General features: G+C 37.0%; 1 protein-coding gene across 1 annotated transcript in view; it reads right to left on the minus strand.

The window, feature by feature from the left end:
• The window catches only part of LOC105050556 (protein GRAVITROPIC IN THE LIGHT 1), a 1858-nt gene extending 1125 nt beyond the window's left edge, over positions 1-733 (minus strand). Inside the window, exon 1 of the mRNA XM_010930633.4 lies at positions 1-733. This exon is cut by the window's left edge and continues 34 nt beyond it. Coding sequence (XP_010928935.1) covers positions 1-591 — 591 coding nt within the window. The 5' untranslated portion in view covers positions 592-733.
• Between the last annotated feature and the right edge of the window lie 71356 nt (positions 734-72089).

Here is a 72089-nt window from a genome sequence, read left to right on the forward strand (position 1 = left end):
ATGGAGCCGGCGCTTCCTGCCGAAACCACCAATAGAGGTGCTCCGGAGCTTCTCCTTAAGACTCTCCACCTCCGCGTCCTTGGCCTTGAGCTCCTTCTTCAGATCGTCAAGCGCCGCCTCGTACGGGGCCACCGCCTCCCTCAGTGGCGTGGCGGCGGCGGCGGCGGCGGAGGCACCAAAACCGGTCCTTCGAAAACGATCCCGAAGCCTCCCGAGCCTCCTCAGCTCTGCCACGACTGCCGCGTCGGCGACCCTCATCTTATCCGGGTCCCACGGGCAGTGAGCCTCCTGGAGGCTGACGTAGGCCCTCTTCACCGCCGAAACCGCGTCGAACACCTCTCCCATCAGTGTCTCCATCTCCCTCACACACACCGACACTCTACCAGGACCAGCGCCCTTCTCCTCTTCCCAGATCTTGAGTCCATTCTCCTCCTTCTCTTCTTCCTCCTCCTCCACAGCGTCCTCCTCTTCTGTTTCCCCGTCGACGCTGTCGCATCTTTCGAGTCCGTAGGCTCCGGCGAGATGGTGGGTGAGACAAGAGCAGGCGACCCGGTGGATCAAATCGGAGATGTGGGTCACCTTATTCGCCATTTCCTTCTTCCCCTCTCTGATCTCTTTCTTCCTGTAGAGGTATGTGAAGTCAGTGGAGGTTCTCAACTCTCAAGAACCAAGACGTTAGTGTCCTGGTCCGCTCTGCTCTGAGATCGGTCAAAGCTCATTTGGAACTACCAATAGTGCAACAATACGTTCGGAAAAAGAGGGGAAATCTTAAAAAAAAAAAAAAAAAAATGACAAATGAAAGCCTGTGCTCTGTCATCCACTGTCTGTAGCGCAACGTTTTTAATACCCTACTGCAATGGCATGGGGGTGGGCGTGCCATCATGTGAAACAGTTTTTGGCCACGAATGGTGGAATATGGTCCAGCGATCAGGCCCGTGGAATAGTTGCGCTCCAGGAAGATCACCGGGTCTCCAGGGCGGTCTGCTAGCTACCGGCTACATGCATCGTGATCTGCTCTGACGGTGTGCCCACACGGCGACCGTGAAAGGGCGGGGCCCGAAAGCTGATTGGACTACAATTGCATAACATATTGAAGCATGCTTATTATAATCGCACGACACGCGACTAAATAAATAGAGTGGGAGGTGTTTGCAATTAATGGGACAAGTGCTGTGTGACCTGTCCCTTCTCTCGGACCGGAGAGGGAATCTTGTTGCGTTCGAGGCTCGCTTCCTGGTGCAGGTGCAGGGAACGCTGTGAATAGCGCAGATCCCGGCCGCTCATTTTTGTTGCGTGCATTCCGAAAACCATTAATTTTACCAAGGAAACAAAATTAACTGGAGCCATTATCTTGCAGAAATAGTAAAAAAAATAAATAGGAGGATAAAATATCAAACCGTACTTAGAAGACACATCACATGGACCCAATAGTCTAGGAAAGATGATAAACTACTTTTCTTTCTTTTCTTCCTCACTCAGAGGCTTCAGAAAAGCAGAAACACCTCGACATAAAAGCTAGAACTAATCTATCACAGCTTCTACGCCTTGTAACTGTTCTTAAAGATTTTCCAATGATGTGGTGAGGCTTGGTGACAGTCCGGTAGTTTTTCCTGTTTCACATTTTTGATTAATTCGCCAATTCACGAGACATCAAGTGCATCAAATGGGAAGGCCCTTTTTGAAACGTGTCAACTCTTGGACGGAGAGTGTTTTAGATTGTTAAGAGACATAGGAATTGCTGTTGGTGCAGGCAATACGTAACGTAAGTGGATTTAACACAAGAGGCATTTCCAATTAATTATTGAAATTTATCCATAGGGTGGACACGTATATGGTCTTGGACCAATCACACGTCGCTGGGAAAATCATTCATCTCACCTAATTGTAAACTTGGCACGGGAAAGTATATGCTCAATCGACAATATCAGGCTTGACAAACTCACCTCAGCAGAAGCTTATTGTAGTTGGAGCACATCTGAGGCAACATATTCGACGTGGGAAAACCACAAATATCTTCGGTGATCAGCTACGATGATCTTGTAATCTGCTGAGAGATTTCTGAACTCTTGGAAAGGAAGGGGAAGGCAACGATCTGATCCACGTGTCAGAAATGCGCAGCGTCCCGTGATCGAGAGGCATGCCCTCACCCTCCCGGCCGACTCGATTAGGACGAGATTTTGTTTCTTTGTGCTTGTTTGCTGCAGAGTAAGGGAGCAGCGATGGGCTTAATATTTCAAAGATACATCCCATCTAACTGTTCTAATTTGGAAGCATGCATTTAGAATTTTGCAATAGCTAGTATCAACTGTAGGAGGCATTTGGTGATCCAACTTGGATCACCACGATGATCTAAAATTACTGGTGATTCAAATTCTGAGATGATCTAATCTCCAGTGATCTAAAATCACTATGTTTGATTTGTCATAGTGCAGTGATTAAAGATCCTTGGATATGTATAAGTAATTTATTTGGTATGCTACCGGAATCCAAGATTACCGATCAAATAATACCAAAAATACTCTTGACATATCTCAGATAAATTTTTTATGTTATCTACAGAACAAGTTGATTAGCTATAACATTCACTTGAAAAATGAAACTTTAGTCATGGACCGAAGATTAAAAAATATATAGTATTTAAGTAGATGCAACCAAAAATATGAACTTAATATTTATTCGTCACTTAAAATAATAGAATTTTGAAGTCTTACGAAGAAGTCGACTGAATGACACTCCAAAAAGATGTGTTTAATATCTATATTTCTAATAGATTTCAGCAAATATTTTTTTGGAGTGCCAGACTATTTCAAAGTTATACGATTAGGAACTCAAAAAAGTTTCAATTTTTTTTGGTAAAAAATAGCCATAGACTATATATTAAAATTTTAGAACAAAATTAAATAGATTGTTCCTCTTCTAATCAGCACAGCAAGAAAAGGAAGGATTTCCTCTCTTTTATGGAGATGACACCCCAAGTATCCGCGCACATTCCTTCTCTTCCATGGAAAAAATGCCTTAACTACCCACCCATGTATGGCAAAAATATTGCAGCAAAACAAAAGGTTTTCTCTTCCCAGAAGTCTCTTTCGATCGTGAGAATATTTTTATTAGCATATTTTAATATAAGATCACTGTGATGGAGTGATGTTGGATATCCATTCTCAAGAGCAAATTTTCTATCACCACATTGTATGATAATTTGGAAAGTAAGGGTGATTTGAAATCACTGCCACATAGGATCATCATGGTGCAATCAAACATGATGATCTCATCATCTCTATCTACATCACTCCTGATCCTAAGTAGATCACCCCATGCCAAATGCCCCCACAGGGATGATGAATTGCATCTGTGTTAATTTTAAAAAAAATTATAAGAACATCCCCTCAATTTTAGCTTAATTTTATTTACATCTCTATACTTTAAAAAATATCAAACTGATCTTTCTAATTATCGACATATTTTAATATGGTCCAGCCATTCATTTTATCAATAAACGGTATTAGATTTCTCTCTCAATGGATGAAAATGCCCCTTGTTCATAGGCGGGCTTGGAGGAGGAAGAAGATGAGAAAGAAAAGTAGATGAGGAAGAAGAGGAGGAGAGAAAAATGGTCGCAGGTAAAGAATAGATTAGAGGAGGAGAAAGACGACAAGAAGAAGAAGAGGGTGGAGAGGAAAAAGATGGGAAAAAATGGATTATTGGAGATAGAAGAGGCTACCATGAAGGGGATGGCTTATGAGCGATTTGGAGGAAAAGGAAGATGAGGAGATAAAATGGATGAGGAGAAAGAAAAGCAGGTGGAGGGAGCCACCATGGAAGAAGAGAAATAAGTGAGGAGGAATGAGAGGAGAAATGACTTTTTTACCAGTGAGAAGGGATGAATGTAGAGGGGGCCATCTAAAGGGATAGGGCTCATGGGTTGGTTTGAAGGAGAAAGAGGATGAGGAGAAAGAGAATGAGGAGGAAGGGGACGAGGGGAGAGGGGCCGTCGGCAAGGAATATAATGGAGGAGAGAGAAGAGGACATAAAGATGGAGAGGAAGAAGATGAGAAAGGCAAGAAGGGATAAAGGTGGAGGAGGTTGCTGTGGAGAGGGATTGCTTATGAACGGCTTGAAGAAGAAAGATGAGAAGAAGCAGATGGGAAGGAAGGAGAGGAGAAAGGGCAGGAGGAGAATGGGTAGAGAAAGGGGAGGAGGAGAAGGGAGGAGGGAGAAAGAAAAAGAAGGGGAGGAGGAGAAATGGATAAGATGAAGGATCAGGTTGCATATCGGATCGATTAAAGGTAGAAGTAGTGGATTTCAAAAATTAAATCTAATATGGTAATCGATGCATAGATCTAAATTAGATAATTAAATCATAAATTAGCATAAATAGGGAGTGATAAACTCTTCATCACCTTGCACAGATAGCAATTCACTACGATTGATGATCGTAGATTTGAGGAGGTCCACTTGTTGAATTGCATAGGCATCCAGCCTCTACGAGTATCTACTCGAACCAGATCTAGAAAGCTTTCTCCTGATCTAATCTGCCTACTCCAAGGTGGATCTGAAAGCTCCTGAATCTACAATCGAACTGATCTACGAAAGCTGCTGGATCAACTCTTGAAGCAGCCTTCTTCTTCCTTCACTTGAATGGCACCTAAACTCTTTCAAGCGCTCTAAGGATCGGTCCAACTCCTTTGGGCGTAGAATATGGCAGCAATAACCTAACTTTTAGGCATGAGGAGGATGGAGATTGGGTGGAACGAGAGTGGCAGAATTTTGAGTTAGAAATTTTGATCAAATTAGATGGCAAACCATTTGGCAAGGGGTCTATCTTATAAACCCATGCCCTCACCCTCTCCACTTAATCTAGGCGGCACCCTTTTTGAAATCAAATTTCAAAAGGGACCACCCTCTCCACTCCACCCTATCCACAAAGGGCGATGCCCTTTTTTCTCTCCGAACGAAAGAGAGGGCAAAATTCCCTTTTCTCATTTCTCCTGTAACCGAAAGGAGCTGCACACGCCCCATGATCTTATCATGGTTAGCATGTGCCCTCTCATTTCAATTCAAACTTAATCATTTAAATTCAAACATAAATCACTCATTTAAATTCAAACTTAAATTGGATGGGGCGGTTGCCCTCATCCTTATCCACAAGCGTGAGACTTTCTCATGGATCGTGGAGTACGAGAGAAATGAGAAAAGGAAGTGGGGGGGGGGGGGTTGCCAACTCTTGGCATCCTTCCACTCTAATCCTTAAGGGGCATGCACCCCTTGACCCAGTCAAGGAGGGCATGTGCCCCTTCAAATTTAAATCAAATTTAAATTTAATCGAAGGAAGATAATTGCAACCAACTCTTGGTGCCTAATTTAGAGCCCAAATAGATTAAGCTAAGCTTTATCTGATAGGGAACCCAATCCTGAAGAAACTTGAGTCTAATCATGTGCTAGTATGATTCCTTAGATCCAATTGGACTATTTTGAGTCCAATTAAGCAATCCTAGACCAAAGTTCTTGTTGTGTGATCCCATAGGTTCAATTCTGTATGGTAATAGGATACATTGTGATATCTATCAGCAATACCATCGAAACTCTTTTCGATGGATCGAATTTTTTTTCAATTCAGCCAATTAGAATTATTGATCATCGATATAATTCTAATTGATCTCATAATCCACTAGTGACACCTAGCAGTATGTAGTGGTAATCCATCAAAATTGAATAGATGAATCTCTAGGTGTATTTATTATGTAATTCGATTTTTCCATCATGAGTCCCGATATGACAAAGATCAAAGATAACTCGTCAAATCTTATTCCTTTCATATGCTAGAATCAATTGATTAAAGTTTGATGTGAAACCTTATGAAAATACCTTTCCATTATTTGCACTGCCATGACCATAGACTTTAGGATTCAATCTTATGATCTATATAGGACTACTCTTCTATCGAGATCGATAGATTCCATCTTGATACAACTTGATTCCTACTATGAACATATTGCAGCCAATATACACCTCAAGATTCTATATAGCTAGGAGATTGAGTTATGGTGTAATCAAACTATAGCACCGTCAAAGTGAATGACCGATGCATCTCAGGTCAAAGAACTAAATACACTACTGTAGCATCGAGCATGTCACTGACGAGAAGGTAGATGTCATCGTGACTACTCGAGATTGGTCACGCTCAGTACCCTTATTCTAACAAGCATTTACATTTTTACTTCGATATCTCCACACCGTAGATTCAAGACTCATTTACTCAAAGAAAGTGATCATGCATCAATCTTTTCAGATCAATCATCATCTCCATGATGATCCTACGATCGAGAGCAATTTATGAGTTAACGAATAATAACACATGTCTCAAATTCTCAACTCTTAAGAATATATGTTATCATATCCATTAACTCAATGAACGATTCACAGATACAATAAATACAGATGTGAATAGATAAAATCCAAATTTTATCAATATAAAAATCAATTATACAAAATATGTCCTAAGAAAATTTTACAAGTGTCAGTCAATTTAGCTTCTAGGGCATACATCCAACAAACTCCCACTTGTACTAAAGTCAATTGATTACAAATTTAAGTCTCATCTTCTTAAGATGGACTTTAATCTTTTGTTGGCTCAATTGCTTTATTAGTGGGTTAGCCATATTGTTCGCAGTATCGATTTTCTTCATCTTGATGTTTCTTTTCTTGAGGTAATCACGGATAAGGTGAAATCGCTGCTCGATGTGCTTGAATTTTTGGTGAGACCTCGGCTCCTTAGCTTAGGCTATGGTACTATTGTTGTCACAGTAGAGTGGAATGACATTTGATGGCATCACACCCAATTCAGCAATGAACTTCTTGAACCAAAATACTTTCTTTGCAGCTTCCAATGCGGCGTTATACTCTACTTCCATGGTGGAATCTGCTATGACTGTCTACTTGGAAGTCTTCCAGCTCACAGTACCACTGTTGTATAAAAAAATACTGTCTGATGTCGACTTTCGATCATCAATATCAGATATAAAATCTGAATCAGTATACCCCTGTACTTTAAGATCTCCATTGTCAAAGATCAAAAACATATCTTTAGTCCTTTTTAAGTACTTAAGGATATATTTTACAAAAGTCCAGTGCTCTTTTTTTAGATTCGACTGATATCTGCTTGTGACACTCACAATATGGGCGATATCAGATCGTGTACAAAGCATGGCATATATGAAACTCCCTATGACCGAAGTATAAGAGATTTTGCTCATATATTCTATCTCTTCCAATGTGTTGGGACTTATTTTTTTGGAAAGATGGATGTCATGTCTGAAGGGTACAAGTCTCTTTTTAGAGTTCTCCATGATGAATCTCTTCAACACCTCCTCAAAATACATCTTTTATGATAATGCTAGCGTCCTTCTAGATCTATCTCAATAAATCTTGATCCCATAAAGATTATGAATTAGAGATAACCTCCTATGATCGATACATCGAATGAGCCGCATACATCTGAATGTACTAGAGCAAGTATCTCTATGGTCCTTTCCCCATATCTTACAAAGGGCTGCTTGATTATTTTTTTTTGAAGACATGATTCACAGAATGGATATGACTCGAAAGTCAATGGATCCAATAGTCCAAATTTTTTCAATATGTTAATCTTGTTCTCCAATTGACCTAGCCTTAGGTGTCACAAGTACTTTTGGTTAACATCATCTTTAGGTCATTTAGATTCTATGGCATTCATATTTTGCTCGATACAATTCACAGAAACATCAATATGTAATTGAAAGAGATCATTAATAAGAAAACCACTTCAAATTTTATTATTTTTAAAATAAATGTCACAGTGGTCCTTATAAAAACTAATAATATAATCATCTTGCATTAAGCAAGAGACAGAAATTAGATTCCTACTTGCAACAGGTACAAAATAACGGCCTCTTAAAATCAAATTATTCTTTGATGGTAGTCGAAGAGGGTATGTCCCCATGGCCACAGTAGCAACCTTTGCTCTGTTCTCGATATGTAGGGTCATTTCTCCTTCCCTTAGTCTTCTGCTATCTTCAAGATCCTGCAAAGAAGGGGATAAGTGAGCACAAGATCCAGAGTCAATCATCCAATTGGATGCAGAAAAAATTGTTAGGTTAGTTTCTATAACGAGCATGCCTTCAGAAGGTCCATCTTTTTTTTTATTCTTTAGACTTGTCAGGTAAACTAGACAGTTCCTTTTTCAATAGCTGTCAATGTTACAATGAAAATATTTTTCTCTCTACGGCCTTCTTTTTTGGAACCACCTTCTTCTCCTTCTTCTTGCTTTCCACCTTTTGCTTCTCTGTGGATTTTTTCTTTCCAGTAGACTTTCTTTTGAAAGAAGTCCGCTCCATAGTAAGTAAAGAGCCCTTTGAACATTTCAAAATTTCCTCAGATGCAACCAGCATATTCATCAACTCAGCAATGGTGTATTGGATCTTATTCATATGAAAGTTTACTATAAACTATCCATACGAATCCATAAGAGACCACAGAATAAGGTCAATCTACAACTCCTTATCCATTTGTTATGACTTGGTACCTCTCCGATACCAGTGGTGGATCAATATCTCGCATGGAATCTGGATGTTAATCTAAAAATCAGAGAAGAGATCTAGAGAATTTGGAAGCCTTGATTGGATCAAGGATGAGAACGTGAGAGAGAGAGAGAGAGAGAGAGAGAAAGAGAGAGATGGCGGCTAGATTTTTCTCAAGAGAAAAAGCTCTATTGATTTCCTGCTTTAGGGTTTACAATATACAAGTATATATACCATGTACATGGACCAAAATCCGAATCCAAAAAACTTTCTAGGCTAACCCAATATATGAAAGCACTCACCAAGCCCATGTCTCACATGTTCTCATCCTTTGGACTTGTTCTTCAGTTCAAACCCTTAGTTAGCCACCTTAAGACCTCACAAATCAGGCCTTAAGAACCCTAGGATAAAAATCCAATCCTAGTCCCACACAGAATTTTGTTGTGCTCTGTCCGTGCAATTGAGTCGACTAAGTCTCAGATTGAGTCGACTAACCTGAGACTGAGTCGACTGACTGAGACTTAGTCGACTAACCTGCATGCTATGCCAAAACTTTCGAGACACTATTCTTTGTCTGGCATGCCCTGCGACATGGTTAATCCAGTTTCAGTCTGAGTCGATCCAGTACTCTAAATCTGTAATTTCTCTATAGTCTTTAGCCCTTTGCTTGGTTCCTTACTCCATCTTGTGTCTCCAAATATTCGGAGCCCCAATCAAGCCCCTCAAAGTCCTCATCATCTGAATCTCGAGCCTGTGGATAATATGCACCACCTCCATCCTAGGACCACTTCTATTTTAAACTTAGGATCCAAATTGATCCTAGCCTCTCGGAGCTACAATCTTGGCTCCTCCTGTAGCCTCCCAAGATTTGAGAGCACCACACAAACTCTTATGATCTCCACCTTGGTGTGCCCAAACTTTGATACACCTGACAATATCCTCCTGCACGATCCCACTGTCGATGCTTATCCTGACAGCCCCTTTTGCGACCCTTGCCCCCGCCAAACCTCTCCAGCTGCTGAGCTCCCTTTGAGGTCTTTGGGATGATCACCTCCACTACTGAAGACCCTGGCTTGCTTCTTTGCACCACCTTAGAGAATGTTGTAGGTACCCTTCTGCTCGACAGCCGCATCAATTGTTGCCTTGGACTTTCTTGGAGAACCCGCAACACTCCTATTCTAGCACTCGTTGCTACCGAAATCTTCTCCACCTATGAAGCCACCTCCGCCCGATGCTCCATCTGAAATCAAAGTCTCCCTGATGCCGTAGAAGTCAACTCTATACCTGAGTCATCAGAGACCAACCACCCAACACTATCCTGCTGGGCCTACTGTTGCACCTCGAACACCATCACTGTCCTTTTGGATCCTCCGCACTCCACGGACTCCTCCGAAGCCATTTTGGATACACTTCACCCCGCAGGCTCCTCCAAAGCCACCAAAAGCTCATCTAACTCTTCTGACTCAGTGACTGAACCAATGGAATCCGAGCTAATCCTTTCTCCTCCCTTCTTCCTAAGTGGACACTGCCACTTAAAATACCTTACTATACCACACCTGTAGCACTTCCTAGCCTCCTTGCACCGCCCTTCTGAGACTGTCCCCATCCCACCTGCTCACCCTTCTTCTTTCTTTTCTTAGGCCTCTTTGAAACCATAAGACCCTCCTGGAAGATCTCCCTCTTCATCATCCATTCCCATTGCTTATTGGACCTTAGCATTGAAACGATTTCCTCATACACCAGTATCTCCTTACCATACAGCAGCATAGTCACCAATAGATGGAAGCTCCTAGATAGTGAACACAACAGTAGCAAGTTCTTGTCCTTCTCTTCAAGCTCCACTCCAATATTGAGCAAATCCATGCTCATCCGATCGAACCGCTGAATATGTCCCATAACATCCTCGTCCTCCAACATCCGAAGGCTATACAGTTGCTTCTTCAGCATCAACTTATTATACATATTCTTCCTCACGTACAACTGGTATAACCTCGATCATAAACTCTGAGGTGATCTCTCTTCCAACATGCCATATAACACCTCATCCGCCAGATAAGCCCTAATCATGGCACATGCCTTTTTCTCTAAGGACACCCATTGCTTGCCATCCATCCCCTCTGACTTATCTTTCAAGGTCGAATCTTATCCCATCTGTACCAGTAGATCCTCCACCCTCACCTTCCACATGGTGAAACTCTCCTTCCTGTCAAACTTCTCAAATTCTACCTATATATCGCTGCTCTCCATGATCAACCCAGATCAAACATAGCACATAAGATGAATCTAAAAATTATCTGAATAGGGATGGTGGACAGCAGCCCCTCAGATCTCTTCCTTCTTTAAAAAACCTAGAGAAAACCCTAAATCTAAAACCTCTTGCTGATTCTCTACTATAGACAACTCCTTGATCTTCTCTTCTTCCTCCTCCATGCTTAACTGGACTCTGATACCAATTGTTATGATCTGGTACCTGTCCGATACCAATGACGGATCGATATCTCAAGTGGAACCTAGGTGTTAATCCAGAAAACTAGAGAAGAGATCAAGAGAATGCGGAAGCCTTGATTGGATCAAGGATGAGAACGTGAGAGAGAGAGAAAGAGAGATGGCAGCTAGGTTTTTCTCAGAAGAAAAAGCTCTTTTGATTCCTTACTTTACGATTTACAATATACAAGTATATATACCATGTACATGGACCAAAATCTGAGCTCAAAAAACTTTCTAGGCAAATCCAATATATGAAAGCACTCACCGAGCCCATATCTCACATGCTCTTATCTCTTGGATAATCTCCAATCCAAACCCTTGGTTAGTCACCTTAAGACCTTATAAATCCGGCCTTAAGAATGTTAGGCTCAAAATCCAATCCTAGTCCCACGCAGAATCCCACTGTGCTCTGTCCGTGCAACTGAGCTTACTAAGTCTCAGACTTAATCGACTAACCTGAGACTTATTGACCAAGACTGAGATTTAATCGACTAAGACTGAGACTTAGTCGACTAACTTGCATGCTGTGCCAAAACTCCCGAGATACTATTTTCTGTCTGATAGGTCCTGTGACTTAATCAATCCAGTCTCAGTCTGAGTCGATCTAGTACTCTGAATCTACACTTCCTCCGTAGTCTTCAGCCTTTTGCTTGGTTTCTTACTCTATCTTACATCTCCAGATATCCAAAGCTCTGACCAAGCCCTTCGAAGTTCTCATCGTCTGAACCTCGAGCCCGTGGATGCTATGCACCACCTTCACCCTAGGACCACTCCCATCCTAGATCGAGGACCCAAATCGGTCCTAACCTCTTGGAGCCACCACCCTGGCTCCTTCCGTGGCCTTCCAAGACTTGGGAGCACCACACAAACTCCTACACCATCGATATTCTAAGCTTCTCAAGCTCCTCAAGATTTTTGATCATTATCAAACAGTGATCGTAGACCAACTGTCTATTGGGAATAGCGTCCCAAAGTCAATCGTCAGCCTGTTGATGGTTGTGCTCATTTTTGTATATGTACATGAATTATGAATTAATAAAAATTATTTTGATATTTTTTATCATAAAATATTTCATCTTCTAATGAACTCCTATGTTGTGGTGAAGTTCTTAGGACTATTTAGACTCAACAAAGGAGGATTCGTCGTTTAGTCCTTAAATCTGTTCGCGATCAAATGATACGTTGTTACCAAAGATGACAATATTTATCAAGCATAGGTCGTTGTGTGCCATATAGGTTGGTTGTCCCCTTAACCAATGAGTGTAGAGACACTGGTATGACATACAGGTGAGATGTAAGGGTACATCTACACTGAACGTGACTGACTTCGGAGCTATTTTTACTGTCAAGATTTGCTCTGATAGAATATGGATAAAAATATCCCTCCGATCTGAGACCGCCATGGTGACTTGCAAGCAACTCACTGCACTTAGGCACTGGACTACCTAAATTTTTAATTCAGTGACAGAAGGCTGCTGGGTGTAGTCAAGTACTTGATTTGTCGGTGCGTGTGTCAAGATGGGATTGACCACTCCAGTTTAGGAGCTGTGTACAGTCGTATTTCAATTTAGCAAAATCTTGATCAAGGTAGTCTTTGTGAGGAGTCACAGGACTGTTTGAGCTGAGCACGATTCGGATGATCTAATCAGGGTGGACAGTTTAACGCTGAGTCATCCTAAACACAGAGGTCAAAAGGATGAATTATACAGTAACCATATTCACGTAGGTTCTGAGTGTTGTGATTGTGACTATTTGATCTATCCGATCATCGGGTACCATTGCTAGATGATCACTTCGATTGGTACAGGAATTGGTTCCTGTGCTACCGACTTAGGTTTGAACCTGCGGGATCACACACATTAGAGATTCCTATCTGATCTGATGGTTGATGAAGAGTCCTAATGCTCGTGGACTATGAGTCCTATGTGTCTGAGACTCTGTGATCGAGAATCAGGATTCTCTGATCATGAGTCCCACACATTTTGGATACCGAGGTCAAGAGTCCCACTGGTTTGGGACTCTTCGATCAGGGTTACATATCGATGAATTCTGATGTCCGATTACCCATCGAATTTAGACTCAATATTTATGAAAGGTTTAATTAGTGATTTGATTGCTAATTAACTCAATTTGATTGAGTAATTATTTTTGGATCAGGTCCAATTGAATTAGATTCAGTTGGGTTTGACCCGATTAGGTTAAGAGTTGACCTAATCATCGAGATGGTTTGGTCCCTGATTTGATCAGAGTTTGGACTTAATCAATTCCTAATTTGATTAAAATTTTATTGAGCCTAATTAAGCCTAATTAAGTTGGATTTAAATTAGTCTAATTGGGCCTAACTTATTTGGTTTAATTAGGTTGGTTTAAATAATAAAACCACCTTGACCCATTCTCCCTGCGCCACCTCACTTCCACTGCGCCCATTTGAATTCACGAGAAGAAAGTTCTCATGAAGTTTTTCTCATGCAAAGCCCTCCTCATGTCCTACTTTAATGCACCAAATGAGTGGATAAAGATGATTGGTTGGCCATTCAAATTTAAAATAAAGTTTGAATTTTAATGAGCAACCAATCTTAGCGCCTTGACCTTATCCTCTTTTAGCACCCCATTTATTACACGAGAAAATATTTCTCATGAAATCACTCATGCACAAATTAAGCCACACCCTCCTCTTCTCACGCCCTTAGTGGATAGGGATAAATTGATTTCCATTTGAATTCAAAATTTGATTTGAATTCAAATGTGCAATTACTCATCTTTATCCTCTCACGTGGATAAGACGTTTGACATTATTTTAAAAGGAGGAGAAGAGTGGGGCGTATGCAAGAAAAATTTTGGAGAGAAAATTTGGGCGTGAGGAATCCTTTTGTGCAAGGTGAAGGTCTATATCCTTTCGAGAGAAAAAGAAAGAAAAGAAAGAAAAAGTATGCGTAGGGTTTCAGTGAGTTCTTCAGGGTTTCAGCCTGGAGTTCGGGAAGTGAGAAGGTGAGCTACGAATGTCGTGAGCCCACCAAATTTTAGGAAGATCTTCAACATCATCTCAAGCATATCTACTGATGATCTAGAGTATCCAAAGAATCGACAGACATCGATCGAAACAGTTCGATCAGCATCGACCGTCGAAAGGGCTCTACAACGAGCTAGCACTCGTGAGGAGTCGATCAGATCGGAAGCTTCGTGTGGATGATCCGTAGAGACCAGACATATTTTGTGGCTGCATCATGATGATCAGACTCTCTCGACAGTGATCAGATTGTGGCGATCTACTATCCGCACAAAGGTATTGTGTTCTGAACACATTACAGTAAAGTGTTTACTGTTCAAATTCAAATTTTAAATTTAAATGCATGTATACTATATATCATATTTAGATCCTAGTGTAGGATAAATTTTTATTAATTAATTATATTAATTAATAATTTTTACTTTAAAATAGTGATTTTGAAAAAATTTTAAAATTACCATTTTACCCCTGCACTGAATTTTCCCCACAAATGGTATCAGAGTGGGTTCTTAGATATGATATATATATTTGCATGCGTAGATTAAGTTGTAATCTAAAAGTTTAAATTTAAAATTTCAAATTTAAAATTTAAAATTTAAAATTTGAATTTTGAAAGTTGTTCGAAATTCAAAATTCAAAAATTTGAAATTCAAATTTTAAAATTTAAATTTTAAAATTTGAAATTCAAAATTTAAAATTCAAAAATTCAAAATTTAAAATTTAAAATTTAAAATTTGATTAAATTTTAAATTTAAAATCCAAAATTTAAAATTCAAAATTTGAAATTCAAAAATTTGAAATTTGAAATTTGTTTGAAATTTAAAATTCAAAATTTAAAATTTAAATTTTGAAATTGGTATATTTAGATATACTTGATCCAAGTAGCAAGTAATCGAATTGAGTTGGTTGCCATGGCCGTCCGGTCATAGGAGAAAAGTAGGGTTTAAAGGCCCTCTCTTCCCATTCGATGGGGTCTCCTATGGCGGTAGGGGTGCTGATGCGATTATATCCCATGCAGATGAAGCAGCAAAAGGAATATTCATGATTTATTTTGATTGAGTTATTTTCTGTTATGTAATTAGTAATAGGATTGCTATTTATGAAATGTGCTGATATATTTGTGTAATAAGTCAACATATTTGGTGAACAGAAAATAAAATCTTTCAAATTTGAAAATTATTTTTGAAATACCAAACCCTAACCCATCAGCCCAAATACTTAATTAAAAGAATTAAGTATTGTCTAGTAGGTCTAGAATTGTGAATTAAGACCTAAGACAATTGCATAAACTTGTGGATCAATGGGTTAGATGGATTAGATCCATAATTGGGTTAGACCTAAGATTAGCTTAAAGAAATGGACTAAATTAGAGTAATTGGTCAAATCTAATCAAAAGTTGAATTAGATTAGGTCAAAGATACTCGAGACTTAACTCCAATAGTTGTAGTTGAATGGGTCCATGTCTTTAACTAGACCAAGATGGACTTAATTCATAGCTACGTGGTCGAACCCTATTTACTAAGTTGATCAAATTAAAACTAATGAACCGATTGGTGTCTAAGATAAGTTTGGCAGTTTGACCAGTGGTTTTTAAGCGGGAGCTACTCGCAGCGATTCGATCTCTGACGAGTTAATGGCTTATCCCCACCACTGATCTCACTTACCTGGCCAACCTGGTGAATTAGGTTTTGATTAGATCACTTGGTGATTAGGGCTCACCCATGTCATTAGGTAAATCAGTTTGACTGATTTAGGTGCTCCTAATGCCAGCTTTAAGTAAATCCTTTTTAATCTGACTTGGTGAAGTCAGTGAGAGGATTGAAATTGGTTGGATATTTTCTTCTCATCTATTCTTTAATAAAATCCTCAAAAAAAAAATTTATTAGGTCCTAAAAATGATTAAGTTATATTGATAACTAAGTCATAGCCTCCCATTAAGTGAGTGATAATGAGTCCATTAATTTAATAATCATTGGAGGCCCAAAGGCCTGGTGCTTATTGACTAATGGAATTATCATTCATAGTATGATAATTTGGTTTGAGCCTTTCTGATAGTGGTTAGGTTGGCCGACCAAAGTTGGGCTTGATCATTTATTGATCCGATTCTTCAAATCAAATCATGTTAATGGTTGGACCTAACCAGATTTTTTCAGTGGAGGCCAAAGCCTACTGATTAGGTTCTGGGGTAAAATTAATTACTAGAAGTTGTTTAGAGAAACAACTGATTATGAACCTACCCATAGATGCACATGGGTTGACCAACCAAAGTTGGGCTCGTATGTAGTCTGTGTGGATTCTAGTACCCACTAAGGAATTAAAATAATTTCTCAAATTGGAGGTTGAGGCTACCAATTCATAAAAATACTGGAAGAAACTTTAGACTAAAGTCTAAGTCTTTAGTATTAATAATTTATGTACTAATATAGGTCTGGTTTTTCTTTATGCAGCTATGGCCACTACCCTATCGCTCCGATCATTATTAGATAATGACAAGCTCATGAGACCTAATTTCAATAGCTAGTATCGAAAATTAAAAATCATCCTTGAGCATGAGCGGATCCTTTATGTAATAACGGATCTGACACCTGAAGAGCCAGTCTTGAATGCTAGAGGGACGGTCCGAGACACTTATCAGAAGTGGCTCAACGACCGCACCACCATCTGGTGCATAATGCTGGTGGCAATGAATGATGAGTTCAGTCGTAAGTTCGAGAACGTCTAGCCACAGGAGATGTTTCAAATGTTGAACGACTCTTTTGGCACGCCTGACGATGTTGAAAGGCACAAAGCTAGTTGTGCCATTTTCAATGCTCGGATGAGGGATGGAGCCTCAGTCACTGATCATGTACTGTACATGATCGAAATGATTAAGCGCCTAAGTAAACTGGGTTTTCTCCTGCACGAGTAGCTCGATAAGGATGCGATCCTTAATTCTCTGCCCAAGTCCTTCCTTCCCTTCCTTACTCATTTTCGAATGATAAAGCCTGCAGTGAACTACCACGGCTTATTGGGGTTGCTGCAGAACTTTGAGAAGGACCACCAGCTCCATAAGGAGTCGGTGAATGTTGTGAGAGGGTCTTCTTCTGATTGTCGACCCTTTAAGAAAGGGAAGAAGAACAAAAAGAAGAAGAATAAGAAGGTGCAGCTGCATGCCGGGATGTCTGCACAGGGTCAGATCAAGAAGTGCAAGCCCGACAAGAGCCAGGTGGACTGCTTCTTTTGTAAGAAGCAGGGGCATTAGAAGAGAAACTGTCCTCTATACATTACCTCACTGGATCCGAACAGACCAAAGAAGATGCAAGGTACTTATATGATAACACCTTGCAACTTTTTCATTTGTGATACTACTGCCCGAGTATTGGATACTGGAAGCCCTTATCATATTTGTAATTCGATGCAGGGTCTGCAAATCAGTAGGAGATTTGATGAAGGCGAGAGGTTCCTGAACATTGGAGATGGAAGCAAAGTTTCAGTTCTAGCATTAGAAATCATGAACCTTGTAATCAATTCTCGAAATATAATTCTGAGTGAATGTCACTATTGTCCAAGCATTTTATTAAATATTATTTTTGTAGGCCTTTTGGCCATGTACGGTTATCAATTTTTAATAAAAGAAAATGTTTGCAATATCATTTTGAATGGTGTTACAATATTTGTTGGACAACTTAATAATAAAATTTACTTTCTATCACAACCTGTTAATGTGGTTCAAACCTTCGGTAAACATCCTAGAATAGATAATATGTCAGAAGTCTACCTTTGGCACTATAGACTAGGTCATATCAATAAGAACAGGATAAACAGGTTGGCTCAAGAAGGAATTCTTGAAGTAGGTGATTGTGAATCACTTCCAACCTGTGAGTCCTGTCTTCTTGGTAAAATGACCAAGTCACCTTTTACTGAAAAAGGTGAGCGAGCCAGTGAACTCTTGGCTCTGGTACATTCTGATGTATGTGGACCCACGAGCTCAAGTGCAAGAGGTGGATATTTCTACTTCATAACCTTCACAGACGACCTATCGAGGTATGGGTATGTCTATTTAATGAAGCATAAGTCGGAGTCGTTTGAAATGTTCAAACTATTCCGAAATGAGGTAGAAAAACAAACTGAAAAGTATATTAAAACTCTTCAATCTGATCGAGGAGGTGAATACCATTCCAATGAGTTTCTGACATATCTTGGAGAGAATGGGATTCTCTCTCAATGGACTCCTCCTGGAACACCACAGCATAATGATGTATCTGAAAGGAGGAATCGGACCTTGTTGGACATGGTTCGATCCATGATGGGGTTTGCTGGTCTGCCGATCTCCCTCTGGGGATATGCGCTTGAATCGGCTTGGTACCTTCTAAATAGAGTTTCGAGTAAGTCTGTAACCAAAACACCATATGAGATATGGATAGGACGTAAGCCAGTACTCTCGCACCTTAGGATTTGGGGGTGTCCGGCTTATGTTAAATATTTAATTACGGACAAGCTAGGATCTAGGTCTGACAAGTGTAATTTTATAGGATCCCCAAAAGAGACCAAAGGATATTATTTCTACCTGGCTGATGAGCAAAAGATGTTTGTCAGCCTTAAGGCAATCTTTTTGGAAAAAGAGTTCCTTGGTGAAGGGACTGTTGCCTCTAAGGTCGAACTTGATGAAGTTCGACAGGTGGAAAAATCGACACAATTTGCTGAACCTGAATCGGATTTTATTAGATCAGATCTGGAGCCCATTGTTCAAGCACCCATAAGACGATCTGATAGCGTACCACGTCAACCGGACAGATACTATAGTTTCTTGATCCGGGATGATGATCCTATCGAACTTGATGAAAATGATGAGGATCCGATCACCTAAATGGATGCAATGCAGAGATTTGACTCTGAGAAATGGCTAGAGGCCATGAAATCCGAAATAGAGTTCATGAAGGTCAACGATGTGTGGACATTGGTTGACCCACTCGAAGGAGTAAAACCTATAGGGTGTAAGTGGGTCTTCAAGAGGAAGAGGGGAGCAGATGGAAAGGTAGAAACCTATAAAGCCCATCTGGTTGCCAAGAGATATCGTCAACGTTATGGTATGACTATGATGAGATATTTTCTCCTGTGGCAATGCTCAAATCCATTCGGATTATGCTTGCGATAGCTGCCCATCTGGACTATGAAATCTGGCAGATGGATGTGAAGACAGCTTTCCTAAATGGAGAGCTGGATGAAGAGGTGTATATGATACAACCTGAAGGATTCACATCCACTGATGAGTCTAAGGTGTGCAAACTACAGAGGTCCATTTATGGACTTAAGCAGGCATCCCGAAGTTGGAACATACGTTTTGATAGGACGATCAAGACGTATGGCTTCGTTAAGAATGGAGAAGAGCCCTGCATTTATAAGTGGGCTAATGGTCCAGTAGTGGTATTTCTTGTATTGTATGTGGATGATATTCTCTTAATCGGGAATGATGTCCCTGCATTACAGGGAATAAAGATTTGGCTGTCGTCACAGTTCTCTATGAAGGATTTGAGAGAAGCTTCCTACATCCTAGGGATGAGGATCTATAGGGATAGATCTAAAAGGTTGCTTGGTTTATCCCAGTCTACGTACATAGATACTATACTGAAGAGGTTCAGCATGGAGAATTCTAAAAAAGGCTATCTACCGATAGGTCATGGAATTTTTCTCTCGAAGAGGGATTATCCGACAATACCTTAAGAGAGAGAGCGTATGGATAGAATTCCATATGCTTCGACAGTGGGATCTATCATGTACATCATGACATGTACACGATCAGATGTGGCATACTCACTAGGGGTAGTGAGTAGATACCAATCTGATCCAGGGGAGAATCACTGGAAGGTTGTTAAAACCATCCTGAAGTATTTAAGAAATACTAAGGACCAGTGGCTTGTTTATGGTGAATCGAACTTGGGACTTATAGGATTTACAGACTCTAATTTTCAGTTTGATCACGATGACAACAAAAGTGTGTCGAGATTTATTTTTACCCTTAATGGTGGGGCCATCTGCTGGATGAGTTTCAAGCAACACATAGTGGCTGATTCAGTTTGCGAGGCGGAGTATGTCACTGCATCAGATGCTGCCAAAGAAGCGATGTGGCTGAGAAAATTCATCATCAAGCTCGGAGTAGCACCCTCCCTTGTTGGTCCAGTTTTGCTCTACTGTGACAGCTCTGGAGCCATTGCTCAGGCGAAGGAATCCAAGGCACACCAGCGGACGAAGCATATTCTGCGCCGCTACCATCTCATCCAAGAAATTATGGATCGAGGTGACATTGACCTTCTGAAGATCGACGGAAAGGAGAACCTGGCTGACCCATTCACTAAAGCCATTACGGTGAAGGAGTTCGACGACTACAAGTCGAAGATGGGTATTAGATACTGCACCGATTGGCTTTAGACCAAGTGAGAGATTGTTGGGAATAGTGTCCCAAAGTCAATCGTCAGCCTGTTGACGGTTGTGCTCATTTTTGTATATGTACATGAATTATGAATTAATAAAAATTATTTTGATATTTTTTATCACAAAATATTTCATCTTCTAATGAACTCCTATGTTGTGGTGAAGTCTTAGGACTATTTAGACTCGACAAAGGAGGATTTGTCATTTAGTCCTTAAATCTGTTCGCGACCAGATGATACATTGTTACCAAGGATGACAACGTTTATCAAGCATAGGTCGTTGTGTGCCATATAGGTTGGTTGTCCTCTTAACCAATGAGTGTGGAGATACTGGTATGGCATACAGGTGAGATGTAAGGGTACATCTGCACTGAACGTGACCGACTCTAGAGCTATTTCTGCTATCAAGATTTGCTCCGATAGAATATGGGTATAAATGTCCCTCCGACCTGAGACCGCCATGGTGACTTGCAAGCAACTCACTGCACTTAGGCACTGGACTACCTAAATTTTTAATTCAGTGACAGAAGGCTGCTGGGTGTAGTCAAGTACTTGATTTGTCGGTGCGTGTGTCAAGATGGGTTTGACCACTCCAGTTTAGGAGCTGTGTACAGTCGTGTTTCAATTTAGCAAAATCTTGGCCAAGGTAGTCTTTATGAGGAGTCACAAGACTGTTTGAGTTGAGCACGATTCGGATGATCTAATCAGGGTGGACAGTTTAACCCTGAGTCATCCTAAACACAGAGGTCAAAAGGATGAATTATACAATAACTATATTCACATAGGTTCTGAGTGTTGCGATTGCGACTATTCGATCTATCCAATCATCGGGTACTATTACTAGATGGTCACTTCGATTAGTACAGGAATTGATTCCTGTGCTACCGGCTTAGGTTCGAACCTGCGGGGTCACACACATTAGAGGTTCCTATCTGATCTGATGGTTGATGAAGAGTCCTAATACTCGTGGACTATGAGTCCTACGTGTCTGGGACTCTGTGATCGAGAATCAGGATTCTCTGATCACGAGTCCCACATATTTTGGGTATCGGGGTCAAGAGTCCCACTGGTTTGGGACTCTTCGATCAGGGATACATATCGGTGAATTCTAATGTTTGATTACCCATCGGATTTGGACTCAATATTTATGAGAGATTTAATTAGTGATTTGATCACTAATTAACTCAATTTGATTGAGTAATTATTTTTGGATCAAGTCCAATTGAATTGGATTCAGTTGGGTTTGACCTGATTAGGTTAAGAGTTGACCTAATCGTCGAGATCGTTTGGTCCCTGATTTGATCAGGGGTTGGGCTTAATCAATTTCTGATTTGATTAGAATTTTATTAAGCCTAATTAAGCCTAATTAAGTTGGGTTTAAATTAATCTAATTGGGCCTAACTTATTTGGTTCAATTAGGTTGGTTTAAATAATGAAACCACCTTGACCCATTCTCCCTGCGCCACCTCACTTCCACTGCGCCCATTTGAATTCACGAGAAGGAAGTTCTCATGAATTTTTTCTCATGCAAAGCCCTCCTCACGCCCTACTTTAATGCACCAAATGAGTGGATAAAGATGATTGGTTGGCCATTCAAATTTAAAATAAAGTTTGAATTTGAATGAGCAACCAATCTTAGCGCCTTGACCTTATCCTCTTTTAGCACCCCATTTATTACACGAGAAAATATTTCTCATGAAATCACTCATGCACAAATTAAGCCACACCCTCCTCTTCTCACGCCCTTAGTGGATAGGGATAAATTGGTTTTCATTTGAATTCAAAATTTGATTTGAATTCAAATGTGCAATTACTCATCTTTATCCTCTCACGTGGATAAGACGTTTGACATTATTTTAAAAGGAGGAGAAGAGTGGGGTGTGTGCAAGAAAAAATTTGGAGAGAAAATCTGGGCGTGAGGAATCCTTTTGTGCAAGGTGAAGGTCTATATCCTTTCGAGAGAAAAAGAAAGAAAAGAAAGAAAAAGTATGCGTAGGGTTTCAGTGAGTTCTTCAGGGTTTCAGCCTGGAGTTCGGGAAGTGAGAAGGTGAGCTACGAGTGTCGTGAGCCCACCAAATTTTAAGAAGATCTTCAACATCCTCTCAAGCATGTATGTCGATAATTTAGAGCATCTAAAGAATCAACAGACATCGATCGAAGGAGTTCGATCAGCATCGGCCGTCGAAAGGGCTCTACAACGAGCTAGCACTCGTGAGGAGTCGATCAGATCGGAAGCTTCGTATGGATGATCTGCAGAGGCCAGACATACTGTGTGGCTATATCGTGATGATCAGACTCTCCCGACGGTGATCAGATTGCGGTGATCTACTACCCGCACAAAGGTATTGTGTTCTGAACACATTACAGTAAAGTGTTTACTGTTCAAATTCAAATTTCAAATTTAAATGCATGCATGCTATATATCATATTTAGATCCTAGTGTAGGATAAATTCTTATTAATTAATTAGATTAATTAATAATTTCTACTATAAAATAATAATTTTGAAAAAATTTTAAAATTATTATTTTACCCCTGCACTGAATTTTTTTCACACTGTCCATTATGCATTTTTGCTTTGAAGAGTCACTTTGACACTTCGTAGCAAGCTGTGTGGCTCTGCTCACCATACAACTCTTGCAGATGAGCCAGAATTTCTCTAGCAGTCTTCATGTCTTCATGTTGGTAGTATAATTTATTAGACATTAAGGCCAACATAGAGCATCTAAATTTATTGTCATCATCCAACCACTTCTCATGAGATACTTTCTGATCAGCAGTCGGACGGGTTGAAAGAGGGGTAAGTTTCAAATCAAGTACATAGGCAATTTTCTTGAAACTCAAGATGATCTTTAAGTTCCAGAGCCAATACTTAAAGTTAAGTCTGGTCAACCTATTTGTCTCTAGGATCCGGGCTAGGGGATTGGAGGCAGACATTATTTCCTACATAGAGTCAAAGTTTCTAATTAGATTTTATAATTAACTTAACCAATTTATTTTAAGAATTTTATTTTAAAAATAAATTTGGGCTTTCATTATTTTTTAGATCTTTTACACTCTCCTGGTAGAGAAATGAAAATCTCTGTGATTAAGGATTTTTAGTGGGTGCAGCGATCTTATCGATTGAATCACCATCTCACCTAATAGTTATTGATGATGGATTAGTCGATGAGTAGATAACTCTTGTCCAATATTTCTTCAAATATGTTGCAGCCAACTTCGATCTCTAATTCATGAAGTCTCATCGTGTCTGAAATATTGACCCACTCCTTAGTTAAGTTAGACCCATCGTTTATGCGAAATGGAGCTGTTCTTGGGACCCTCACCATGTCTGGAGTATTAAGCCTAATCCCATCTTCACCCCACATTATCTTATGCCAATAGTGTGGTTGTATCTTCTTGGTGCAACTGAGTCACTGTAACCAGTCGAGAATAGTCAACCCCAAAAAAAACTCGTATAACTACAACAGTAGAAGACCGCTAGACTTAATATTTTAAAAAAAATTTAAATTTAGATCTCATCCTTAATTAATCAAAACGGTTATGACTAACCTAGTGGCATGGGCTAACTTCAATCATCAAGCAACCTAATTCAAAACTTAATTGACCAAGTTGGCTCGATAAGTAAGATCGATAGGAGGGTTGCCAATGCTAACCTTAAACACCAATTGAGTTGGCCAGATAAGCATACACCCAATTAAAAACTATCGATCAAAAATATCAGACTTACCTTAGACACCAACTGGTCAATTAGAATTGATCAGATTAGCTTATTGATTCAGACTCGAACCACTGAGCTAAATTAGATCTTTGATTTGATCGACAATATGTGGCTATTAATCGATCTGATTAATCTATAACTATTGAGTTGGTCATGAGCCTATTTGACCTAATCCTAATTAACTTTTGATTCGATTTGATTAATAGTTCAAAACTAGACCTAATTGAGCTATCCATACTCATAACCCCATATTTTATGCAATGATTTTAGATCTTAAATTCTCAATTCTAGATCTTTTAGTTTTAGATCTTAGTTCTTAATTAAGTGTATTATTAACATGAGTTTAGTTTAGATATCAAAATAATTTCAGATCTAAACTACATTAATTGTATCTTATATAAACTTTCTGTCCACATAATTGAGTCGACTCACCCTAAATTGAGTCAGCTCATTTGTGACTAATAGTAACCATATAAGTCTCAACCCGCATAATTGAGTCCGCTCATTTGTAAACCTAGCTGACTCATGAGAGTCTTGAGTTGACTCAAACACAAACGAGTTGACTCAAATAAAAATTGAGTCGACTCGACAGGCATGCCAACCACAGATTTTAAATTTTCAGATTATATATGTATTATTAAAAGTTTTAGTTTAGATGTAGAAATAATTTTCAAATCTAAACAACTTAAAATGCAACATATACAAACAGATCCTAGGATTTTTGGATCTAGGATTTTGCTGAAAATTAAGTTCTTTCATTTTGCAGTTCTCTCATTTCATGCAGGCACCCCATCCACCATAGTCCTTTATAGAAGGACGACCTTTACCATGGACTTTGAAGAGTACTAGGCTACTTAGAAAATAAATTAAATCTACATATCACATATGCATCATTAGATCTACATATCACATATCCATGACTAGATCTACATATCACATATGCTCACAAATATCTCATATATGAAATCAAAATTTAGATCTAGTCTAATCATGTTAATTTAATCTAAAACTAACTTTAAATCTATACATAACCTTAGATTTCATCTGAACCAAATCTGATTTAGATCTATGATCACAGGAACCTGGCTCTGAAACCAATTAAAGGATTTTGTTACATATCGGATCAATTAAAGATAGAAGTAGTGGATTTCAAAAATTAAATCTAATCCGATAATTGATGCATAGATCTAAATCAGATAATCAAATCATAAATCAGCATAAACAGGGAGTGATAAATTCTTCATCACTTTACGTAGGTAGCAATTCACTATAATTGATGATCATGGATTTGAGAAGGTCTACTTATCGAGCTGCACAGGCATCCGACCTCTATAGGTATCCACTCAGACCAGGCCTAGGAAGCTTTCTTCTGATTTGATCTATCTACTCCAAGGTAGATCTAAGGGCTTTTGAATCCACAACCGAACTGATCTTCAGAAGCTGTTGGATCAACTCTTGAAGCAGCCTTCTTCTTCCTTCACTTGAATGGCACCTGAACTCTTTCAAGCACTCTAAGGATCAGCCCAACTCCTTTGAGCATAGAATGTGGCAGCAATAACCTAACTTATACGCATGAGGATGGAGATTAGGTGGAATGAAAGTGGCAAAGTTTCGAGTTAGAAACTTTGATCAAATTAGATGGCAAACCATTTAGCATGGGGTCTATCTTATAGACCCATGCCCTCACCCTCTCCACTTAATCTGGGCAGCACCCTTTTTGAAATCAAATTTCAAAAGGGGCACCCTCTCCTCTCCACCCTATCCACGAAGGGCGACGCCCTTGTTTCTCTCCAAACAAAAGAGAGGTTGGAAGCCCTTTTTCTCATTTCTCCTATAACCAAAAGGAGGTGCACACACCCCATGATCTTATTATGGTTGGCGTGTGCCTTCTCATTTAAATTCAAACTTAAATCACTCATTTAAATTCAAACTTAAATTGGATGGGGCAGTTGCCCTCATCCTTATCCATAAGTGTGAGACTTTCTTATGCATCATGGAGTATGAGAGAAATGAGAAAGAGAAGAGGGGGGGTGGGCTGCCAAATCTTGGTGCCCTTTCTACTCTAATCGTTAAGGGGCGTGCGCCCCTTGACCAAGTCAAGGAGGGCATGTGCCCCTTCAAATTTAAATTAAATTTAAATTTAATCGAAGGAGGATAATTGCAACCAACTCATGGTGCCTAATTTAGAGCCCAAATAGATTAGGCTGAGCCTTATCTGATAGAAAATCCAATCCTGGAGAAATCTGGGTCTAATCATGTGCTAGTATGATTTTCTTAAATCTAATTGGATAATTTTGAGTCCAATTAAGCAACCCTAGACTAAAGTTTTTGTTTGTGTGATACCATATGTTCAATTTTGTATGATAATAGGATATATTATGATCTCTATCAGCAACATCATCGAAACTCTTTTCGATGGATCGAAATTTTTTTCAATTCAGTCAATTAAAATTATTGATCATCGGTATAATTCTAATTAATTTCACAATCCATTAGTGATACCTAGCAGTATATAGTGGCAATTCATCAGAATTGAATAGATGAATCTCTAGGTGCAGTTACCATATAATTCGATTTTTTAATCATAAATTTTGATAGGACAGAGATCAAAGATAACTCATCAAACCTCAATCCTATCATATGTTAGTATCAATTGATTTGAGTCTGATGTGAAATTTTATGGAAATATCTTTCCATTTTTCACACTGCTATGGATATGGGCTTTAAGACTCAATCTCATCATCTATATAGGACTACTCTTCTATTAAGGTTGATAGATTCCATCTTAACGTAACCTAATTCTTACAATAAACATACTGCAGCCAACATACACCTCAAGACTCTATATGACAGAAGATCGAGTTATGGTATAGTCAAACTATAGTACCTTTAAAGTGAATGATCGATGCATCTTAAGTCAAAGAACTAAACACACTACTGCAGTATCGAGTATGTCATTAATGAGAAGGTAGATATCCTCATGACTACTCAAGATTGATCACACTCAGTACCCTTGTTCCTAAAAAGCACTGATATTTTTGCTCTGATGTCTCCACATTATAGATTTAAGAGTCATTTATCTGAAAGAAGCGATTATATATCAATCTTTTTGGATTAATCATCATCCCTGTGATGATTCTACGATCGAAATTAATTTATGAGTTAACCAATAATAATACATATCTCAAATTTTCAATTTTTGAGAATATATGTTATCATATTCATTAACTCAATGAATGATTCACAGACACTATAAACACAGATGTGAATAGATAAAATTTAAATTTTATTAATATAAAAATTAATTATACAAAATATGTCTTAAGAAAATTTTACAAGTGTTGGCCAATCTAGCTTCTTGGCCATACATCCAACATGAGAAGGAATGAGAGGAGGAGAAAAAAAAGGAGGAAGGAAGAGAGAGAAAGAGGGATGCCAGTCATGATGAAGGAGGAGATTAATCGAAAAGGAGAGAGGAGATAGGTATTTTTATCATTTTAAAAAAAATTTATTAACGAAGATAGACGGTTGCACCACATCAAAATCTATCAATAACTAAAAAGGTCAGTTTGATATTTTTAAAGTACAAAGGATGTAAGTAAAATTGAAAAGATATTTCTGTAATTTTTTTTAATCTTTTCAAGGTGCACTCAAAATATATAGCTAACTCTCACCATCCAGTATGTGACTAATGGATGACCCAGGGCCAAAAATTAGGATAGATAGAGATGACGAGAATGCAAGGTATTGCGGTAGATTTTCAACTCTGACCGTAATTACTAGAGCAAGGTAAAGTCGGGCAAAGATGATGGCAACCAGACCTACAAAATAAATCCCGGACCAGGGGTGGTTCTGGTGAAGATCCTCTGACTCTCAAATCAAAAAATTAGAATAGATGAGGAGTGTGTGAGAGAGTTGCGTACCTTGGGGATCCCCTATTATCTCTATTTATAGAGGTGAGAACCTTGACAGAGAGTGATTGGAGACTACTCGACTCCTTAGGATGCGCTATCCTGAGATCTTCAATCTGATTTTTCATTACGGAGTGATTGCAATTATCTTATCTAGTCGATAGCTAACTACTCCCAATGGTGGCATTATTTTATAGGATTGTATTAAGGTTTCCTATCAAACTTTACAACTACGGTGATCAAAGTGGAGATCGGAAGGAAAGGAGGTCGGAGAAAGCATGGTTTCATGGCTTACCATGTGCACTGTTGGAGATGAGAATTGATGATAGAAACCTGGGCCAGAGTCGACATGGGGGTTGGAATCCAAAATCTGGATTGATGTCTAATGTCTGGAGACCACTAGTAAGGAGGGCGGTGGTCAAGATGTAGATCGACAATCTAATGCTCTTGGAGATGAGGTTACATGCTAATGTCTAGGTCGACAGCTTAAGAGTAGATTGATGGTTTTCGAAAATGCTGACGATGAGGTTAGAACCCTATGTATGGGTCAGCAGTCGATGTGTAGGTCGGTCAAGATTAGAGTCTACTCATATCTTCGGGTCGGGCACTAGGGTTTTATCTGTAACATATGCCCCTTACTTCCAAATTCAAATTAGGATCGGGTGTAGGGAGTATCAATCAGGTCGTGTCAACCAAAGACACATGTCCCGCCTTTGTTCTTTGGCCAAAGAGATGCATCTGTAGCTTTTGAACCATCGCGTTAGGGAGTTGGTGAGTTCCACAAAGAGGCATCAAGTGGCGGTTATTAAAAATTTGATTGGATTTGAGGCATCACACATGCCTTAAAGATGTGCTCATAAATATGTCTCCAAAAAAAAATCATTTCAGTCAATTCGATTTCGCAATGCGGTGGTCATCTAGCAGCTTGAGTCGAATCGATATGGGATTAAGAGCCATCAAGAACTTCTATAAATAGAAGTACTTTCTTTGTTTTACTTTTTTCCTTATTGTTTTTCCAATCTTCTTCCTTACCACAGCCATGCCCTTCCATTAAATAGCAAAGCTCCCTTAGCTGCTTTTAGGCCATCTTCTTGGGGATCTTCTCCCGACCATATAGGTTGGTCCCTCAGAGTTCTTCCCAATAACTTGCTTTCTTCGCTTTCCATTGTGTTCATTCATTCTTTTTTTTCATTCAGCATGTCTTTCCTTTACCCTCTTCTTTGGGTTTAGTGTTGTCCATTAGCCTTAAGATGGATAGACTAGGGAAAAAAATAGTGGTGTGAGAGTCTTCTGACTCTCCCTCTGGAGGTGATGCTAAGGATTTTGGCATTGAGCTCGAGATCAAGAGTTTCACATCCAACAAATATTGCTCGACGCTAGACTTAGATGACCTCAGCTTGCTTAGGATCCAGTTCAACATCCCTCTCAAGTTTGATTTAGAGCTCTCAGGCCCAACTGTTAGGATCTACAATCCCTCTTTGGATTTGCTCGTTCTATATAAGGAGTCATTTTGGGCTAGCCTTAGACTCCTCCTTCCTCCTCTTATAGTTGAATTTTTTCTATCTTTTGGTATGGCCGTGGGTTCGGTGGTCCCGAACTCATGGTGCTTTATAATCGATTTTTTGGCCGCTTGCTTCTTGGTGGAGATTAAGCCATCCATTGACCTATTTTGATCATTCTTTACCTTTAAGAGGCATGCATACGATGATTGATGGTATGTTTATCCCTAAAAAGAAGTTCGTCTCTTGATTCGATGTGCCCCTTTATTAATTTACGGCTGGAAGGAGCGCTTTCTTTATGTCTCATGCTCGACTATAAGGGATTGGGGTTTTACTAGTTGGGGTTGACCTAGGAAGTTTGACCTTCGAGCTTCTGAGATAAGGGATGAAGATAAATAAAGCTTTAATACATTGCATGGGAGAAAAATTCCATCATTATTGGAGTTGCTGTAAGAGCAGATTCTCTTCAACGTCAGTCTTAGCCTAGCTGACCCTTGAGGTGAGGATCGGATTGGTCAATATACTCTTTTTCCTCTTCTTCTCTCTCTCTCTCTTTTTAACTTGCTCTGGATTGATATAGAAATGAGACCCATGGAAATCAAGGCAATGAAGAAGTTGGCCCTAAAAAAGAGGAAGGCTTCTTGTTCGACCTCTGACGTGGCTGTGCCAAAGAAGTTGTGCCATCCTCCAACTATTCAGATGAAGGAGCCTAGCAAGAAAGGTCTTCCTTTGTCTGTTGAGGTGGTCCAAGCCCCTCCGGTGCAAGCTCGAGCATCGATAGTTTGTCCATTGCACCTGACTATGGCCCTGACTCCTAGACCTCAGGACCTGCCCCCTGAGCTGATAGGATTAGTTTGGCTCCTGCTTCTCCTCCCAGTCGAGGATCGAACATCTCTATAGTTTCTCCACAAGCTCTGCCTTGCAAGACCACAGGATCACCCGTGAGCTGCTATAGAGCATCCTTCTAACAAACATCGATCAGTTGGAGAACTAGGGCCTAGGCACCCAGTAGAGAGATGCTATCAACTCCTATATTTGGATAAGTTTTCTAATTTTTTCCTTTCTTTGTATCTTCAAAATCTTATTTGATCGTTCTTGTAGCTCGGGCACTATATCATCTTGTTTACTAATTCGGTAAAGATAGTGAGGGTGGAGGCCTCCGAGTCTGCAAGGAGGTCAAGATCCTACGATCGAAGGTCGGTGGCTTGAAAAGGCTGAAGCCAAAATAAAGCATCTTAAGAAGGCACTGAAGAAGCCATGCAGGTGGTGATCGAAGTGGAAAAGACAGCGACTGAGGCAACAAAGAGGAAGGTTGAAACTGCACAGAAGAGAGCTAAGGTGGTATTGAAGAAAGCCAAGACAGAGATTCTGGCTGAAAAGAAGGGGTGTCAGGAGGCTGATGAAAAACTCATCGACATTGGTTGGCTGGTGGTCAAGGCATTTCAATCCTCCCCAGAGTTTTCTCATGAGAAGATCAATTTTTTGAAGAAGCCTACTTCTTGGGGCAGGATGTGCTTTGAGAAAGAATAACTGCCCACCTCCCCAATCAAGGCTTTTCCTTTTTGGATGAGGATGAGGTGTGCGAGGACCAGCAACTGGCTGAGTCCATTGCTGAAGAGTATCCCCAGCCAAAGTCTAGTGCCGCTAAGGAATTCCAACCCCAGTCAGCAACAAGAATCCCTACTGATGTTTTAGAAGCTCTTGGAAGCGAGGTGGTTAATGTCTGAGAAGAGGCACAGACAGACAAGTATTTTTTAAGGAAGAGGCACTTGACTACAGCCTATTCAAAATCAAATAAGGTTGTTAAGGAGACTAGATGGGGTGTTGCTGGCCGACTCTGTAACAAACTTTGTGCAACTTAGGATAGGATTTTTATCCTTAAACATCTAATTGATTCGAACAAAGTACTTGAAGAAGTGAGGTGGGGCAGTACCGAGAAGGTAGTTCAGCTTTGAAACAAGATCCACATGGCACAGGAGCAAGCTACCTCATTGGAGCATCATGTCAGCAAAGAAAAATTGGCGGCAGTAGAACTTTTGTTGGAGTTGGCAGAAAGCAAGGCCATGATCCATTCCACTGAGGGTAAGGGTAGACAAATGGAGGAGAAGCTTGCCACAGACCAGGTCAGGCACATCCATGAGGTACTAAAGTCGACTTTGATGGCACATGAAATTAGCTTCACAAAGTGCAGATCCTTAGTCAAACAATTGTTCCAGAGATTGATGCCGACCTCCTCCAGATGGTGCCTTCTAATGACTCGAAGCTCCCTAGGGTCATCATCAGTGTGGTAGAGGGGGACGATGAAGGGCCTTCTTAAGTGAGGAACGATGAAGCTTTTGAATGTTTCTATCCAGTTATAACTCTCTATTTGTTTTGCCAATCAAGCTTGTAAATTTTACTAACATGTAATCATCACAGTCAGTTACTCCAACTTTTTGAAATGAATAAATTGTTACTTTTATTACTTTTTGCTGCCTTTGTCTTTTGTTCTTGTAGTTAAACTTTATAATATTTACCTTTATTAGTTGATCTGTATTGCTCCGTGTCATTAGAGTAACCATCATAGATGCTTTAATGCGAATGTTTATTCATTGAGTAGCTTGTCTTTTAGGTCAGGTGTGATTTTGAGATCCAAGGGTATCCCATTATATTTCGTGTTTCTGAGGTCTAGTCATAAAATGTCCTTGTAGCCATTTGGAAATATCATGCTTCGGATAACTCCTTATAGCTATATTCATCTTGGTGATGAAGTATCTTCCTGTAGCTATATTCATTGAGTTGACGAAGCATCCTTTCTATGGGTATATTCATCAAGATGATGAAGCATCCTCAGGGTAGTCATTGTAGCTATATTCGTTTAGATAATAAAGTGCTCTTCCTATGGCTATATTTGTTGAGGTGATAAAGTACCTTCAGGATAGTGATCGCAGCTATATTCATCGAGGTGACGAAGTACCTTTGTGGTAATCATCACGGCAATATTCATCTAGATGACGAAGTATCCTTCTTGTGACTATATTCATCGAGGTGATGAAGCACCTTCAGGGTAGTCATTGCGGCTACATTCATCGAGGTGACAAAGTATCATTCTCGTGGCTATATTCATCGAAGTGATAAAGTACCTTCGAGATAGTTGTCGTAGCTATATTCATTGAGGTGATAAAGTACCTTTAGAATAGTCATCGCGGCTATATTCATCAAGATGACGAAGTATCCTTTTCGTGGCTATATTCATCGAGGTAATGAAGCACCTTCGAGGTAGTCATTGCGACTATATTCATCGAGATGATGAAGCATCCTTCCCATAGCTATATTCATCGAGGTGATAAAGTACCTTCGAGATCTTATTCTCTCTCCGGATGACTTGATAAGGGGCCTTGTTTATCTACAAAACTTGTGGATAAGAAAATGAAGGCTTTATTAAGAGAGCTTCTTTACATTCATTGGTCAAATTTTAGGATCATTGTAGCGGAGTCCCATCTAGCTACTTCAGACAATAGATTCTTGGTCTGACAATCTCATCCACTTGGTAAGGATCTTTCTAATTTGGAGATAGTTTTTTCTGTTCATTTGGTTGTGATTCTTTGATATGGTATGACCAAGTTACCGATCTTAAATTCTTTGCTTCAAATGCAAAAGTTATAGTACCGCTCACTCTATGTTGGTAGGCTACTATCCTTATCTAAAGCCTTCTCTCGGACCTCTTTGACTAGATCTAGATTTACTTAAAGTATCTCTGGATTATCCTGATCATTGTAGCTTTCAACTCGTAAAGAGGAATGACTACCTCTGTCCCAAAAGAGAGGCTAAAGGGAGTCTCTTTGATAGGAATTCTCTAAGTTCTTCTGTAGGTCCAAAGTACATAATGAAGCTCATCTACCCACTATTATTTTGCTCGATCCAATCTGGCTTTCAAAGTATATACAAGAGTTTGGTTAATTATCTCAGCCTCCCCATTGATTTGAGGGTGTCCCACTGATGTAAGGTGACGTAAAATGCCTAGATCCTGATAGAATTTGATAAGTTGAACACCACTGAACTGGTGACTATTATCTGTAATCAGTACTCATGAGAGGCTGAAATGACAAATGATGAATCTCCATACAAAATCTTTTACTCTGGCTTTAGTAATATGGGCCAAGGGCTCAGCTTCCATCCATTTAGTGAAGTAGTCGATGGCGACGAGTAGAAACTTTCGTGGTCTGATGCTTGAGGGAATGGGTATTGATCGGGGTTAGTGGAACAGCTAGTTGGTATTGGATATTGATATTTAGCTGGCATTGATCATACCATTTTAACAAGTCAGTTACATTCTGTTGCATCATAGGCCAATAATACCCCTATCGTAGTACTTTATAAGCCAACGACTTGCCTTCTAGATGGTTCTTGTATATTCTTTTATGTACTTTTCGCAAGGCATAGTCAACTTTAGAGGGACGTAAATATTTGAGAAGTACTAAGAAAAAGAATCTCTTATACAGCTTGCCTTCGTAAAAGATATAATGGGATGCTTGGTGCCTAAGTTTCTGAGCCTCCTTTGGATTCGACGGCAACATCTCATCTCATAGAAAGTGGATGAAAGGATCCATCCAGCTTGGCTCGCTATCAATTTGTAAGATTAGAGCAGGCTCTTTGATGTTGGGTTCTTTCATGACTTCGATGAAAGATTCTCATGATAGGTCCCCTGGTGCTAAAATCGCTAACTTCGACTGCAGGTCAACCCCTATGTTCTCTTATTTGGGTATCTATCGAATATCAAAATTGTTGAAAATTGAGATTAAATCCTTTACCTTTAATAGGTACCTCCTCATATTCTCTTCCTGAGTCTTGTAGTCTCCTTTCACCTGTTCGACCACTAGCTAAGAATCATTATAGATCTTCAGCTCTCATACTCCATTTTTTTTAGCAATTTTTAGTCTGACAATAAGAGCTTCATACTCGACCTCATTATTGATGGCTGAAAACTCAAAGTCCAAGGCATATTCCATGATTGTTCCTTTTGATCTATTGAGGATCAATCCAGCTCCCAATCTAATGAAATTTGATGATCTGTCTACATGCATGACCTACTTGTTGACCCTGAAATTGATTTTGATGATAACAAAAGAGTTTGAGTATAAATTATTAGATTACTAACATGGCTCTTGAGGATGTGTAGCTTTGAATTTAATTTATTTATTTACCTCAAGTATTTTTCAACAAATTAAAAAGGAGAAGCACTAATCAAATCATTTGTGAAAACTCTCCAAACTAGATACACCTTAGAAGAATTTTAATGAGGAATAAAATCATGTAAATAAGATAAATCTAGCTTAGAAATGAAATTGAATAAGAAAGGCTGGTAAACAACTCTTGGCACGCTTGGCACGTAAACTGAGCCGATCCAGTCTAAGAAGATATAGAAAACAAAAAGCACAAAAAATAACATTCTAGGATCCAGAGGACTAAGCCGACCCAATTTTCAACAAGGTTGATCCAGTGAGCAACCTAACTGACTCAGATAGAAAGTTAGCCGATCAAGTCTAAAAATGCATCAAAAGATAGAAAGCCTATTTTTTAATCCGTTGAAACTTAGCCAATCCAGTTCAAAACTGAGCTAACCCAGCAAGAAACTGAGCTGACTCAGAGAAAACAGAGCCGATCCAGTGACCTGTAATGGCTAGTTTTTGGCAAAAACAGCTTTTTATCTCATACACCCTACAATGACTATTTTCATATCTTCAACAGAGGATCTTCGGATGATTTTAAGTGGTGAAAAATATCAGCGTTATATAAGAAAACTTTTGGAGTATTGAAAAATATCTTTTGAAATCCTAGTAAAGAATTTTTTTTTATTTTTCAGCTGAATAGTGAAAGGAAAGAGCATCCTACTAACTTTTTTATTGTTCTTCTATCATCCTCAAGTTGAGAGAAGTCAGAAAATCATCATTGAAGATCTTCACTTACATCTCTCGAGCATTCAAAGAGAAAAAGCCAAGCTAACAAGCAAAGCAACTCCAACTTCTTCTCTGGACTTTATTGTGTACTTTTTTCTCTTTTAAATTTTATTGTTATTGCATTTATTTTCAAATTTTTTGAGATGAGAAACTTGAGTTGGTCCAAGCCTCGAGTTGGACATTCTATCTGGTTTGATTGGTAAGCCAAGTATAAAATCAATCGAGATTGATTGTTAGCCCATATAAAATAATCATTGCATGGTTGTAGTTGATGAGCCTAAGATAAAACCAACTGGGTTGGATTGTGAGCCCAAAAAAAATAATCAAACTGTAATTTTTATAGTGAATTATAGTTGAATTCTCAAGTGGTGTACTTGGAGAATGAATGTAGGTACCAAGTTTGGTGTTGAACCACTATAAAACTTTGAGTTTATGATTGTGTGCTTATTTAATTATTATTTTTACTTATTACATATAGTTTACTTATCTCATTAAGCACTTATTTGCATAAGTATCGCTTAAATTTTTAAACACCCAATTCATCCCCCCTCTTGGGTAGCCATCTTTGGCAATAAGTGGTATCAGAGCAGATGCTCTAATATTAATTGTTAACCTAACAGTTACAAAGCTAAAGATTAAATGGCAAACCTAAATGAGACTTCATTGGTTGAGGGGCAATCAATCAATCGACCTCCATTTTTTAATGGGATAAACTACATCTATTGAAAAGTAAGAATGAAAATTTTTATCCAAACATAAGATTATGATATGTAGAATGTCACACTTAATGACCCACATGCATCCAAAATCATTGTTGATGGAGTGTCCATCTTCAAACCTGAAAAGAATTAGGATGAACATGATAAGAGACTAGCTCAATTTAATGCCAAAGCAATGAATGTTCTATAATGTGCTTTGAATGCAAATGAATTCAATAGGACATCAACATGTTTATCCATCAAAAAGATTTAGGATAGACTTGAAGTCACCAATGAGGATACTAATCAAATCAAAGAAATAAAGATAAATATGTTGGTATATAAATATGAGCTATTTAAAATGAAACTACATGAAATAATCACTAAAATATTCACAAGATTCACTGATATTTTAAATAGTTTAAAGAGTCTCAGAAGAGACTATACTAATAGTGATGTTGTGCATAAAATTCTTAAATTTTTGCCAAAAAATTGAGAGCCAAAGATGACTGTCATTCAAGAGGTGAAAAATTTAAATAATCTTGCATTGGAGGAGCTGATTGGTTCACTCATGACCCATGAGTTGAATATGAATCAAGAGAAAAAAGAAGAGATGAAGAAAAAGAAGTCTATTGCCCTTAAAGCTGCTGTCATCCATGAGGAAGAGAGTGACTCCAAAGAAGATTCAAAAAATGATGAGAAGATGGCCACGATAGCAAGAAGATTCAAGAAGTTCATGAGAAAGATAAAAAAAATTTGAATTAAGGAGAAGGTACAGCAAGGGAGATGTTAACAAAGAGAAAGAGAAGGAAAAAGAGCAACCTCTTTACTATGAATGTAAGAAGCCCAGATATTTTTGAATGGATTGTCCATTTCTAAAGAAAAGCTCCAAGAAGTCAAGAAAGAAGACACTAAAAGTAACATAGAGCAATGATGAAAATTTTTCTTCAAGTGAGGAAGAGTGTCAAGGAAAGAAGAGATAAATCTTTACCTTATGGCATTGGAGGATAAGGCAAACAATGATGATTCAATTTTTGAATTTATATTCGAAGAACTATATGATGCTTTCAATGATTTACTTTATGATTTTAAGAAGATATCTCGTAAGAATAAAGACCTAAAGAAAGAGAATCAAATCTCAAGTAAGGATAAAGCTAAAATAGAAGAAGATATGAAGGAATTACAAAGTAAGCTAAATGAATCAAATAAAAAGAATGAATCCTTATAAGATGAAGTGATTAGAATCAGATCTATAGTAGATAAATTCTTGCTAAATTCTAACACATTGTAAATGTTGATTAATAATCAAAATATAGTTTTTGATAAAGTCGGTATAGGATATAATCCCTTGAGAAAGAAAAAATCTTTAAAACAGTATATGCAAAATCTCAAAATCATGGTAGAACTGTTACTTCTTATAGATATTATAAAATTGGACATACATTTGTAGAATATAAAATATTTAACTCAAACAAATCATAGATAAAGCAAATTTGGATTCCAAAAGAAACTATTTATGCTAACCCTGAAAAACCCAAGTTAGCTTGAGTACCTAAGTTTACTTGAACACTTGTGTAGATGTGCTTGGTATCCATGAGAGCTAAAAGAAGATGATATCTTGATAGTGGATGCTCAAGATATATGATGGGAGATAAGTCACAATTTATCTCTCTTGAAGCTAAAGATAGAAGTATAATAAGTTTTGAAAATGGAGATAAGGCCAAAATAACAGATCTCGATAATATCTTGATAACACCCTCTATTTGTATTGAAAATATTTTACTAGTAGAAAATTTAATACATAACTTGCTTAGCATTAGTTAATTATATGATAGAGATTTCAATATTTTATTCAAATCATCTCATTGCATTGTAACTGGTTCATTTGATTAAAGCATTAAATTCATAGGAAAAAGATATGGCAATGTTTATATTGTTGATCTTGATGAACTTAAAAATGAAAACATTGAATGTCTTGTTGCTATGAATGTTAAAGTAAATGAATCTAGTTGGATTTAGCATAATAGACTAGGTCATGTAAGCATGGATTCATTAGTAAGATTAATAAAATTTGACTTGGTAAAAGGCTTACCTAAAATAAATTTTGAAAAGGATAAGATTTGTAAAGCATGTCAACTTCGTAAACAAATAAAATCATCTTTCAAATTAAAAAATATTATTTCAATCTCTAGGCCATTTGAACTACTTCATATGGATTTATTTGAATCAAGTTCAACTACTAATCTAGGAGAAAAAAAAATATGATTTTGTAATTATTAATGATTTTTTAAGATTTACATGGGTACTTTTCTTAACACATAAAGATGATGCTTTTGAGATGTTTGTTGATTTATTTAACAAAATAATAAGAGAAAAAGAATGTAGTGTTTTGAATATAAGAAGTGATCATGGAATAAAATTTGAAAATCATAAGTTTGAAAATTTTTATTCTAAAAATAAAATTAATTATAATTTTTCAACACCTAGAACATCTCAATAAAATGGGATGATAGAAAGAAAGAATAAGACTTTGATTGAAATGGCATGAACCATGCTTTATGAAAGCAACCTACCAAAATATTTTTGAGTAGAAGCTATTAACACCACATGCTATGTGCTAAATAGAGCATTAATTTGATCAATTTTAAAGAAAATCCCATATGAGCTTTATAAAAAAAAAGTCTAACATTTCATACTTCAAAATTTTTGATTGTAGATATTTTATTCTAATAAATAGTAAAGATAAACTAAAAAAATTTGATGCAAAATTTGATGAAGGTATTTTTCTAGGTTATTCATCTTATAGTAGAGCATATAGAGTATTTAACAAAAAAATATTGATAGTAGAAGAATCGGTGCATATTATTTTTGATGAGACTAACTCTTTTAAAGTAAGAGAAGAAGAGCTTGTTGTGGATGCCAAAAATGTTAGGAAGAAGTTGAAGGACATGAATATTGAAGATACTCCTTCTAAAAAAAAAGAAGATATGGAGCAAGATGTTGAAGAAAATATGTGACAACCTCAAGATGAGCAAAGTATATCAAATTTATCAAAAAAATGGAGGTATGATCCCAAACATCTTAAGGAGCTAATTATTGGTGATCTATCTCATGGTGTTAAGACTAGAGCATTACTTAGGGAAGCAATGAATCACTTTGCATTTGTATCATATTTAAAACCTAAAAACATAATAGAAGCTAAAAAGGACTCATATTAGATATTAGCAATGCAAGAAGAACTAAACCAATTCAAAAGAAATAAAGTTTGAAAATTAGTTGAAAGACTTAAAAACTTCTTAATAATTGGCACAAAATGGGTTTTCAAGAATAAGCTAGATGAAAAGGGTAACGTAATTAGAAACAAGACTACATTGGTTGTACAAGGATACAATCAAGAAGAAAAAATTGATTTTGATAAATCTTTTGCATCAGTTGCTAGACTTGAGCTATTAGATTGCTCTTAGTATTTACTTGTTTCATAAATTTTAAACTTTTTAAATGAATGTAAAAAGTATATTTTTGAATGGATTGATTGAGGAGGAAGTTTATATAGAACAACTTTTGGATTTTGAAAATCAAAAATTGTTCAATCATGTATACAAGCTTAAAAAAGCTTTATATAGATTAAAACAAGCACCTAGAACTTGATATGACAGATTGAGTAAGTTTTTACTAAACAATGATTTTAAAAGAGGCAATGTAGATAAAATATTATTCATAAAAAAAAAATCAAATGACTTATTGATTGTGCAATTATATGTTGATGATATTGTATTCGATGCTACTAATGAAGTCATGTGTAGAGAATTTACTGATCTTATGTCGAGTGAGTTCGAGATGAGTATGATGGGAGAATTAAACTTCTTTCTCGAACTTCAGATCAAGCAATCAAATGAAGAGATCTTCATTAATCAAAGCAAATACATCAAAAAAATATTAAAAAAATTTGGGATAGAAAATGTCAGAGGAAGTGGCACTCCTACGAGCATAAATTGCAAGCTTGATCAAGATCCAAAAAAAAAAGCAGTAGATCCTAAGCTATATTGAGGTATGATTGGATCTTTGCTTTATTTAACTGCTAATAGGTTGGATATAATGTTTAGTGGTATGTGTGCATGTTATCAATCAAATCCTAAAGAGTCTCATATAGCTATAATTAAAAAATTTTTTAAATATTTAATAAAGACTAAAGATGTAAGTTTATGGTACTCAAAACAATCTTCATTAGACTTAATTGGATATAGTGATTCAGATTTTATTGATTGTTGTTTAGATAGGAAGAGTATAAGTGGTACTTGTCAATTTTTAGAAGTTAATTGGATCTCATGGTTTAGTGAGAAATAAAACTCAGTAGCCTTATCTACGGTGAAAGTTGAATACATTATCGCTAGGAGTTATTGTACTCAACTATTGTAGATCAAACAATAACTAAAAGATTATGGTATTACTTGTAATAATATTTCTATTTGATGTGACAACACTAGTATCATAAATCTAATAAAAAATCCAGTATTACATTCAAGATCAAAATATATAGAAGTTAGACATCATTTTATTAAGAATCATGTGCAAAATAATAACATAATTCTTGAATTTGTACCAACTAAAAATCAAATTGCAGATATATTTACTTAACCTTTAAATGAAGAAAGTTTTTGTGCAATAAGAAAACAACTGGGTTTATTTGATCTATATTGTTAAATTATTGAATGTACTTATGTGTTGATTACATCAATGTGATGAATTTTTTTGAACCATATATGTTTAAATTGCATCAAAAAAGGCATGTATCAATTTTAGCCCTGAAATTTTAAAATTTAGATTTATGCCCAACTGAGCTGGCTAATATTTTTATGCATGAAAAACTTAGTCAACTAATTAATTAGTTGACTCAAAATTTTTATGAGCCAACTAAGTTATCATGATTTTATTTTTTTTTAATGGGATGACTGGTCGGTCTTTAAAAATTTTATATCTTAGCCGACCAATCTCAAAATCTTAGGAACCCTAAAAATTTTTCCCTTGAACCCCTAATCCACCTCAAATCAGAGAGATTGTCGGATCCATGGCGTCCAAGAAACAAGTTGCTTCACGGTTGAAGCGCCAATGCCCTTTTCTACCGTCAAGAAGAGATATTCACGGGCAAGAATGATGAACAAAGCACCATCAAGACCATCCGTCTGAGCCATCTCAATCTTCTTCACCTCCTCCTCTGATATCCCCCGCTCAGCCCTCTCCTCCGATCTCCTCACTGTCTCCATCTTCTTCTAGGTCAAAAAGGTCGGTCTATTTTTCTTTTAGGACTATCACAATCGGAAGAAAAATAAATTTTGATTTTTTGAAAAGTGAGGGTTTTAAGATAGGAGAATGCTTAACATTTCAAGGATAGAAATATTTATGTTCTGATATTAATCTTCCGACCTATCTAAATTTTGTAAGAAAATTTTATACAAATGCCATTGTCAGTCCAAGATCCTTTGAAACAAAGGTTAAGGAGGTTAAAATTAATTTGACTCAGAAAAGATTAGGTGTTCTACTTCATGCACCCACTGAAGGAGTAGAAAAATTAGATAATAAAGCTACTGGATTGAGATTTTTATTTGAAAGAGATGACGTAATACAGTTTGAGGAGATTCATACTAGAAATTTATCAGTGGAGCATAGACTTCTTCATCACATGACTACTAGAGTCCTCCTCTCTCGGTTTGGAAGGTTTGATTTTTTGATCAAGAATGATATTGCTGTTATGTATCACACTTTAAGGAGGAAAAAATTCAATCTTCCAGCTTTGATCTAAAAAATAATGCAAGAAGCCTCTCAAAAGAAAAAATCAGCTTTGCCATATGAAATATTTTTGACTCTAGTTTTTTAAGATTTTGGAGTTAATTTAGAAAGAGAGTCTATCTAAAAACTTTAGCATTATGATACTTATAATTTGAAATCAATGAAAAGGATGAAATTTAAGAAAATTGAAAGTCAATGGTTCAAAATAGATGAGGAAGAGAAAAAAAGAGATGTGCCCATATCTGTACCACAGCATCCTGCATCTGCTACATTTTCATCTACTATTAGACTTGTTGAGGATCAGATTAAGGAGATTGTGTAGCGTGTTTCTGACCGTATCTTTGATCGTATCTCTGGTATATCTCTTCATTGATGGAGAATGCAGTGAGAAAGATTTTTTCGAGCAACATGCTTCTGTCCCTATGGATCCAGCTTCCTCCGCCCCTCCAGAGCCTATCATAGATTTGATGGTCTATAGGATGCATGTAGTTGCATTTTGAGTATTTTGGTATCAAATATTTTATGCAGTAATCAAATTTCTTTTTGACTCCATATTTTTTTTTTGAAACTTGATTATGTAGTATGTCTTTCTTTATCAATGAATGAGATTTGCCTTTGTTTTATATAAGAAATTCTTTCTTTATATGTTTTGTATGATGTTTGATTGAATTGAGTAATGCTTAGCTTTTTGATAATGATAAAAAGGGAGAGAAGAATTCTGCGTAAAAAATTGAGTAGCATGAATATTTGACGATCATGAGTATCAAAGTATCATGAGTATCAAAAATTGAGTAGCATGAATATTTGACTATCATGAGTATCAAAGTATCATGAGTATCAATTATATTTAAGAATTATGAGTATCAAATTTTAATTGATTGAGTATCATTGAAATATGAAATTGATAAAAACTTAAATAAGAAATAATTTGAAATATTTAATTGAATTATAATTATATTTTTTGGCATATAGTAAGGGGGAGTATCATAAATTTTGACAAAATTAAAATTAAATTGAACATAATTCTTATACTCAGAAGGAGTATGTGTAAATTTATACGTTGAGTATGTAATGATAGAAAGTAAAGTTGATAAAATCTAAATGCATATATGCAATAATTAAAAATGAAATGAATTTGAAATTTGAAAGAAAAGTATACTCAAAAGATTTTGCCATCATCAAAAAGAAAGAGATTGTTAACCCTAAGATTGATTTTGATGATAACAAAAGAGTTTGAGTATAAATTATTAGATTACCAATATGGCTCTTGAGGATGTGTAGCTTTGAATTCAACTTGCTTATTTGCCTCAAGTAATTTTTGACAAATCAAAATAGAGAACCACCAATCAAATTATTTGTGAAAGCTCTCCAAACTAGACACACTTTAGAAAAATTTTAATGAGGAATAAAATCAAGTAAACAACACAAATCTAGCTTAGAAAGAAAATTAAAGAAGAAAGATTGATAAACAACTCTTTGCATGCTTGGTACACAAATTGAGCCGACCCAGTCAGAAACTGAGCCGACCTAATTTGAGAAGACACAGAAAATAGAAAACACAAAAAGTAAAATTTCAAAACCTAAGAGACTGAGCTGACCCAGTGAGCAATCTAGCCGACTCAATTAAAAAGTTAGCCAACCAAGTCTGAGAACACATTAAAAGACAGAAAGTCTGATTTTTAGCCTATTGAAACTTAGCCGATCCAGTTCAAGACTTAGCTGATCTAGTGAGAAACTGAGCTGACTCAGAGAAAACTGAGCCGACCCAGTGACCTGTAACAGTTTATTTTTGAAAAAAATAGCTTTTTATCCCATGTGTCCTACAATAGCTATTTTCGTATCTCCAACAGATTAAATACTTTTCAGAGGATCTTCAGATGATTTTAAGTGGTGAAAAATATCAGCATTATTAGGTATTAAAATCTTAGTGAAGAGTTTTTTCTATTTTTGAGCTGAATAGTGAAAGGAAAGAATGTCCTACTAATTTTTTATTGTTCTTCCACCATCCTCAAGTTGAGAGAAGTCAGAGAATCATCATTGAAGATCTTCATTTACATCTCTCAAGCATTCAAAGAGAAAAAGCAAAGCCAACGAGCAAAACAACTCCAACTTCTTCTCTGGACTTTATCGAGCATTTCTTTCTCTTTTAAATTTTATTGTTATTGTATTTATTTTCAAATTTTTTGGGGTGAAAAACTTGGATTGGTCTAAGCCTAGAGTTGGACATTGCATATGGTTTGATTGGTAAGCCAAGTGTAAAACTAATTGGGATTGATTGTTAGCCCGTATAAAATAATCATTGTATGGTTGTAATTGGTGAGCCTAGGATAAAACCAACTAGATTGGATTATGAGCTCAAGAAAAATAATCGAACTGTAATTCTTATAGTGAATTATAGTTGAATTCTCAAGTGGTTTACTTGGAGAGTAGACGTAGGTATCGAGTTTGGTGTCAAACCACTATAAAACTTTGAGTTTGTGATTGTGTGCTTGTTTAATTATCATTTTTACTTATTGCATATAGTTTACTTATCTCATTAAGCACTTATTTGCATAAGTATTACTTAAATTTTTAAATACCTAATTCACCCCCCCTCTTGAGTAGCCATCCTTGGGCAACACTACTGCTCCTTGGGTCCTTCGACTTCGGATAGATCTTTCTTGACCAACTCACCCTCTTCGATACTTTCTTCCAAAAGTGTATATTTCATGATAAAATTGGCCAATACCTATGCCTTAATAGAGGGGTGAGGTCGGAACTTTACATCAAACTCAGTGAGTTTTGTTGCCCACTTCGCCAGTCGACCCATCATGTTCGATCGATGTAAGACTGACTTGAGAGGTTGATCACTCAAAAGCACTATGGTGTGCATCTAAAAATAAAGTCAAAGCTTTTGAGCTGAGATGATAAGGGCATAGATCAACTTCTCAAACCTCGTATATCTGGTCTCTACATCATGAAGAATTTTGCTAATATAGTAAATTGGCCTTTAAGTTTTTCCTTCTTCATGTATGAGCATCGAGCTTATTACTATTGGAGAGACTGCTAAGTAGAGATATAATTTCTCATCCAATTCTAGTTTGGCAAGGAGTGGAGATGAGCTGAGATAACTTTTTAATTTTTGAAATGCCTACTGGCACCCTTCTATCCACTAGAAGTCTGCCGGCTATTTTAGGATCTTAAAGAAAGAGAGACAGTGCTCTATCGATCTAGAGACAAATCGATTGAGAGCAGTTATCTTCCTTATGATGTGCTAGATATTTTTTATGCACCTTTGGAGATTTATTTCCTATATGGTATTGATCTTTTCTAGGTTGGCCTCAATGCCTCACTGTGAGACTATGAAACCAAAGACTTTCCAAAGGTGACTTCAAAGGCATACTTCGCTAGATTCAACTTCATTTGGTACTTTTAGAGGGTGTTGAAAGTTTCTCTAAGGTTGGTGATGTGGTCCCCGTACTTTTGGCTCATGACTAGTATGTCATCTATGTACACCTCCACATTTTAATCGATCTGCTCCTTAAATATTTTATTCCACCAGCTGCTGGTAAGGGCTCCTATATTTTTCAAAGCAAAGGGCATGATCTGGTAATGGAAAAGATCTCGATCAATGATAAATGTAGTTTTCTCTTCATCTTCAGGTGCCATTCGGATTTGATTATAGTCAGAGAAGGAATCCATGAAAGTAAGGAGCTCATGGCCTGACATGGTGTCCATCAGTTTATCAATTCGAGGTAGGGGGTAGCTATCCTTTGGATAGGCTGTGTTGAGGTTGGTGTCGTCTATACATATTCGCCACTTTTTATTTGTCTTTACGAGGATCACATTTGCAAATCAATTCAGATAAGTACCTCTTTGATAAAGTTGGCACAAATCAGCTTGTCTACTTCTTCAGCAATAGTCTTCTGTCACTTTAGGCCAAGCTCTGCTTCTTCTGCTTGATAGGTCAGTGAAAGGGATCGGTGCTAAGCCAATGCACTATGACCTCCGGATTAATCTCTGACATGTCTATAGTCGATCAGGCAAAGATATCTGTATTTTTCAATAAGAAGGATGTTAGCTGATGCATGTCGTAGCACACTAAAATTAATCTTACCCACTTACTATATAGATAGGATGAGTTAGAATCGTATCCTCAGAGCTCTTAGTTGATTATTTCAAAAACACAGAAGAAAAGAATAATAGATTGCAAAAAACTAATGAAGAGACAAAGGCATTGCAATAAAAAGACTTTTTATTGATCAAATAAAGAAACATACATAAAAAATAAAAAATAAAAGTACGATACAAGATAATTTAAGTAGATTGATCTTCTAGCTATATCCGATGATAGATGTGCTTCCTTAAATCCTTCATCTTTCTCCATACAGACAGTGGCAGGATGGCTGGAAGGCTTGATTTAGAAACTTCAAAGAAAATAGATAGATGGAAGTATAGAAATATGGAAAAGAAAGGATAGCAGCACTAGGATTAGAATCTCTCTTAGATTTTATGGAAGGTGTGCTAGGGTTAGGATCTCTCCTAGACTTCTTGAGATGTGGAGAAGGAATCTATGGAGGAATATGGTGGTGGCAAGGAAGAAAAAGAGGAGTTGCTAGGGTTACTACTTCTCTTAGACTTATGGAGAAGAGAGAAAGAGGGAGAGAAAGGGGATGGCAACTTGAAGAGAAACTTAGGCGTTGGCTTGATTAAGGAGAGAAAAAGGGAGAGAGAAGGGAAGATGAACCCCACAAGGGAGCGTATGGGATCTTGGAAGGAGGCGGCATGGCTTTTAATAGATGGGAGGGGTGTGTAAAATATGTGGTGGCATTAGGATACCATTTTAGCATGGCATTTTGCATGTAAGAAACAAGAGAGGGCATGTAAGAAAGAAAGGATGCAAGAGGGAGGAGATCGCGTGAGTTTTAGCATGAAGTGTTGGTTAGGGCGGCACATTTTTTTTAAGATGGAAGTTGGCTGATTTAAGAGGGATTTAGGTGTTCGAGATTGTAGAGTTTCATAAGAAGAGAGGTGGGAGCATGAATAAGGATCCTTAAATCTTCATATTGCTTCTTTTCCGTTGATTAATAAGTCACGTTCATATTGAATTTTCATGAAGAGTGATCTTTTAATCTGAGCCCTTAAGATTTAAGTCATGTTCACACTTGATTCTATGTGAAGGATTATCTTTTAATCTGAACTCTTAAATTTTGAGTTTGCATCTAATCCCTTCATAAATAAGTCATGTTCACACTGGAATGGGAGTTGGTTATCTAGTTCACTCAAATCTGATCCGATTTGAGTCCAATTTGAATCGTATGAATCCAAACTCTCGATCACCTATAAAATAGACTAGAGAGTATTAAATTTTTAATAAATAAAGAGAATTAAATAGAATTATGTGCCTCTAATAATTTAATTCAAGTATTCATCATATCTCTCAACTTGAACTTTACTCATCTTTGAGTAAAATAGATACATTAGCATTGTGTATCAAATTATCTTTGAATTAAAAGTTATCCTAGGTATTCTTAAAAGTAAAGGATACCTGACTAGATTATTAAAGAGGTACTTCATTGGATTACTAATTCGACTCAGTTAGTAGTTGAATATTAGCCTTACAAATTTTTAGAAATCTTCTTTCACCACTGCCTATTTTACTCTTTAAGTCCTCTAATTACTATGGATTTGGTATAGTATCTTGTTACAGTTTAGTCCCTTTATTCTCTTTTTTTTTTTGAAGCAATATTTATATGTACAGTCGATGTAGTGTCCTAACCCCCTAAGCTTTTTAATTGACTCTTGTAGCGAGCTTTAAGCTAATGACTTCCAAACCAGTTAGCTTTAGGGTATTAGGTATAGAATACCCCTCAGATTTTCTGACTTGAGTCAAAAAGGCTACAAGTTAAGACTGACTCTATAACAGGTCTCTTGACATTCCCATTTTTTGATGTGAATCACAATGCTTGCTTAGGTGAAAAGGCTCGGTTACTCAGTGAGATAATGCTAAATTATTTTTTTTTTATTTTGAAATAAAAATAGATTTTTTTCATACCTCCATGAAGCAAATTCTTCATTAAGAAGGTGGGAAGATGGTTTTGAAATTACTTCAAAATTTGGTCTGATCTAAACCCAACCATTCATTGAGTTTTCTTAATAATTTATCCCTCAGTATCTCTAAAATAATCTAGACCGTTAATCACTCATTGATTAAGGTACTTGATTAACTCCAAAGTGAGATAAAATTTAGGTATACAAAGTTAATTATTTCTGATCATACTTGAGGACTCAATTAAATTAGTTATGCTCGAATCATCCCCCAACTTGAACTTTATTCATCTTCGAGTAAAATAGATACATTAGCATTGCATACCAAATTATCCTTGAACTGAAAGTTATTTTAGGCATTCTTAAAACAAAGGATACCCAGCTAGACTATTAAAGAGGTACTTCATTGAATTACTAATTTGATCCAGTTAGTGGTTGAATGTTAGCTATAGAAACTTTTAGAGATCTTTTTTTACCAACTTTTCACTTTATTCTTTAAGTCCTCTAACTTGCTGTGGATTTGGTGTAGTATCTTATTGCAGTTTAGTCTCTTTATTCTCTTTTTTTTTTGAAGTAATATTTACATGTATAGTCAGTACAATATCCTAATCCCTTAAGCTTTCTAATTGACTCTTATAGTGAGCTTTAAGCCAATGACTCCCAAACTAGTTGACTTTAGGGCATTAGGTATAGAACATCCCTCAGACTTACTGACTTGAGTCAAAAAGGCTATAAGTTAAGACTGACTCTATAACAGATCTCTTGGCATCCCTTTCTTTTGATGCGAATCATAATGCTTACTTAGACGAAAGGACCTGATTACTCAGTGAGACAATGCTAAATCATTTTTTTTATAATAAAAAAAATTTGCATACCTCTATCTTTTCATCTATATCCCAATAAAGCTGATTCTTCATTGAGATGGTGGAAAGAGGGTTCTAGAATCACTCTAAAATTTGGTCTGGTCTAAACCCTATCATTCATTGGATTTTCTTAATAATTTGCTCCTCAGTGTCTCTAAAATAATCTAGACTATTAATCACTCATTAATTAGGATGCCTGATTAACTTCAAATCGAGATAAAATTTAGGTACACAAAGCTAATTATTTCTAGTCATACTTGAGGACTCAATTAAACTAGTTATGCTCCCCCCGACTTAATTTCCATTATCTCCAATAGAAGAAGAGAATCATAACAAAATCAAAATAAAATATAACAAGGAAGGATACCATCTGAGTTCAATATGTGCATTTATTGTTGAAAGATCTTTCATTGTTGGGTGTGGTGTATTATTGACTCTAGTTGATGTGAATATGGCTCTCCCCCCAACTTGGCTAGTAGCATCACTCATCCACTCCACTGTAAAAATTCAACTTGGCTAATTATCTTTCTAGAGATTCCTACAAAATGAAAAGAAACTAAAAAAATATCCCATAAGCTGGGTTGCCTCCTAACAAATGCTAAGTTTAACATCTTTAATCGGATGCTATGAGGGAGTCTCACCTATAACCAACTTAGGTACATTTCTCAAGATTTTAAAAGAACAAGACTAATCAGGAGGCCTTATTATCATGGTAGAAAAATATTCATGGAATGCTCTACAGCGATTAGCCCAAACCAATAGAATGTACTGGGCAAGCATGCAATACCAAGGACTAACAATATTCTCATAATTTTTTTGATGATCAGGAAGAGATTGCGTTTATTGAACCAAGATTAGGGATGGTAGTTTAAGAGTTTCTTCAATTATAACCTGATCTACTCTAATCTCTATCTTGGATATGACATGTTTCAGTAAAATCTTTTTTCGATCTATAGTATGGTACTTTTTCTAAATTAATATTAAATATATCTCCATACATCATTTTAGCATCATAAAAAGATTTTAAAGATAATTCTTGAAAGTAGTGCTAAAAATAAAAAAATCAATCATAAAAATCTCAATATCATTATCCCTCATTTTAGAGATATCCCATCCAACAGCTTCTTTATATACTTTTAGAACACCTATAAGTTGGACTTCCTGACTGGAGATCACTGAAAGGATGTCAGTGGCTACGTCAGGAAGTGACTTTAGTTCTAAAGCAGATGATGATTCTAATAAGAGAGCTATTAGGGCGCTAGGTGATAGCTCATATTTTTCTATCCAAAATAGAATGGTTTTGAAGTAGGATGTTTCTACTGGATCATTTATTTTTGTGATATGCCTATCTACATTAATATCGTCCACTTCGAAATGAGCCAGATAGGGATCGATCAAATTTTGGAGGAGAATTATGGGTGTAACTTCTTCTATTATGTTATTCATTTATGGTCCTTAGAAAGTCTCAATTAATTCTATCATTTCATCAATTTATCATCCTTTCTCGTTAAAAGAAATGAGTGATTCTAGGGCACTGGAGAATGGGATCATAGGTAAGTAGGGTGATGATGAAATTTGTTCATCCCATCATTCTGATTCTTTCTTATAGTTTCTGCCATAGTCGAATTATCTGTGTTGATCTTTTTAGTTATGCAAGGTTATTCTATAATTATTTCATTTTCAAGAGTCATAATCGATTGTTCAAAAAAAATTATAGAGACATTAAAACTTCTAGCCATGTATTGTCCCTCAGGATCGCTCTCGGACTGATTAGGCAGCTCTCCTTCCTCCTCCCTACTGAATGTAATGACTAGTTGATCGAGTTTAATCTCTAGCTTAGCGATGGATTGCATGTGGGAGTGGAGGATTTGTCGAATGTCTTCCTCGAAAGAAGGGTTGTAGTTGGGTACAAACTGTGAGGTATGCTGGTGTTGGCTATAGGATGCATTCCTATACTCTATAGGATGGATTTCTATACTGTGATTTTTGATAATTGTGTTTCTACAGAACTGGGTGGATCATAATTTGATGCATGTGGGAGTAAAGGGTCTGAGTATTGACTTCTATCCTGTCTAATACTTGCAGAATTTTCCTTTCAAATGATGGGCTATAGGTAGTTGGAGAAGATTAATATTGTAAATAGGGTATATCATAATTAGGCACATCTATGAACGTAGACCGTTGTAGTATCGGGGTAACTATTGGTTGTGGTTTTCATAAAAAATTTGATTGAACCCTCCGACCTGGATTGTAGTTGTTAAAATATGGGTTATTTTCTGGTTCGTAGGCTATTTGGATTTGATCTTGATGAACTTGTTCATACATAAACTCAAAAATTGGTACATAGTTAGGCATTCAATTTGTTGTGTAGGAAGAAAAAATCTAGATGGAGAGTGTCTGATAGCTAGTAATTAGATGATTTAATTTATAGGATAGCTCATCCTCTCTAATATAGAAATCCATGTACCTAGCACAGATCTAATTCATCAGATTGTTCTGATTGTTTTAATATACAATCAAGGGATCTAGATTAGAACAATCACCTTCTAATTTTTTTTTTTTTTTAAGGAAGAGGGAGAGAAGAAGAAGAGAAGAGGAAGAAAGAGAGAAGTTCTAAAGATGAGGACCCTAAGAAAGTCCTATACTTAGAGAGGATAGATGAGAAGGTAATTTTTAATTATTTTTGTTAATTTTCCAAATAGATGATGGATCAAGTCAACTCTATCTTAGGGTTATCCTATATCTAGATAGCTCCTAACTGTTCTAAGTGCACCGTCAAGCACTTCAAGTGCGAACCTAACCAACCAACTGGCCAGATAAGTGTAAAGTTGGTGGGGGTCTCCATGTTGCTTTTCTTAGACACCAACTAAATTGGCTAGATCAACAAATAGAACCAATTAAAGAATCATCTTCTTTCAGAATGTAATTTTTGAACCACTTTTTTAGACACCAACTGATCAATTAGGTCCGATTCGATTCAACTTTTGGGGTCACTTGTCCTATTAAGCTCAAGTTTTTAGGAGCTGATGTCTAGTTAATTTTAATTAAGAGGCTTAGGTTAATGCGAATATAGGATGATGGTTTGTAGATTAAGAGAGGGTGATAAAATCTTCACCTTATATTATCTATGGATTATGTCCTTTAGATGTTTTATGAAAATATGCAATGCAACAAGAAAGAATGTCCAATATAAGTAAGAAGCTTTTAGAGTTTAATTAGTTTCTCTATTTTAATTAAATGTTATGTGGTGTCTTTATTTTTTTTTGTTATATTATCTTTAAGTAAAAAAAAATGAGAGAAAAGTTTTAAATTAGATTAATTAGGTGTGAGAAGATCTAGAAAGTCTAAAAAATAGAGCTAAATTAAGTTAAGAATATAAGGCAACTAGATATTCTATGATTAAAGAAAGAAATTAAATCTACTATTCAAGACAGTCAATTAAAAGGCAAAAATATTTTTTTTATCTAAAAAATCTATTAAAAAGAAAGTAAATAAAAAGCAAGTCTAAAATAAATAAAAATTCAAATCTATATAAAAGATAGAAAAATATTTTACTAGAAAGACAGTAAAGCAATCTAAAGCAAGAAATAAAGATCTAGAAAGTAGTAAAATTTAATTTTTTTTATATTTTATATTTTTTTTTTATTTTTTTTTAAACAATCGCACCAAGATCTTCGATAATGGTATCAAAATTTGATGCATGTCGTATCATATTAAAATTAATCCTACTCACTTACAATATAGATAGGGTGAGTCAAAATCGTATCCGTAGGGATCTTAGTTGATTATTTTAAAGATGTAAAAGAAAAGAATAATAGATTGCAAGAAATTGATGAAGAGATAAAAACATTGTAATAAAAAGATTTTTTATTGATCAAATAAGGAAACAAACATAAAAAAAAATAAATAAAAGTACGATACAAGATAATTTAACCAGGTGGATCTTCTAGCTGCATCCGATGATAGATGTGCCTCCTTGAATCCTTCATCTTCTTCCATGCAGACAGCGACAAGATGGCTGGAAGGCTTGGTCTAGAAACTCCAAGAAAGAAAAGTAGATGAAAATATAGAAATATGAAAAAGAAAAGGTAGCAGCACTAGGATGAGGACCTCTTCAAGATTTAATGGAAGGTATGCTAGGGTTAGAACCTCTCCTAGACTTCTTGGAATGTGGAAAAGAGATCTATGGAGGAATATGGTGGTGGCAAAAAAGAAGAAGAGGGGTTGCTAGAGTTAGTACCTCCTCTAGACTTATGGAGAAGAGAGGAAGAGGGAGAGAAAGGGGGCGGCAACTTGAAGAAAAACTTAGGCATTGGCTTGATTAAGGAGAGAAAGAGAGAGAGAGAGGGGAAGATGAACCCCCTGCAGGGGGTGTATGGGACCTTGGAAGGAGGTGGCATGGCTTTTTATAGATGAAAGAGGCATGTAAAATATGTGGTGGCATTAGGAGACCTTTTTAGCATGGCATTTTGCATGTAAGAAATAAGAGAGGGCATGTAAGAAAGAAAGGATGCCAGAGAGAAGGGATTGCGTGAGTTTTAGCATAAGCATTGGTTGGGGTGACACATTTTTTTTTAAGATGGGAGTCGGCTGATTTAAGAGGGGTTTAGGAGTTGGAGATTGTAGGGTTTTATGAGAAGAGAAGTGGGAGTATGAATAAGGATCTTTAGATCTTCATATTGCTTCTCCTCCGTTGATCAATAAGTCACATTCACATTGGATCTTCATGAAAAATGATCTTTTAATCTGAGCCCTTGAGATTTAAGTCATATTCATTTTTAATTCCATGTGAAAGATTTTCTTTTAATATGAACCCTTGAATCTTGAGCTTGCATCTGATCCCTTCATGAATAAGTAGCGTTCACACTAGAATGAGAGCTGGTTGCCTAGTTCACTCAAATTTGATTCAATTTGAGTCCAATTTGAATCGTATGAATCTAAACTCTCAATCACCTATAAAATAGACTAGAAAGCATCAAATTTTTAATAAATAAAGAGTAATTAAATAGAATTATGTGCCTCTAGTGACTTAATTCAAGTGTTCATCATTAGCTAAGTTTGAGTTATCTTGTTCAGGTTCGATCCTATTGGAACCGTGTGTCCATTGTTCCCATCATTCAAAGGGATCATCATAAGGTCCTCTATCGGCTCCTCTTATTTTTTGGTTCTATCATTGCGAGTGTCAAGCCCCTCAATAGGGAGGGTAGCAGATGACTTCACCCCTTGGAGGGTGATTGTATAGCAGTGCCAAGCTAGTGTCTGATATCTTCAGACTTCTCCAATCCCATGCCTAGTGGGGAACTTTATCAACAAATAATAGGTCGACACCACAGCCTTAAAGGCATTCAACCCTGGCCGCCCCAAGATAGCATTGTATACTGAGGGTACTCTGATGATTAGGAAGTTAATGTTTGTTGTGGATTGTTGGGGCTCTCATCTAGCTGTAACCGACAAGATAATGACCCCTTCGATCAGTATTGTATCTTCAGTAAAACCTATAAGGGGAGAATCGAGCCTATCCAACCAATCTGAAGAAATGACCATTTTGAAAAATACATCGCAAAATAAAATATCGATCGAGGTTCATTATCTATTAGATGTGGTGTGCATCATAGTTTATGAAATTTAGAGATACAACTACTACATCATTATATAAAACAACGAAAACTGGACTCCTTCGGTATCCTCCTTGAAGAAAATGATTGCTTTCTCTGATTTCTACCTTTTTGTAGTTCTTCAGGCTCTATCCCACTATGCCCCCTAGTGATGGTGTTGATCACACCAACTGCAGGTCAATTTTTCATTGACTGCTCTGAACGTCAAGGCCCTCTTGGTGGTTCTACAGGGCCTTCCCTTATATATAGGATGAAGTGTCCAGTTGGCCCCATTGGATAAGCTTCTTAATCTCATCCTGAAGCTAGATGCATTCTCGGTGTCATGGCCGTGGTCACGATGGTAGAGAATATTTTTTTTGTGTGCAATTTTTCGAATGAGACTTCATTCTTTCTACTCAGGGCAGTTGCTCCCTGATCTCCACGAGCACTTAGATTTTGGAGGTGTTTAAAGGAGTGTAGTTAATAAACCTTCTCGAAGGGGATCGATGCCTTAGTGATGGGCAATGCTGTCTTTGGAGGCTTCTACACCATCAGCTCTGAGGAGGAGTTCTAGATCTTTGGCACTGAGGCAGAGTTGTAAAATACAGTCGATCCCTTAGGGGGTCCTCTTGGATCGGAGAGAGCTTGAAATCTTCCTTTTTCTCCTTGATCGTAGGATTGGCCAAGGTGCCACTCTTTTTGAGGGCTTCCTCAACTTGGGCATACTTCTCAGCCCAATCCAGCATCTCCGTGAAGTTCTTTGGATACTTCTTCTCTAGTGAATAGAGGAAGAAATTCTTTTGAAGTTTGCCTCTAAAGGCAGTCATAGCAACCGACTAGCTCAAGTCATGCACCTTGAGGGCGGATGCATTAAAGTGGTTTATAAATCATGGAGGGGTTCTTCTTCCTTATATTTGATATTCTCCAAGGAGTTGGATTATCGGCGTTGCCTTTTGCTTGTCATAAAGTCGGCAACAAACAATCAACTCATTTGGTTGAATGAGTGAATAGAGCCTGACTTCAGACCTAAGTATCAATCTCAAGTCATCTTCTTGAGAGTAGAAGGAAAAACTTGGCACAGAATCCTATCGCTTGCTCAATGAAGGAGTATAAGAGCCTTAAAGCTCTCCAAGTGATCTACTAGGTTGATCGACCCATTGTAGGTTTCCAGCTGGGGCATCTTAAAGTTGGCTGACAGCAACTCCTACATTATTCTATTACTGAAAGGTGGGTCGATGCAAAAATCAGCTTGATCGCACCGATCGTGGCCTGGTGCTGTAGTGCTTCGATCCGTCGGTTCATCTTTTGAAACCTATGATCCACGTCTGCATCGGGGACCATGTAGTTCTTTGTATGGCAAGATAGGGATCCACCTGGGGTTGATCCCTTATCGGAGTGAGGGGTTAGCGAGCGTCTCCTTCACTTGAGACTCTGGGGTCGGCATGTAGATCTTATTTTGGAGCCAAACTACCTTCTCGGCACCTTTCCACCTCGCTTCCTTAGCTACTCTACCTGAATTAAGTAGATATTCCAAGGGGATGATCTTTTCCCATGCTATACGAAGTTGGGCAACTTTTTCAATGGTGCCCCATCTTGCCTCCTTAGCAACCTTGTCCTACCTGGAACAGGCTTTAGTCAGCCACTTCTCCAAAAAGTATGACTTGTTCATCTACCTAATATTTTTTTGAAGGTGCTTTATTTCTGCGAAGGCCTTAGTGCATATCTTTTCTCTCTCAGAAGCCTTTCAACTCACCTCGGAGGCCTTCCTTTTAGCCATGTGAACTTCTTTCTCAAAAGCTTCAATGTGGGCTCTAATGGGTAGAGCCACGGCCTGCGGAAGGGGTTCGATGGCAATCATACAACCATAATGATTGGACTACATAGAGCCAGCACATGATCGAAAATTAGAAAACTCTAGAGGTAAAAAGATTCTTTTATTAATAAGAAGTTCATTATTACATGAAGAAAAAATAGAGAAAAATTACAAAGCCAAAGCCTAAGTGGAGGCATTGACTACCTCAGTCCCAGGAGCTTCTGAAGCATCAGTAGGAGCTTCGATTGCTGGTTAGGCCTAGGCCATCTTAGCAACTATGGACTTTGATTGAGGTCACTCTTTAGCAGTAGACTCGACTGGCTGCTGATCTTCACCCACCTCATCCTCATCCAGAAAAGAGAGATTGAGGTTGGGAAGGTGGGCGACTATCCTTTCTCGAAGCACATCTAAATCCAAGAAGAAGGCTTATTCAAAGAAATTCACCTTCTCCTGGTGAACACCAAAGAGGACCAGAATGCTTCGACCACCAACGGACTGGTGTCGGCAAACTTCTCGTCAGCCTCCTGATGCCTCTTCATCTTCACTAGAAGCTTGGCCTCGGCCTTCTTCAATGCTGCCTCGACCTTCTTTTGCACAGATTTGGCCTCCCTCTATGCTATCTTTGCTACCTCGATTGCTGTCTTCATCACTTCGATCATCGCCCACGTGGCTTCAGCATTCTCCAACACCTTTTTAAGGCACTTTATTTTGGCCTCAGCTTTTTCAGGTCCACCGACCTTTAATCGAAGGGTCTCGACCTCCTTGCAAACTTCAAAGGCCTCTGCCCTTGCTTCTTTTACCAAATTGGTAAATAGGGCGATGTAGTGCCAAGCTACAAAAATGATCAAGTTAGTTCCTGAAGGTACAAAGAAAGGAGAAAAATTAGAAAACTTACCCGAATGAAGGAGTCAATAGCATCTCTCTACTGGGTGCCTAGGCCCTGGTTCCCAAGTTATTTGACATCCAATGAAAGGTGGATGCTCTCCAATAGCTCGTGAGCCACCCTGTGTTCTTGCAAGGTAGAGCTTGATAGAGAAATCATGGAGGCGATCTAGCTGGGAGAAGCAATGGGAGCTGAGTTGACCCCTTTAGCCCAGGGCATAGGTACTAGGACCTGGAGACAGGGTTTGAAGTCGGCAACGGGCAAACTATCGATGCCCAAGCTTGCATCGAGGTCAGGGGTGGTGGACGAGTTGCCAGTGCCTGAACTTGCATCGGAGAAAGCTTGGATCGCCATAGTAGGCAAGCCTTGGCGGCCTTCTTCGCTTGGACAGATGGAGTTTGGTGCAGTTTCTTCAGCACCACTGCATCAAAAGATGAACCTAAGGCTGTCCTCTTCTGCAAGCCCAACTTCTTCATCACCTCAATCTCCTTAGGCTTCATTTTGTATCAAACCAAAACTAATTAAAAAGGAGGAAAAAGAGGAAGGAATAGGGATGGCAGTCGGATGGATATTTTTGGGGATCCAACTCATCCCAAATCCTAATAGGTCCTATTTAGCATATCGTAATAAGGTTTGGGATGGATTTGAGATTTAAAACTAAAATCCATCTAGATTTGGGATGGATTTGGGATTTATCCCTCGAGTACTCGCTACTCGAATCTACTTATATGTAAATATAAAATCCTAACCCTACCCAACTTCTGAGCTTCTCTATTGCCTGCTTCAAGCCTTCCACCTAATTGAGACTCTTCATAATGGACAAAATAGAGGGAAAATTAGGAGAAAAGAAAAGAAATATCAAAAAAAATAAAAAAATATTGAAAAATATATCTCAAAATCAATCGTCAGTCTGTTGATGATTGTGCACATACTTGTAAATGTATATGAATTTACATTAATAAAAATTATTTAGCTTTTTCATTACAAAATTGATCATCTTATTTTGAACTTCTATGTTGTAATAAAGTCCTTAGGACTATAATTTATCGACAAAGAAGAATTTATTGTTGTCTTTAAAAATATTCGCGACCAAATGATATACTATTAATAGGATGATAGCAATATCGAATATAGGTCGTTGTGTGCCATATGAGTTGGTTGTCCTTTTAATCAAGGAGTGTGGAGATACTGTTATGATATGCAGATAGAATATAGAAGTACATTCACATCGAATGTGACCATTTGCCGAGTACTCTGCTGTCAAGAGTAGCATATGAAGGGTATGGGTATAAGTATCCCTCAGATCTGAAATCACCACGATAATTTGTAAGCAACTCACTATACTCTAATATCGGATCATCTGAGTTTCTAACTCAATGATGGAAGGATACTGGGTATACTTAAATACTTATCAAGTCGATTTGTGAGTCAAGAAAGAATTGATCCCTCTGAATTAGTAGGAGATATGCATCAGTGTATTTCAATTCAGTAAAACCTTGATCAGGATAATCCATATGATGGATTTGAAAACTTAAAATATAATGTGACCGACTATTTTAGGATTGATAGTCAAATCCTAGGTCACCTTGAGTATTAGGATCAAAGAAATAAATTATACGGTAACCATACACCAGTAGGTTCCAGAATATTGCTTTACAATCCTTCAACCTATCCGGACATCTGATCACCATTGCTAGATGGTTACATCGATTGGTATAGAAAATTATTCTTATGCTACTGGCTTAGGTTCAGACCTATGGAGTCACATGCATTAGAAGATTCAATCAGATCTAATGGCTGAAGAGGTCAATTGGATTGTGACTTTGGTGAGGAGTCTCACTGGGACTAAGACTCTGGAGGAGAGTCTCACTGGACTGAAACTCTACTATTAATAAAAAATTAATTGATAATTAGACTACTAATTGACTCAATTTGATTGAGCAAAGAGCTTTAGATCAAGTCTAATTAAATTGAATTCAGTTCGACTTAGATTGTGTTTGATATGATCAAGTCTGATTGCAAGAAAAATTTGATCCTAATTCGATCTGGACTTGGACTCAGCTAATTTCTAATTGGATTAGAAATTTAATGAGATGATTGGACTTATAATTTGATTAGATTCATTTCCAACATTAGGTTCAAATCAGATTTGATTTGGTTTAAAATTAATTTGAAAATGAAGAGTCCTAATCGACTAGGACTCTATCCCTTATCCCTTGCGCCACACCTGAACCCATGCCCATATCTCAATGCCAAATTGGATTTGGCTTGAGCCTTTTGGTGTCAAAAGAGCAGACCTAGTAAGGGTGGGCGCCAATGGGTGGTGACTCATAATCTCATCTCCTGTCCAATTCGAATGCGATCCAAATTAGAGATAAGGTGATAAGAATGAAATGGTTTTTTCCAACAAGGAAGGTTGTTTGGCACCTAATGATTTTTTCTTTAATTTTTATGAAGTATTTTTGTATATGTGAGATATCAGATCTCCTCTTGACACCAAAGATTATTTTTTGAAAATTTTGGGATGCCCAAAATTTGGTATTGGCATGGACTTTGTGGTGCCCTCCCCTTGGATGAAAATCCTAGCACTAGTCTATAAAAGGCTGGCTCCTTTCTTTGACGCCACATCTTGGTTCCCTTGCTGGTTTTTGTTTTTTTAGAGTTTCTCCTCCTCTTCCTCTCTTCCTCCTCTAGATCTTCTTATCCTTTGGAGCATCCAAAGCTTTCAAAAAAAAATGAAGAAATCAGCCTACGAGTTTCTTGCCAGCTAGCACTTCCAAGGATCCTGATCTGCACCGATCTTCGCATAGACTTTCTGTAGAGGTCAGATGACTTCGTGTAATTGTGAGCAATCTGAGAGAGATCCTCTCCAAGTGTTGGACCATAGGAGATCAAGAAACTTCAGTTCAGTAATAGTTTCTAAACTTTCTTGATCATGTGTGTTAGATCTAATGGTTAGATCTTCATGGCAGCATCGATTAGATCAATGCAAGTTTTTATATTTAGATCTAAAGTACATCTTAGTTCATATTTTTATCATGGTATGGTAGTCTAGATTAAATCTTATACATATAGTTTAGATCAAAATAATTTAATCTTATTCTTTCACTACATAAAAATTTTGAAATTACATGCATAGCACTACCTATATTTCCTTCAATTGGTATCAGAGCCATGGTTATTATGATATGATTTATTATGATTTTAGATCTAATTTTATGATGTTAGATCTAATTATTTATGATTTAGATTAGATCTAAATGTGTTTATTTTCAGATCTAATTTTTATCTTGTTAAATTAGATATTCTGAGTAGCAAAATACTCGGATTGGGTAATCACTAGGCCATCTGATTATAGAAGCAAGTAGGATTATATGACCCTCTTCTCTCATTCAATAGGATACTCTTCATGATGTGTAGAGGTGCCACTATGAGGTCCCATGAAAAAGAAAGTGAAAGAAAAAAAACTTACTTTCTTGCAAAACCCTAGATCTTGAAATCTTAAGATTGTTGTATGTGATACAAGTTGCAAAGAAATTAGGTACATCTAATCTTGATTAATCAAAATTATTTTAATTTAAAATCATAAAAATTTAAATTTGATCTAAAAAAATTTATGATTTAATCTAAAAATTTATATAAAAAATTATTTTAAAATCTAAACCATATTGATGCAAAAACTTAATTAAGAATTAAGTATTGGATTGATTAGATCTAGAATTATGATTTAAAATCTAATAAAATTACATAAAATATGGGATATAGGTTTGCTCAAATTAGATTTTTTTCTTTAATTAGATTAGACCTAAGGTTAGAATCAAAAAATTAATTGACCATGTAGAGAAATTGATTAAGTCTAACCAAATATTGAATTAGATTAATCAAGATTTTTTTAATATAATAGTTGTAAATGGTCAAGTCCATATCTTTGATTAGACCAAATAGACCTTAATTGTGGCTTAACCTGAATCATTAGGTTGGTTAAATCAAAACTAATTAACCAATTAGTGTCTAAGATAAGTTTGATATTTCGATCCATAGTTTTTAATTGGGAGCGGCTTATCTGGCCATTTCAATGGTGTTTAAGGCAAGCTTAGCAGACCCTCCCACCGATCTCACTTATCTGATCAATTTGATGAATTATATTTTGATTAGATCACTAAGTGATTCAAGTTAACCCATGTCATTTAGGTTGATCAGTGTGACTGATTTAGGTGCCATTTCAATCAACATGATCCTAATCTGATTCAATAACTTGGTGAAGTCAGTGAGAAGATTATGATCTACCGATTGGTCTCTTCTTTTTTCTTCTCTAAATTAATTTAATCTTCTAAATTATTAGGTCCCTAAAATGAGCTGGTTATGGCGATAACTAGATCATAGCCTCCCATTAAGGTGAATGATAATAGGTCTATAATTTTTGATTGACATTGCAGGCACCATCCGTCTGGTATTTCTCTGAATGATGGTATTATCATTCATCATTTGATGACTCTGTTGTACTATCAAATGAATGGTTGGATTGATCGAGCCATCCTTGGACCTGATCATTCATTAGTTAGAATCACTGAGTAAGTTCACGTTAATGGTTCGACCTAATTGAGACTTTCAGTGGAGGCCCATCACCTACTGAAATAAAATCTGAGACTAAATCAATTACTAAAATTATTTGAAAAAATAATTGATTGAGAACCAACCTATAAATACATATGGGTTGACCGAGCCATTCTCGAACTTGTATGCATCTGTGTGGATTCTAGTACTCACTAAGGAGTTAAAGTAATTCTTCGAATTAGAAATAGAGGTTATCAATTCATATAAAATAATAGAAGAACTTTTAGACTAAAGTCCATGTCTTTAGGATTAATAAAATTCATATACTGATTAAGTTTTGATTTTTTATTGTGTGTGTAGATATGGCCTCAAACTTATCGCTCCGATCACTGTTAGATAGTGAAAAATTAATCAGACCAAATTTCAATAACCGATATTGAAAACTCAAGATCATCCTGAAGCACGAGCGGATCTTATATATGATTATAGATCTGGCATCTAAGGAGCCCGCTCTTAATGCTCGTGGTGCAGTTAAAGATACTTACTTGAAGTGGCTCAATAACCGCACTACGGTGCGTTGCATAATGCGGGCCTCCATGAATGATGAGTTCAATCAAAAATTTGAAGAGGCTCAGTCAGAGAAAATACTCCAAGTATTGAGAGAGTTCTTTGATACTCCCAATGATGTTGAGCAGCACAAGATTAGTTGTGCCATTTCAATGCTCGAATGAGGGAGGGAGTGTCGGTCATCGATCATGTATTATAGATGATCGAACAGATCGAGCGACTGAGCAAGCTCGGCTTTTCTTTGCATGAACAGCTAGAAAAAGATACGATCCTGAACTCTCTATCCAAATCCTACTTGTCATTTCAGAATGACGAAGCCTGTAGTTAACTACCATGGTCTGTTGGGATTGCTATAGATTTTTGAGAAGGATCCCAACTCCACAAGGAGACGGTGAATATAGTGAAAGGATCTTCTTCAAATAGTCATCATCCCTTTAAGAAAGAGAAAAAGAAAAAAAATAAAAAGATGCAAAGTTCTGGGAGTCAGACCTAGAAACCTAAGTTCAAAACTGATCAGAGTCAAACAGAGTGCTTCTTTTGCAAGAAGCAGGATCACTAGAAGAGAAACTATCCTCAATACATAGCTTTCCTTGACTTGAACAGGCCAAAGAAGAAGAAGCAATCGATTGTTGGACAAGGTATTTATGTGATAACATCTTGTAACTTCTCTCTTTTTTATACAATAACCTGGGTATTGGATATCGATAGTCCTATTAATATTTATAATTCGTTGCAAGATCTTCAGGTCACTAGGAGATTTGAAGATGGTGAGAGATTCTTGAACAATGGAGATAAAAAATCAGTTCCAATTCTAGCTTTAAAAATTATCAAACTTGTATTCGAGTCTCAATATATTGTTCTTAATGAATATCATTACTGTTTCAGTTTTCTTTTGAACATTATTTCTGTAGGCCTTTTGGCCAAGTCAAATTATGAAATATCAATAAAGAAATTTTTTTATGATATTATTTTGAATGGTGTTATAATATTGCATGAACAGTTGAACAATGATATTTATGTTGTATCTAGGCCTAAGATAATATACATTTTAAAAAAATATCCTAGAATAGATGATGTTACGAATGTCTATCTTTGACATTGTAGGTTAAGTCATATCAATAAGAACAGGATGAACAAGTTAGCTCAAGAAGGGATTCTTGATAAAATTGATTATGAATCGTTGCCTCCCTATGAGTCTTGTTTACTTGAAAAAATAATCAAATCATTTTTTATTGAAAAAAATGAACGAGCCAGTGATATGCTGGGTCTGGTACATACTGACATATGTGGACCCATGAGCACATATATCAGAGGAGGGTATAGCCATTTCATTACGTTCACAGACGACCTATCTAGGTATGGATATGTCTACTTGATGAAACATAAGTCTGAATCGTTTGAAATGTTCAAACAGTTCCATAATGAAGTAGAGAAACAAACTGAAAAAAATATTAAAACTCTTCAGTCTGACCGAGAGGGTGAATATCTTTTTAGTGAATTTCTGATATATCTAGTAGAGAATGAGATTCTGTCATAATAGATCTCTCTAGGAACACCACAGTATAATGGTGTCTCAGAAAGAAAGAATCGAACTTTGTTGGATATAGTTCAGTCCATGATGGGGTTTGCAACTCTGTCGATCTCTTTTCGAGGATATGCACTCAAGACAGTCTGTCTTGTGCTCAATAATATTCCGAACAAGTCAGTTAGTAAAATATAATATGAGATATGATCAAGGCATAAATCGAACCTCACTTACTTTAAGATCTAGGGGTGTCCGGCTTATGTTAAATGATTACAAACTAATAAGCTTGGACCTAGGTCCGATAAGTGTAATTTCATAAGGTACCCTAAGAAAATGAAAGAATATTACTTTTACCTCCCTGCTGAATAAAAGGTATTTGTTAGCAGTAAGGCACATTTTTTAAAAAAAGAGTTCCTTAGTGAAGGAATAAGTGCCTCTAAAATCGAGCTTGACGAAGTTCGATCGGTAGAAGGACCGACACAGTATAGCAAATCCACAAAATCATATTTGATGGTGTCAAATCCAGAATCCATTGTAGAGACATCCTTAAGGCGATTCGATAGAGTACCGTGTCAACCAGATAGATACTTAGATTTCTTGATCCGGGATGGAGATCCTGTTGAACTCGATAAGAACAATGAGGATCCGATCACCTATACAGATGCAATATAGAGGTCTGACTCTAATAAATGAGTTGAAGCCATGAAATTCGAAATAGAATCCATGAAGATCAATGATGTATGGATATTGATTGACCCACCTAAAGGGGTTAAACTCATAGGGTGTAAATGGGTCTTCAAAAGGAAGAGGGGCACAGATGGGAAGATGAAGACTTATAAAGCCCATTTGGTTGTCAAGAGTTATCGTCAGTGTTATGATATTGACTATGATAAGATATTTTATCTTATAACAATGCTCAAATCCATTCGAATTATGCTTGCGATAGCGGCACACATGGACTATAAAATCTGGCAAATAGATGTGAAAATAGCTTTTCTAAATGGAGAGCTGTAAGAAGAGGTGTATATGATACAGCTTGAGGATTTCACATCTACAGATGAGTCCAAAGTGTGCAGGCTTCATAAATCTATTTATGGATTGAAGTAGCCATCCAGATGTTGGAACATGCATTTTGATAAATTTATCAGAACGTATGATTTTGTTAGGAACAGAGAAGAACCCTACATTTACAAATGGATAAATGACTCTGTGGTTGTATTCATCATTCTATATGTAGATGACATTCTCTTAATTGGGAATGACATCCCTGCATTACAAAGAATAAAGTCTGGTTATCGTCTCAATTCTTCATGAAAGACTTGGGAGAAGCATCACATACTTGGAATGAAGATCTATAGAGATAGATCGAAAAGGTTGCTTGGATTATCCCAGTTCATGTACATAGACACCATGTTGAAGTGATTCAGCATAAAAAATTTTAAGAAAGTCTATCTTTCGATAGGTCATAAAATTTATCTTTCGAAGAGGGATTGTCCGACAAATCCTTAAGAGAGATAGCGTATGAGTAGAGTTTCATATACTTCGACAGTAGGTTCTATAATATACGCCATGACATGTACAAGACCAGACATGACATACTCACTATGGGTAGTGAGTAGATACCAGTCTGATCCAGGAGAGAACCACTAAAAGATCGTAAAGACCATCCTTAAGTATTTAAGAAATACTAAAGATCAGTGACTTGTGTATGGTGAGACTGACTTAAAACTAATGGGATTTATCGACTTCAATTTTCAGTCAGACCATGACGATAGCAAGAATATATCGGATTATACTTTTATCCTAAATAATGGAGCGATCTGCTAAAAAAATTTCAAGCAGCACACTTTGGCTGACTCTATTTGCAAAGTGGAGTATATCGCGACATTCGATGCTGCAAAAGAAGCTGTATGGTTACGAAAGTTCATCGATGAGCTCGAAGTGGCACCCTTCGTTGATGGCCCTGTCTTGTTATACTGTGACAACATTGGAGCCATTGCTCAAGCTAAGGAGCCGAAGTTCCATCAGCGCACCAAGCATATTCTGCGCCGTTGCCACCTTATTCGAAAGATCGTGGATCGAGATGACGTCGATTTTCAAAAGATCGACGAAAAGAAGAACGTAGCCACCCCTTTACTAAAACTCTCAGAATCAAGAAGTTCGATGATCACAAGTCGAAGATGGGTATTCGATACTGTACCAATTGGCTTTAGTCCAAGTGAGAGTTATTGAAAAATATATTTCAAAATCAATCGTCAGCCTGTTGACGATTGTGCTCATACTTGTAAATATATATGAATTTACATTAATAAAAGTTATTTAATTTTTTTATTATAAAATTGATCATCTTATTTTGAACTCCTGTGTTGTAATGAAGTTCTTAGGACTATAATTTATCGATAAAAGAGAATTTATTGTTAAGTCCTTAAAAATATTCACGACCAAATAATATGTTATTAATAGGACGATAGTAATACCAAGTATAGATCGTTGTGTGTCATATAAGTTGGTTGTCTTTTTAACCAAGAAGTGTAGAGACACTATTATGACATGTAGACAGAATGTAAGAGTACATTCACATCAAACGTAACTATTTATCGAGTACCCTACTGTCAAAAATAGCTCGTGAAGGGAATGGATATAAGTGTCCCTCAGATCTGAGATCACCGTAATGACTTGTAATCAACTCACTGTACTCTAGTACCAGACCATCTGAGTTTCTAACTCAGTGACGGAAGAATACTGGGTAGAGTCAAGTACTTATCAAGTCGGTGTGTGAGTCAAGAAGGAATTGATCCCTCTGAATTAGTAGAAGATATATATCAGTGTATTTTAATTTAGTAAAATCTTGATCAAGATAATCTATATGATGGATTTGAAAGGTTGAAATATAATGTGATCAATTGTATTAGGATTGACAGTCAAATCTTAGATCACCTTGAGTATTAGGGTCAAAGGGATAAATTATACGGTAACTATACATCAGTAGATTCTAGAATGTTGCTTTACAATCCTTTGACCTATCCGGATATCGGATCACCATTGCTAGATGGTTACATCAATTGATATAGAAAATTACTTCTATACTACCGACTTAGGTTCGAACCTATGAGATCACACGCATTAGAAGATTTGATCAGATCTGATGGCTAAAGAGTCCAATTGGATTATGACTCTAGTGAAGAGTCCCACTGGAATTGAGACTTTGGAGGAGAGTCCAACTAGACTGAAACTCTACTATTAATGAATAATTAATTAGTAATTAGATTACTAATTGATTCGATTTGATTGAGTAAAGAGCTTTCGATCAAATCTAATTGAATTGATTTAGTTCGACTTAGATTGGGTTTGATATGATCAAGCCTGATTGTAAGAAAAATTTGATCTTGATTCGATCAAGACTTGAACTCAGCTAATTCTTAATTAGGTTAGAAATTTAATGAGATGATTGGGCTTCTAATTTGATTAGATTCATTTTTAATATTGGGTTGAAATCAGATTTGATTTGGTTTAGAATTAATTTGAAAATGAAGAGTCTCAGTCGACTAGGACTCTATCCCTTATCTCTTGCACCACACCTGAATCCATGCCCGTATCTCAATGCCAAATTGGATTTGGCTTGAGCCTTTTGGCATCAAAAGTGTGGACCCAGTAAGGGTGGGCAGCAATGGTGTTATAATATTATGAAATATCAATAAAAAAATTTTTTTGTGATATTATTTTGAATGGTGTTATAATATTGCATGGATAGTTGAACAATGGTATCTATATTGTATCTAGGCCTAAGATAATATAATTTTTAAAAAAATATCCTAGAATAGATGATGTTACGAATGTCTATCTTTGACATTGTAGGTTAAGTCATATCAACAAGAACAGGATGAACAAGTTAGCTCAAGAAGAGATTCTTGATAAAATTGATTATGAATTATTGCCTCCCTATGAGTCTTATTTACTTGAAAAAATAATCAAATCACTTTTTACTGAAAAAGATGAAAGAGCCAGTGATGTGCTGGGTCTGGTACATACTAATGTATGTGAATCAATGAGCACATATGTCAGAAGAGGGTATAGCCATTTCATTATGTTCACAGACGACCTATCTAGATATGGATATGTCTACTTGATGAAACACAAGTTCGAATCGCTTGAAATGTTCAAACAGTTCCATAATGAAGTAGAGAAACAAACTGAAAAAAATATTAAAACTCTTCAGTCTGACCTAGAGGGTGAATACATTTTTAGTAAATTTCTGACATATCTAGTAGAGAATGAGATTCTCTCACAATGAATCCCTCTAGGAACACCACAGTATAATGGTATCTTAGAAAGGAGGAATCGAACCTTATTGGACAGAGTTCGGTTCATGATGGGGTTTGCAACTCTGTCGATCTCTTTTTGAGGATATGCACTCGAGACAGCTTGTCTTATGCTCAATAATGTTCCGAGAAAGTTAGTTAGTAAAACATAATATGAGATATGATCAGGGCGTAAACCGAACCTCACTTACTTTAAGATCTAGGGGTGTCCGGCTTATGTTAAATGATTACAAACTGATAAGCTTGGACCTAAGTCTGATAAGTGTAATTTTATAAGGTACCCTAAGAAAATGAAGGGATATTACTTTACCTCCCTGCTGAATAAAAGGTATTTGTTAGCAGTAAGGCACATTTTTTAAAAAAAGAGTTCCTCAGTGAAGGAATAAGTAACTCTAAAATCGAGCTTGATGAAGTTCAGCTGGTAGAAGGACCGACACAGTATAACAAACCCACGAAATCATATTTGATAGTGTCAAATCCAGAACCCATTGTAGAGACATCCTTAAGGTGATTCGATAGAGTACCGTATCAACCAGATAGATACTTAAGTTTCTTGATCCGAGATGGAGATCCTGTTCAACTGAATAAGAACAATGAGGATCCGATCACCTATATAGATGCAATACAGAGGTCTGACTCTAATAAATAGTTTGAAGCCATAAAATCTGAAATAGAATCCATGAAGATCAATGATGTATGTGTGGGAAAATTCAGTACAGGGGTAAAATGGTAATTTTAAAACTTTTCAAAATTATGATTTTACAGTGAAAAAATATTAATTAATCTAATTAATTAATATAAATTTATCCTACACTAGGATCTAAATATAATATATAGCATGCATGTATTTAAATTTGGAATTCAAATTCGAACAGTAAACACTTTACTGTAACGTGTTCAGAACACAATATCTTTGTGCGGATAGTAGATCACCGCAATCTGATTACCGTCGAAAGAGTTTGATCATCACGACATAGCCACACAGTGTGTCTGGCCTCTGCGGATTATCCACACGAAGCTCTTGGTTTGATCAACTCCTCACGAGTGCTAGCTCGTTGGAGAGCCCTTTTGACGGCCGATGCTAATCGAACTCCTTTGATCGATGTCTGTCGATTCTTTGAATGCCCTGGATTATCAACAGACATATTTGAGAGGATGTTGAAGATCTCTCAGAGATTTTGTGGGCTCACGACACTCGTAGCTCACTTTCTCACTTCCCGAACCCCAGGCTAAAACTCAAGGGAACTCACTGAAAATCTTGCACCCACTTTTCTTTCTTTTCTTTCTTTTTCTCTTGAAAGGATATGAACTTCCTTCTCATGCACAAGACTTCTCACGCCCCAAAATTTTTCTCCAAAAATCTTCTTCTTGCACGCCCCACTCTTCTCCTCCTTTTATAACAACGTCAAACGTCTTATTCAAAAGAAAGGATAAAGATGAGTAATTGCATATTTGAATTCAAATCAAATTTTGAATTCAAATGGACACCAACTCATCCCTTATCCACTAAAGGCATGAGGCATGGCTTAAATTATGTATGGAGTGATTTCATGAGAAACCTTTTCTCATATAATGAATGGGGCATAAAAAAAGGGATAAGGTGCAAAGATTGATTGCCCATTCAAATTCAAACTTTATTTTGAATTTGAATGGCCAACCAATCATCCTTATCCATTCATATGGCACATTAAAGTGGGGCACGGAGAGGGCTTGGCATGAGGAAATAATTCATGAGAAGTTCCTTCTCATGAATTCAAATGGGTGCAATGGAAGTGAGGTGGCGCATGTGAAGGAACCAGATCTAGGATTTCAGGGTTAGATCTTGAAATTTTTTCAAAATCATACAGCGGAAGACTAAAATAAATCAAAATTTATTTTTTAAAACCAGAGAATTTCTAGATCTAAGATCCTATTACATGATTATTACATAGCATTAAATCAAAAATTAAAATATATAAATATAGCATGAACCATATGTTGATCATATCAACATGTTTCTATACCACATCTAATGTATGTATTAAACAATAGATCAGATCTATTACCTTGCAAGTTAGACGCTCTAACCTCACTGATCCGGGCTTAAGGATGATGTTGCAAGCCGCACACACGTCCGACCTCTAGGAGTCATCCACACGAGCCCACGAATCTCGATCAGAAGTCCTGCTTCAGGAAATCAGCACAGTATGCTAGTACTGCGCTGATCCTTCTTTGATGGTTGATCAGGTACCTCCTTCTTCTTGATTTGGACTCTTCCAAAGATGGAAAGTAAAAGGAGAAGTTTCAGATCTGAGATGCTCTTAGGAAACTCAAGATGGAGGGAGGAAAGATATGAAAACAAAAAACCCTAGAAGAAGACTCTCTTCTTCTTCACGTTTTTCTCTCTAGACACCCTAACTTGCATCTTTTATATCTCCACGACCCAAAGGTATTTCTCTCTAATTTTTGGATGGCACAAAGTTCTCTCAAATCTCTATCTTCTCCTAAAATTTCACAAAAAAACTCATTTTATACAAATAGATATGATAGAGTCCTTGTCTAGGTTAAATACCTAATCAAGGCTTATTCAAACATGGCAAGTTAAGGGGCGCCCAACTCTTGAGCACCTCCTCCATATTTTCATACATGGATTATCAGCAAAGGATGCACAATATGTACCCTAAAAGCCACAAAAATTTTAAAAAAAAATTAGATAAATTCGGTGCAAAATTGAAAGAGTTTTGGATTTCTAAAACTCTATCTCATAGAATTCGAAATCCAAACTTATTCTTTTTTGATTTGATCCAAACCACCTTCCATGTAAGAAAAAAGAGAGGAAACCTTTTGTGAATGTGGGAGAGACCTGAGAGAGGGCTTTTGTCACATAAAATAAGTGAAGATTGGCGTTGAATAAGAGAGAGGGCGTGGGGAAGGCTTATGTGGCACAAGGTGGAATCCTAGTCTTACTAGGATTCTATCTTATGACTTGTTTTATTTTGGTTTTCCAAACCAAATTAAACCAAAATTAGATCAACCTAATTAAAATAGATCTTAACCCAATTAAGAACTTAATTTAATCAGATTAAATTAGATTTAAATCTGATTTAATTTTCTAATCAAATTAGAAATTAGATTGACCCAAGTCCTAGTTGAACTAGGACTAGTTTTTCCTTGCACTTAGCTTATCCAATAAATCAATTGGACTTGATCCAATCAAGTCCAAAATAAATTTAATTAAATTATATTTAATTAAACTTAATCTCAGTCCATTGGCTTAATCAAATTAAGCCAATTAGCAATCGAATTGCTAATCGATCCTCCTGCAATACTTGCACTGGGTTAAATGTCAATCATATTGATCATTTAACCCTAGAACGATTCTTAATCATTGATCAACCATCTGATCGGATCATGAACTATAATGTGTGTGACCTCATAGGTCCGAACCTAAGCCGATAGCACAGGAATAAATTCCTGTACCAATCGAAGTGACCATCTAGCAATGGTATCCGACGATCGGATAGATCGAATGTGTAGAACAACATCCTTAGAACTCATGCGGATATAGTTTTCATATAATTCATCCCCTAGACCAAAATGATCATAGGACACCCCAGAGTTCAACTGTCAACTCTGATCAGGTTGTCCACATTGTATTTCAAAATATCAAATCCATCTGATGGATTACCCTGGCCAAGGTTTTGCTAAATTGAAATACAGCGACTCATTCTTCACCAACTCTTGGAGTGGTCAATCCCATCTCGATCACACTCTGACTTTGCAAGTACTTGACTGTGCCCAGAAGCCTTCCGTCCCTGAATTAGAAATTCAGTTAGTCCAGTACCAAAGCACGGTGAGTTGCTTGCAAGTCACTGAGGTGATCCCATATGGCCTACAGCGACCTATACTCGATAGAAGCTATCATCCTTATTAACAGCTTATCATTTGGTCGTGAACAGTT

This window comes from Elaeis guineensis, chromosome 10 (genome assembly GCF_000442705.2).
Source record: "Elaeis guineensis isolate ETL-2024a chromosome 10, EG11, whole genome shotgun sequence".
NCBI classification, from domain to species: Eukaryota; Viridiplantae; Streptophyta; class Magnoliopsida; order Arecales; family Arecaceae; genus Elaeis; species Elaeis guineensis.